Source organism: Thalia democratica, chromosome 5 (genome assembly GCF_965202585.1).
Source record: "Thalia democratica chromosome 5, ktThaDemo2.hap1.1, whole genome shotgun sequence".
Classification (NCBI taxonomy): domain Eukaryota; kingdom Metazoa; phylum Chordata; class Thaliacea; order Salpida; family Salpidae; genus Thalia; species Thalia democratica.
Genome location: NC_139169.1, coordinates 40,429,427 through 40,501,515, shown reverse-complemented (window position 1 = coordinate 40,501,515; position 72,089 = coordinate 40,429,427). Strand labels below are relative to the sequence as shown.

Genomic DNA, 72,089 nt, shown 5'->3' with positions numbered 1-72,089 from the left:
GATAAAATCATATCGTTGTTTCTAAAATGCTTTCTTATTTTTAAACTGCTTTGATTATTTTTGCCACATTTTTTGGTTTAGAATTATTTTATAATTTTTTTTTACATAATTTTGCTTGCTTTTAAAAATGTAATTTAGTCTTTACAGACTAGGTAGAGCTCTTCTATTTTATTTTTAGCGAAAGACTGTCAATATAAATACCAAAATTTTTGCAATGTACTCTAAGCTTAATACAAGTAAATTAGAAAAATGTAATGTTTTTTATTTATTAAATATTGTTTTTGTCTTGTATAAAATAGATCTAAAATTTAGAAAGTAATAAATAACATCTCTAATAGACAGAAAAAAGACAGCTATTTTTCACATTGATTAGATGTGAATCAAAAATCTAATGTAAAACCAATATATATAGTAAACAACTAAACGCTTATTTTTCTTACATAGTTAGATGTAAGGAAACAGTTTGTTAGCTTTGGAGGATATGAGTCAACCTGTGAAAAAATTGAAGTTGGGGTTCCAAAAAGCTTAGTATAAGGACTGTTGTTATTCTTATACATATAAAAGACTTACAGAATAACAGTAGTCTTAAAGTCCTCAACTTTGCAGATGATACAATATTATACAAAATATTCATAAAAGGCACATACCTAAATGACAGTAAAAATTGTAATACATAACTTAATAAGGTATAAGATCGGCTTATGGTAAACAAACTCAAACTAAACCTTGATAGAACCAGAAGTATGCTTCTACAGAAGGGTTTCCCTAACTTTTTTTTAAAAGGTCCCCTTTAAAGAAATTAAAAAGCTATGGCCGCCTCCAACAAGATTACTTAAAAAAGTACTATTAAAAACGCCTAAGACCTTTTTTTTTTTTTGCTCTACATCATTAACTCCAGCACATCTAGTGTAAGTTTAAAAACTGCTATTAAAAACACCTACACCTTTTTATTTGTTCTTCATCTTCAACTCCAGAATATTTACTGTAAGTTTCAAATTATGAACTCATGGCCCCCTAAATTTCTGTTTTAGCCCACTTTAGGAAACCCACTTCTACATCAATCAATAACTAGTTTTTGGAAAAACATAGACCATATTATAAACAAAAGTATAACAATTATGAAAAAACAAATAGTTATAAATATTTTGGAATATTTATAGACAAAAATTTAAATTGAAAAGAACATGAATAAAACATGTAGAAAACATATAGAAACTAAGTCCTATGACCAAATGTTTTGAGCGTTTTTTTCTGTCGTTCAATAAACTAAACTATAAAAACAAAATTACAAAAAATATTGGGTGTATCATATAAAACCTTACATTTCTTAAATGTAAAAGCATTATATTTAACATTTAACTACTTGTTTATGAGCATGGTTTTTTGTGCTGGGAAAGAGCAAACAAAAATGTATAAATTATATCAATTTTCTTATAAACAGAGCACTTAGATACTTACATTATAAAAAGTATTATGTCCTAGACAAGACGTTAAAAAGTATCCGTGGTGTGCGACTCGATAACCGAAAGTTTTTTTTGATCACCAGGTCCAAAGACCTAATATTTTGAGAGTATTTTTTGTCGTTTAATTAACTATATGATAGTTTTTGAAAATTTAAAACTAAAAAAAAAGGTAAATGTTAAAAGTCTGTATTTATACGAGTTTAGTCTAGTTAAATTTGACAATAATTTGTTACCAGCTAGCTCTAATGATTACTTTAGAAAAGTATTTAAAATTCCCACAATTTTCATACGAAGTTTTCAGAAACAAACTATTTCCTACTTAGATTCAACAACAACAGTGATCACAAATTGCTAGCTTAGCAAGGTAGTAAATTATGGACTGAGCTACCATTTTGTTTTAAAAATCAAAGAATTTTGGAAAGTTCCAGGGTGAACTGAAATATACTTATTAAAAGTGGTTATCAAGGTCATAAGTTATCATTGCTAATTGTTTATTTACTTTTGTTTGAGGAGTTAATAATAATTGTCATCTAACACTCAAAAACTTTAGTTTAAAAGTAGATTTGTTTGGTAACAATAACCGTGGTTCAGTCTAAAATACAGCATTCATCTGGCTATTCTTTAAATTGTTTATTAAGATTACTTTTTTGAACTACGTTCTGAATATTTACCAACTTCTTTATGTATGTTTATTTATTTATCTATCTATTTATCTAGTATGCCCATATAAAAATTATGTGATAGATGTACTTTTTCACAATAGTTAAGCATATAAATAAATGGTAAGCTGAGATTACTGTATCAGGTTAACTTATGATAAACCAATCTAACTTTCTGAGGAAGCCTAAAAAGATGTTTTTTCTATGTTTGTAGTTACTATTTGATTTTTTATAGTTACATTTTTGGGTACATAAAATTATTAAAAAAAAAGAAACATTTAGTAGATGAAAAATAATTGTTGATATTTTTATTCATTTATATTTTTCTTTTCTCATTAAGTGCATAGTGTATACAATTTACAGTACTTGTTTTTATATTATTATTTATAAAAGTTAAATTGAGTTTTGGTTAAATTCACTTTTTTATCAGTAGCAAAAATTGTATAGTATTTTTTTTAAATTGTTCAAATATAAACGTCTTTAAGTATTTCAATCGATTATAAAGAAAAGAAAAAAATTAAACTTTTAGCATAGATTAAAGATAAAATTCTACGTAAAAGTATTTGAGCTTCTTAAAATTTTACCTTCTTTGAAAAATTTGTGACCAATTTTTAAAGTATTTTCATGTCTGTTATTAGTATTGTTTGTCTCGTTTTATAAACTGAGTTAATATATTTTTTTAAGTCTAAGAATGTTCTCTACTTCTATTTAAATTTTTTAAATTTTGGGCTTAGACTGTATCTCATTTTGATCTTATTATACAAGTTCTTTAGCACATTATGAATAAAACTTTCTTAAACACTTAAATTATTTTCGTTTAGCTTTATTTTCTATTATTTAGTTTTATTTATTCTTATTTTTCTTAAGATTTAAAAGTTCAGATTGATAATTTTTATTTATAGCTTGTGAAAAATTAAAAAGCATATGACTCGATAACCGAAAGGTTTTTTCGTACACCAGGTCCTTAGAACAAACTTTTTGAGCGCTTTTTTACGTTCGATAAAAAATATATATACAAAAAGACTTTAAATTACAATATTTATTATATTTATTTAAGTTTTTAGATATTATTTTAGTGTTTTTAACTTTATTTTTGTTAAAATTATCTGGAAAATATATTTTGTATAACCTCTATGAGCATTTAACTTTCAGCATAATTAAATATTTTTAAATAAATGAAAGATTTTAACCCCATTTTTTTATTTAAGGCTATAGGTATCTTTTAGCTTACCTTACAGTAACATTCTTCTAAATAAAATAAAAAATACATTAAACTATGAAGTTTTAAACTTCTAATGCACCACTTATATTGAAATGTTTTTTAAATTCTAGCTTCAAAAACTTTGCTACCAATAATCACAATTTTTTTCCTACTCGCAACCTAAAACTGAAAGTTTTGTAAAGTATTTTTAATACTATAACTGTGAAAAATATCTACTTTTTATACAATTAGAACCTCAAAAGTTTTGTAAAAGAGTTTAAACTTTTAAAAGTATTTGATAACTTTAGAATAAAATGGTTTTACATCTAAACTATTTTCATTTAAAAAATAACTCTTAAGGTATAAAAACCTTTATTGTAAATAAATAATATAAATTTAAAGTATTAGCTTTTTAAGTGATACTTGTTTTTTTTCTCTACATCTAAGAAGTACTTAATGATGAAACATGTAAAGTTTTTAAAAGTCAAAAAGCTTAATAAAAATAATGGATCAAGTAAAAGAAGACTCAACCAAGTAAAAATAATAACCCCAGATGTATTTTAGCAAAAAAATTAAATGATTACAAATAAAATATTAAATAAAACAAGTTTGTTTAGTTTTGTATAAATCAACAAAACAAATAGTAAAAATTACTATATTATAAAACAGAAACGAACTTAAAAAGAAATGCAATCAAAATACTAGCTAATTAAAAACGTTAGTTTAAAGTTATACCAGTTCAATTTTGTTACAAAAAATAATTAATTTTTAAAACACCTATAATCTAACTAATTCGTTCTTCTTTGAAGAATGAAATTATATAATCCGTTAATCAGCTAACAGAGGAACAATCGTGCCTTCATATAAGTTTAGAAACATACTTTTGTGTATCAGTATACACAAACTGCTTCGGAATAAATTAGATTATTGAGAATTAAATTTATCGTATCTTTATGACCACTACGTCATAAAGACAACCTTAAATTTGTTTAAAAACATAATTTCTTTAACTATAAGTAAACGTTTAGTATCGAGTTTAATAACTTAATCAAAAAAAAAAATCAACAAATAAAAAGTATGACCTTAAAAAAATTGGACAAATTAAAAAAATGACCCAGCTTTTCAACAAGTAAAAATAATGACACCAGCTTCTATTTTTATACCTGATCTAAATTAATGTAAAAATTTATTTTTAAATTACTGCCAAGGTTATATTTAAAAAAAATTTAAATACGAAAATATTTTTCTTTTTTTTTCAAACAAATGTTTTTCAAGTTTTAATAAAGTTTTTTTATTTCACACAGGCCATACTTCCTCCGCGAACAGGGGTCGTAACTCAAAATATCAGTGAAATACCGCGGAGCTCGTTGCATACAAACACAAAGGTGCTTTCTTTTAGCGCTTCTCCTTGTCGAACTGCTCCACTTGTACAGTGATACGGCAATGTCGAAAGTTGAATTGTCGGTTACGAACCTCAACGATCCTTGTGATCCACTCACTCCAACCCAAAGTTCGCCCCTTGGGTTATAATCATAATCACTGCTGATTTTGTTGACAGCTCTGTTAAATAGAATAATTCCGTCACAAACTGTGTTTTTGCCGAGTTTTTGTTGAAATTTTGTTCTAAAGCTGCTTCAGCTCAGTTATAACTTTAATTGTTTATTGTTTTGGTTTCTTGAAAAAAGTATTTTTAGTAGTAACTATTGGACAATTTATATAACAACATTATGCGTATTGTATTCTTCATTTGAAAAAAAAATGTTTTAACTTAATAGTCGCTTCCAGGGGCGTAGCGTGGGGAGGGACACTGGCGCATGCGTGCCACCCAAAAAAAAAGAAAAGAAGTAAAAAAAAAGAATGTAATATCTTTATCCTTTATTGCTTATTATTTCTAATTAATTTGCCTTTTTTCAACTATGTTTATCTAGTATTCAAAAAGTTAAACGAAATTTTGAATACCTATTAACGACAAGTTAGGAAAATTACCAAGTATACTGATTTGGTGCGCAAACGAAAGTGCGCACCGATGTTGATGAAAAACTCCATAAGGAAAAATTTTATAACTTCATTAACTTCATAAGAATTTATACTCAAAAAGCACGCAATTAATGTAGTGCACCGCTGTAGTATAACCTTATGGCAGATTTTTCAACAAAAAGTTTACAAAAATACGTCACGCTTAAAGGAAAATTATACAATTTTACAAGTTTTTTTTTTATGCTACAATAAATGTTAAGACTACCGCTAGTTTTCTGAACTTTATTTTTGTTAACATACAAGAAAAAGCGTGTCGGCCTATGAGAAATAAACTTTGTTTGTGATTTTTATTTTAAACAAATACAATCAGATAAATTTAATTTAAAAAGCATAATTTTAACTATTTTACAAATTTTTAATCAACTGTAGTAACAGTTATAAAGTTGGTCTTTTTTAACTTTTGTGTAACTTTATTTAAATTATGTGCAATAAGGTGTTTTTATCACTGTTGTATTGTATATTAAAGAGATTGATTTTTTTTTTGTAAATAAAACAGATACTTTCGTTTTATTGAATATATTCATTTTTAAAGATATTCTTTTACTGTAAGTAGTGAAATCAAATTTTATTTTGTAAGTTAACATTTGTGAAAATGTAAGTAATTCTAATGAAATTTGTACTTTTTTTTAATTGTTAAATTTTGTTTTTTTAATATATAACTATTTTTAAAAACAGTTACTTCGAACTTATTTTACTTAATGAATTTATTTCAATTATATTACTTATGAAAAGATCTTTTTGTAGCTAATTACAGAAGTTTTAATTTGGGGGATTTTGAAAAAATATGCGCACCCACTGACCAAAATACCACGCTACGCTATTGTTTGCTTCTATATTTTTTAGCAGTTTAGTTTTAAATGAAGCTTTACTATAAACAACGAAAGCTTAAATTACAAAAAAAATACAATGTGTTCCTACTCAAATACTACAGAAACACTCAGTCCGTTTGCTTTAAAAGGTGGTTTGGATTCTGACAATGACAAGTTTTATAGTGTATTCTTTTCAAAAAAAAAACTAAATAGTATCAAATAACTTAGTGATTGTAGTATTATTCTTAAATACATTAAGATGTTATTACTTTGTAATTTTAGCCAAAGATACGATGCAAAAACTAAACCCTAAGAATATATTAATTATAACACGACCTTTAAGTTGTTTGTTACATTTTTAGTCTTAAGTCTTTTAACATAGTAACAAATTTCATTAGTTATTTTACTACATAACACGGAACAATATATGTCCCAGCAAAACAAAAATTAGTTGCTAATTACCACTAAAAAATATAGAAAAAGTAATATAAAAGTGTTTATAACATTTAACAGTCTTTTAGAACTTGGTTGGAAACTATGGCCTAAATCTTTTTAGCTTAAATACAACATGTGCAAAAAAAACAAACTTCAAAGTTATCTAGTAAATATTATAAATGCGTTCTGAATTTAGTTTTGAGTAAATTGTAAGTCTTACTTTAAAATATTTAAAAAATAAACAGTTTTTCTACCTTACTGAGTACAACTTTCAAAATTCCGATGACATTTTAAGTAAATCTACCCAACCATTTGAAAAAGCTTGCAAACATTTTTATATTCATATTTTATTGTAAATAATTTTATTCATAATGTTTCAAATCAAATGCGAAACACATATTATTATTGCTTAGGCTAAAGTACACAATCTTTTTTGTTCTAGTTCCATTTCTTTTATTTTCTTAATACACTTAATCATATTTTCATAGTTAACATTAAGCATATAAAGACTGCAATAGAGTCAAAACATAAAGTTAATAAAAGTGGTAGTGTTTAGAAATTATAAAACGTTTTTATAAACTAGCTTTTGATATTGTTTTCCTTCAGTTTTTAAATTAGTTGTTATGAGATTTCCATTCATAGATTTACACTGTTCTTGTGCATTGTAGAAGCTCCCTCTTTTTTTAGTTCTTTTGAATTGATACTTAACTAAATTAAACATACTTAATTATATAGCAAAAATAAAAAGCATTAAGAACTATTAAAAATAGTTTTACAATAATCTTAAAGTTTGACTAAATCATTGAAAAAAATTTTTATAGATTCTAAAATGTTGTTTTTTAAAGTTTATATGTTTTATCTTTATTGCTTTAAATAGATTTTTTAGTATAGTTTAGGAAATTAGACAGCCCTAAAAATATTTTTTCTTTGCAAACTTGTAGCCCACTGCATATAAAAGGCTACCTAATACTGCTTAAAGGTATCGCTAAAAAGTTTTTTTGTATAAGAATTCGTTAAAGCAATCTAGACTCTAATGATTACTATCCTTCAGTAAAAAATATAAGTTTATATTCATTTTTCTATTACAAATTACTTTATAGTGTACACTGAAATCAGTAATTAACCTGTTAAACATCTAGGGTCTAATTCGGGACTGTTCCATGTTCCATTCTTTCCACAAATGTAATCAACTATTTCATTACCCTGTTTAAGTTCATATCCACTCTTACATTTGAAAGTTATATTTGTACCAACAATATACTTGTTAGATGATGGTTTGTAGTTTATTATAACATTACCATTTGGTATATGCGTAGGTAAACCTGGACAACCTTTAAAAAATTAATGGTTTCATTACAGTTTTTGCTAAATTAATTTCATCTTAAGTTTTTATTTTCTTAAAGTAAAATCAATTAATTTAAAATAGTAGTTTGAAGATGTTATGAACTTCAAATTGACATGCATGTTACATAACATTAGTAAGTTTATGAACATTAGACATACTTAAAATCTTATTTAAACAAAAAAGTATTTTAAAGTATGCATACGAAAATACAAATATAAACGAACAACTTGTTGCTAAATAAGTTCTAGCAATAAATATAGAGCGTATTCTAATAAACTATTTACTATAACTTACCTTTTAAAAAGTCGGTTAAAAAAGATTACTCGTATTTTACATTTATAAACTATGTAAGTAGTTCAACTATAAGAAACAGAACTTTCATTTATAACATTTAAGTTTAAAACTTTTTACACTAAAATAGTAAACGAACTATTCACATAAACTTACTTATCGACCTCGTCTTAGTTAAATGCAATGGAATTAAAACTCCAGCCAAACATAAGCTTAAAATAGCTGCTAGAATAATACACTTTGTGAACTTTTTCATAATGTTTAAATAGTAAAGCATAAACAAACTTGAAAAAAGCTTCTTGATACTGATTAAAATATTTGTGTTACGTTTTTTGAGAAGCTAGCAGTAAACTTATTGAGCAATTAAAGTCCAATTGAATTAAACTTATTACAATTTCTGCTTACCGTAATTACAAGTAAGTAATTAAGTTTCAAATAGTTACACTTATATGTTGAAATTAGTTTTATTAAAACTAAAAACAGTAGATAACCTTTAAAAAAGTTCATGTTGTTATTTTTCTACTAAAAACTTTCATAGTTATAAGTATACGTTTGTAATGTTGTCTTTTATAAAACAAACTTATAGATGAAAAAAATTATAAAAAGTTTTAAGATTATTTCATCAACAAAAAGTATACACGTTGGTTTTTTGAAAGTCTATTTTTTACTTTAAAAGTTAAGTTTCATAACAAAGTTTTTTTTTAATCTTGCATTGCAGTTTTGTATTTTATTATAGGAATCCAGTATATACATATTCTGATAATTAGAAATAACTTTAATAAGTACAGTCAACAGTTTTATAGTCAAACTGATAAACTTGATTAATAGAAATTTTCGTATTCTAACATTCTGTTTTCATAAAAAACCAACCTAGACTCAATCAAAACATTAATTACATATTAACCATGTTTTTTTGAACAACAAAATAAAAAATATTTAAAAACTGTATAATCACTAAGTTTTTTTTTAATATGGTTTTGATCAAAACAGCTGTTATGATCTAGTTATGAAAATACTTTAAATCATTTCTTACTGCATTAATCAATGTCGTCTAGGTCATTTTTAAGTTTTTTAAAGATGTTGGATAAAAACTTGATATGAAAAGTAGTTTTATCTTATTATCTGTTTTTAATTTCTATAAAACCATATGGTAATAAAGATTAGACTTATGTTAACATATACGCAAATAACTTTTTTTATAAATACCATCAAAATAATTATCTGATCTTTTATTCATGTCTTACAACTGTCATCTCCATTAAAACTAAGATAAATACACTATCAAACTTTACTTTCTTTTAATTAAAAAACTGCTTTAAAGTAAAACTAAATGTAATCATTATTTCCCGTTAGTATCGTAATAAATTTTTTGAAAATTCAAAAATATCTTTGCATTGTTTGACAAAATTTAGTTTTTATTTATAGTTAGTTTATAGGCCGTATCGAGAAATCATTGTTTGAATAAATAAATAGAGATTGTTCAGGTTTAGTGCTACTTCAAATACTCTATAAAAAAACAAAACGGTTTTACAAATTAAAGCAAGGTATATGTATTTTTGACTTAAAAATACTATCTAATATGAAAATTATTTCAAATGTTTTTCTATTAATAAACACAAAAAAACACAATCGAAAAACTTCAAATTATCTTAAAAAACTGTTTAAATGTCTACAAGTTTTATAAATTTTAAAAATATCCTGAAATAGTATTATTTACTGAAATTACCTAATAGTTTAGTTTTTCGAGAAATCTTTTAAACTATGTGCAACATATTGTCAAATTAAATTTTTTTGAAAACTACCTAAAAGTATTTTTCAAAATTAACTAATTCATGCATTAAGACAAAAATAATTTTTGTTATAAAAAATTAATTTGGCTTTGCAAGTATAAGAAATAAGTTTGTACTAAATATTTGAAAAGTAAACACTTATTGCATTCAACTAAAGAGTTGGTTTATTAAAGCCTTTGTGCTAAATAACCGAAACACTAGAATATTAAAAAAAAATTTAGTCTTTAATCGATAAGTTTAAACTCTTATTTATGAATTACTAATGAGTTGTCTATACAATTACGTAAACATTGCACTTGTGATGTCATCTATTCAGTTATTATCTTAAAAAATGGAATACTTCCAGATTTTATTGCAACTGTTTGAAACGAAATAGCAAGCGACTACTTAGATATTCGAGGTGTAAAATTCAAACATTGACTAGAAGCTTGAAACTGTTAGTCTTTTTGAAAAGTCATTAGTAATTTTTGTTGTAAATTTCACTGTAAAAGTCAAGTAGTTACAGTATTATTAGTAATTACTAATACAACTAATTTTCATATAATGAAGTTTAAAAAATACATAAGTATATAAACAATAATAGAAAGAAATAACATGAAGTCTTATTTACCACAAACATAAAGTTTGATTTCAAATGTTAATTAAATGTATTTTCAACTTAAGTCTGCCTACAATATAAGTGGAAAAAATAAAACTTTTTTATAAAAAAATTTGAGTTTTGTTTAATATAGTTTTCAGAAGTATTAAACAGACATAGGCTTTTGTGTGTAAACCACAGTTTTATGGTTACTATACTCAAGTCAAAATACAATTTTAATAGTGACCAACTCTTTTTTTGTCAAAAAATTAAATGTGCTGTTAAAAATTTGGGATCTGTATTTAAAATAAAAGTCTAAAAACAATTTGCAACAAAACCATGTTGAATTAAAAATCATTTTTAAATATTTTGCTGAACTAAATACAAAACCTAACGAAACAAAAAAATAGTTATTATTTTACGTTTCAATCTATACTTTTAAAGTGTAGCAACTCTTGTATGTTTAAAAAATTATAGCAATTTATTTGCATAAAATTATTTTTTGAGTAAAAGCTTATTTGAAATTTTAATAAATTGTACTTAACACAAAAATAAAAACATTAATCAAAATAAATACAGAAAATTTTTATAACTTTTGAATAAAGTGAGGAAATTACGAAAATTTATCACATAAAAAATGCAATTCTTACGTCACAGTTGCTCTAGTATGACTCACACTAAAGTCCGTAGTCGCATGTTCACCTAAACTATTCATTCTTTTTAAGGAATACATTTCTCACTTTCTCAATTGTTGCAAATTTTCGTACATTAGCAGGTTGACAACAATAAGTAAATCAAAAAATCTACTCAGTCACATTATAATTTTTAAAATAAACATCAGAATTTTTTACATCACATTCGCTCTAGTATGACTCACACTGAAGTCCGTAGTCTCATGTTCACCTCAACTGTGTTGACAACAATAAGTACACCAAAAAAATAAACTCAGCCACATTATGAAATAAACTTGTAATTATTTTACATCACAGTGACTCTGGTGTGATCAGCGCTTTCTTCTTCGTTACAAATGTTCTTCTCCTTCAAATTCAAAATTCCCCTCGCCTTTTCCGCCACCTTGCGGTGCACCCTGCCGTACAGCAGCGGGTTGGCGAAGGAGGAAACCGGCAGGAGGATTATTGAAGCGACGGCGCATGCGTGCGGTTGTAGCAAGTTCGGGGAAACACCGTTCACGATACTCATTATAATAATGGGTATCAGCATAAGCACGTCGAAGACGACCACCAACGTTATCCTCAGTTTCATTCGCTCGTTCTCCTCCGCCTTCAGTTTTGAAAGAGGGGAATTTCCCCTGCTGTTGTCCTTGGTGACCACGTTGTATATAATGAGGTAGGTCACTGCGACGAATATCAAAACCAAGCCGTTGAAGCAGGCGACGAAAATGCGGATGAAACCCTGGCGGTGGTTTTTATTAAGTTTATTAGTATTTATCTTTTTATTTTTGTTGGTTATTTGTTTGGTGAATACTTTTTACTGTTAATCTTAAGGTAAAATATGTATAAAGGAAACCTTTATTCGTTGGTTAATAAAGGTTTACTCGTACTTACTTAACTAAGTCTTAGCAGTAAGCCAAATATTAAAAAACTAAACATTTATGTCATAATGTTTTTACATGTAAATATGATAAATATTGTATGTAAAGTTTAGTAAGTTAAACTAAATCATAACTTTTTTTTTTACTACCTGCTCCGTTGTGGGCTTGAAAAAGTCGGGAAAGCAGACGGAATGCAGGTTGAAGTACCCAAAATACCTGCGAACTTTCACCTCCCTCTCCGGAAAACTCTCGACAATCTCGACAGGAACTTTCCACCACTCGCGGCGCTGCAGAGCCGTAACACTGCTTCTGTTCATCAGCACCAGAGTGTCTTTGACAAACTCGTCCAAAACGGTCCTGTTGACCCGGTTTTCGGCGAAGAAGGGGCTGGGCTCGATGTGGACGAACTCCACCACGCTCATCAGGGGCATGACGGCACAGACCGCCGCGAACACCCAGCAGAAGAATACAAGAAACACAAAAGTGCTCTTGCGCACGACCCGCGAGCGGAAGGGGCTCAGAGTGGTCCTGAGACGCAGCACGGTCATCAGGACGACCAGATTAATGGAAGTTTGCGAGGACACCGAGCTCAGGACGCCGATGAGGTTGCAGGTGTGGCTCGTTCTCCACTCGAACTCGTGCTTGCAGTAATTTCCCGACAACAAGTGAGATTTCACCAGCAAAGTGAAGAGAACAACTCCCATCAGCGAATCTGAAACGGCCAAGTTGCCAATCAAGATTCTGTTGAAGTAGAGCGCTGAAGACTTCACTCGGCTTCTACCCACCTTTTTCAGTGTAAAGTAAAATATGAAGGTGTTTCCGAACAATATGATTATCGTGACGATCCAAAAGTACAGCTTCAATGCGACGTCGCGAATCATTTCCTCATTGGACGAAAAATCGTCGTACACGAAAGTGCATTCGTCGGAAAAATCCCCACAATCAAAAATTCCGTCAAATTTTTTACGGAGAGAAATATTCTTTATACCATCAGCACACTGGAAGTAACTTTCTGTAAAGTTTAATCTTAAGCTCAAACTTTTGTAAGTTTCCGAGCAGCTTTCACGAACATTTAAACTTATGTTGGTTTGACAAGCGCATTCGTCCGATTTATCTGTGCAGTCGAACTTTCCGTTGCAAATTTCTGACGATTTTATGAATATTTTGTCTTTTACGCATTTAGCGCAATTTCCGGTGCATCCCGATATTTTCTTAAAACTGCAGCTGGAATTGTTTGTTTTCGGCAAGCACATTTCTCCACACCTCACTTCCGACTCACTGAAGCAGAACGGAAGTGAACTAGTTTCGTCTCCGTTTCCATAACAGTCCTTCCGGCCGTTCATGACGTAGTTGCGGGGGACGCACCTCCTAGTGACGTCATCGCAACGGTGTTCGGTTGCTAGGTGACAACGTGGTAACGGCTTGTCTTCATCACTCGTGTCAATGACGTCATTGTTGTTTGAACTTGAATTATCAACCTAAAAGAATTTGTTAAAGTTTTTGTGCTGTTAAATTGTATTAACTGTTAATCTTTAGCAAGTGGGTATCAATCATTGTAAAAGTTTTATTGAGTGGAAAGCTTAATCGCCCAAAGCTAATTAATCAAGCTTAACAAGAAAGAAAAACCCTTTTTAAACAACATTTAATTCTGTCTATTTTCCAAGGTGTTATATTGAGTTTTAAAAGTATGAGCTATTATAAAATTGCATTGTAAAACAATTTATAATCTTAATTTTATCTAAAATCATTTTTAAGCTTAAACACGATAAGCGTAAACTAGTACAGAAAAAAAAGTTATAATTGTGAGCTACCTAACGTTAAGTTTAAATAAGTTAAAAAAAAACATTTAATCCCGATTTTAAAACCAGCAGATACTGTTTTGGTTCCTAAACTGTTTTTATTTTCATAATCTAGTTTGTAGTAACAAAATATATCAGTAAGTCTTTTTACAGTCACTTTATAGTAGATCAAGTTTTTTATTAAGGTAATTTTATCTACATTGAGCACTTTTTTTATAGAATACTTAAATTTTTCATGAGACAAAATATCTAGTTCTCTATTTTCAGGCAATTCTATAATATTTTAGATCAATATAAAACTTATAATTTTCTCATAGTAAAAATTTACACAATAGCTCTATTAATCGATTGCTTGAGGTACTAAAAAAACACGATTGGTATTGAAAATTTTTCGCAAATCAATTAAATTTAGAAGTATGGTTATATAACAAATTTTGAAAGGGAAGTTTCAGCACTGAGAACTGATAAAAACAACTTATTTGTTGTCAAATCACTTAAAAATTTCTATAGAACAAAAACAAAAATAGTAACGTTTATAAGACTTAATCTTTTTTATTATACATAACTAAAAGCATCAAATTCATTTTTTCTCTTAAACTTTGTTTTTTTTTTATAAAATTAAGGTTGTTACTATTCTAAGTAAGTATTTCTTTGTGTAATTGTAATCTGTATATGCATGTAAACATTTAAGTTTTAATGTAGTTAGGTAATTTAATTATACTTTTTGATCAAAAAATGCAAGTGCATTTTATAAAACCACTCATCAAACTAGTTAGAACAAAAATCAACTTATTTTAAGCTTAAAAGAACCTTGTTGTAAAACAAAGGTAAGTTTTGTTGTGTTATTCAAGCCTTAACATTAATATATAATGCAGAAAGTTAAAGTAGTAGACTTTAAACTTACTTTATAAAAATATTACTTCATTCAAGATGTCCATGTTAGTTAGTTAATTTACACATCGCTGTAAGTATAAAAGTTTTGATGTGTGTTAAACAACAAAACTATGTTTTATTAAAAATATCGATGAATTTTAATTATTAAAAAACTTAAATATTTTTGGTTGTGTTTTATATAAAATTTGTGGTAAAACAAAGATAAGTCTAGTACTTTTTAAACTTTAAGCTTAAAGTATAAAACTTTAAATTATTAAATTTCATTAACAGTTACGTAAGCAAAGATAATCACCTGCTTGATAATTCCGCAGTCAAACACGCCATCTCTAACCCACCGTCTAGGTACGCATTTTCCACTTGTTTTACATTTGAATTCCAACGAACTGTCGCAATTTATAGATTTTTCGCAATGTACTTGCGTAACGTTCAGCTTCAAACATTCAATTTCCCTGTTGTTAGTAAATCTACAGTGAACTCATTAGAGACTTTATACTCAATTTAGTTATAAAAAGATTAAATTGTAGGGAGATAATGATAGTTAAAATATCTTTTTAATACGATTTTTCTTACCCTGTTCTTTTAACAAACTCATGTTGTTCACTTGGGCAAATCTTTCCAATAGTTGCGTTTTTATATTGCTTTAAACTTGAAGTTTTTCTGCATCCGATGTAGTTTGATAAAATTTTGCATTTTTTATTTTCTCCTAAAATTTCTGCACTTTTACCTAATAATAAAATAAATGTAAAAAAATGTTTATCATTTTACTTACTTTTTTATTTCTAACATACTTTATATTACTGTAAAACAGTTCGTAGTTATAACTTTTCTATAACACTTTTTAAAATTCTGGCCAAAAGTTACGATAAAAAGTATAAAAAAATTGTAATATAAAACCAACCTTGTTGAGAATAGGAAATGCTCAAAAAAACAATATAAATCATAATTAAGCAGTTGCCAGACATCTTTATTAGCATTTGTTAATAGTGTTGATAATTACTTCTCTGCTTTTAATACGTTCAATCTTAAACGTTATTTTCTGAATAGTGATTAAAAATTCTAAACATAAAGCATTAAATGTAATTGATTGTTAAGTTTATATTAATTCGTATAATTATACTTACGTCACCGTATTGATTTATTTCTAATTAATTAATTAATAATTCGAATATTTTAAAGTCAACCTTAACATAGTTTTTGATCTTTAAAATACTTATAGAAAAATTTTAGCGTTTTAGCTAAATATGTTTTTGTTGGTAAAGTAAGCTGTTCAAAAATAGACATTAATCTATTTTGCTCTAAAACTTAATTCATACTTTTGTATGAGTTTATTTTAGTTGATCTAAAATAATTTTATTTTTTCTTTACCCATTAATAACAAAAAACAATATAAAAACAATAAGTACTAGTATTATTAAATTTCTTCAACAAACTACATTCAGTAATATATATAATATTTTTTAAATTAATATGAGTGATCACCTGACAAAAATAAAGTGTAATTTCTATATACGCTAAGTTTAAAATGTTGTTAAAAAGATTTACAATATTTAAAGATAAACAAAAAGTATTTTACATGCACAAATAACTTAACAAATAATCAGACTTGTTCTACACGTTAAACTCAAACAAAAATAAACTAAAAGTTGATAGTCCACTATGAAAGGTTTCTAAAATTTGAAATAAAAGAGTTTCAAAAAAGGATTTTTGATATGTACGTTCAAAGCATTTTAATATAAATATAGTTTAATCTTTTATTAAAAAACTTTACGTGTCTCCACTTAAAAACAATAATAATTGAACAAATATTATGTTTTAAATTAGGTAAGTGACATCTAATTTGCACATATACTACGTAGACTCAAATAAATTTTCAAAAACTTCAATAAACCCCAAAAACTAACTTATTTCTAAATATATTTTAACTTTTCTTACAGAAAAATTACCCTTTACACTCTTACAAACGACAATAGACTTAATACAAATTATAAATAAAAAATCACGACGTTTGTATTTACGTCAAAACGTCATTGTATAAATGCGTGAGATAAAATTTTAAAGCTAACTTAAACGAATATGCTCTAAATAATTTGAATTTACAGCTATCGGCCTATATCATTATAAATACTTAAAATGATTTTAAAAAGAATAAACAGCTTGCAAACGTAAAACTTTTTCAAATCACTGTGTAAAGCAATAAATAAGAAAATACTTTTTATTCAAAGTATGCATTTTGACTTTTATTAACACCCACACATAAAAATTTAGACTGTAAATAAAACTGATTTATGGCAGAAATATGTTTTTTATTTAACATAGGTCAATATCTAATAGATGCTTTGTTTTCCGACCTATTTTCGTACTAAAGATTTTAAATGAAAGCAATCGATATTTCAACTTCAAAGAAGTAAATTTGAGTCTACGTAACAAAAAGGCTAATATTTTTACGGACCGATAATTTATAGTAAATAGCTTACATTGCATTGCTTTTTTTTTCTGACCTTCTCTCTAAGACAGAGATTTTAGTCAATAAAGTGTAAAACTGTTCGTACAACTTGTAAAGTTTTGAAGTGTAGTTTTTTTTTTAATTGATTTATAAGTATTTATAAGAAAACCAGAAGGCATAAACTAATTCTAGTTGTAATCATTTTAACTTTGTTAATATAAATATTTAAAACGTTAAAATAATCATGTAATTATAACTTGTAAATATATTTATAAACAGTTGTTACTAAAAAATCATAAATGATAATCGATAGAATTTTTCGTTAATAAGCATAACTTATCTACTGCATAACAAATTTAAATAAATTAAAAACAGAAATACTAAGTGGTTTTGCTTAAAATAATTGAAACGATCAAAAATTTTACGGAATTTTATTTTTTACGTAATCATAAGTAATGACATATGTCTTTTATGTTAAGTTTAATTAAATCACTAATATTATACTTATGTAATGTGGAATTAAATCAGTATTAAACTTGTATAAATTTTATTTACAACCTAAGTTTTCGACAATTAAAAAAATTTATGACATGTATTGCTTATGTAAATGTGATAAAATTACTAGTAAATTTTTGTTTAAGCATGTACTACTTTACTTATACAAAATAGTTTAGGAGTTTTGTTTTACTAGCTTTATTTTTTTTCTTAAACGCATTGCTTATTGTTGTTCATTCGTGGTTTGCTATAAAAATATACTTATTAAGCGTTTAAATTGTGATTTAGTGATAAAAAATATTATAGCTAACCTCTTAAAATAAAATTAGCTTCCATTAATTTATATTAAATGACTTTAATTTTAATATATATAAAGCTTAATAAAAAAAATCTTGTCTGAGATGTTCAAAAATTCTGCTAATAAAATAGTAAATTAAACCAGTTAGATATGTATTTGAAAAAATATTTTTTCTAGCGTCAAACCAAAAATGTGTATATTTATAAATTTTTTAGAATAAATTTGTTCTATAACCTATAACTAAACTTTAGATTAAGCTTTTTTATTTTATATATAAAAACTTTCAAAATACATTAAAATCAAAAATTAGTTAAATAATTTACAAAATTAAACAACTTACTGAAATGACTTACAAAATTTAATTTGGAAGCATGTAAAACTTCTGGATATGTTTTAAAAACTTAATACTTTTATCAGTTATTTTTATTTAAAATTTATACTATTCAAAAATTCCATTGGTAACAGGAAAGCTTTTTAGACCTTTTAGCGTATAGGTTTATACTTCTGTTATATAATATAAGCCTTAATTTAAAGCTTATATTTTTTTGTTAGTAATTACTTTTCCTGAACGAAGTATTTATTCTTTACAATTTAAATTATATATGAGGAAAGATTTGTTTTAGAATAAGTCTGCTAACTGTTTAAAGAAAAAAATTTTCGAACACAAAATCAGCTTTTTTAACAAGTAAAGTATTCACAAAAACTTTTACACCATCAACTATTGTCAAATTTACTTTTGCTCTCTACGTTTTAAATTATTAAATTAGTTAATTTAGACTGTTCAACTGTTCTTTTTTTACAGAAAAGCTCAAAACAAGCAAATTAATTTTTCGAACTAACTTGTATAACTCTAACAACTGTATTTTTAAAAACAAAACAGTAAAACTTGAGTATACATTTTAAATACCATAAAAAATTAGCTTAGTTATTGTAAATTGTTAAGCTAAACTGCTAGACATATCTCGAACAAATTGAGGTTAAATCTGGGAAAAACACTATAATTATGTACATTAAAAGCTAAACATTCAGAAAAACACACGTTCGGTACTAACTTAGCTTTCTTCCAAAAAAATACTTATAATTTTATAAAATAAAGTCTGTATCTGACGTTATGCGAATTCATACACATTTGTTTTTTCTCTTTTTAAAGTAAATCAAATTTGAGGTTGCAATAATAATTTTAATCAATAAAGTGTCAGACAGTCACATCACATTTAGACTTCCCATCTAAACTAAAAGTTTGTTTAACAAACACTATTGATGTTCGAACATATTGATATACAGAGGAGAAACAATATGTTCGCTTCAGTTTAAAACAAACTTCATTCAATAATACAAAGCTTCTCTACTTTAAATAATCTTTTTGCCCTTCTCACACTTTTGAGACAATGCTGTAAATAATTCGAAGCTAAAAAAATGTGTATAAATTTTTATTTCAGATAAGTTCCTTTAAAAATTTTCTTAGCTTATTTTTTTTTAAGTATTTATGAGTACTTTTATTAAAAAAAAATAGCATGTAAATAAAATCATTAAGACGTTTTTTTGTGGCAAAATTTGAATATATACTTTTTGAGAAAGAAGTTAGAAGTTTGGTTCCGCTTAACATAAAGCTAAATCTTTGATACATATGTTAAGTTGATGTTTTGGTGTATAAGGGGCAAAAAAGAGTGTTCAAGTTTACGTAGCTTATATTAAAAAGTCAGATAGTATTTTGATAGAAATCTTAGATTTGGGGTATTTCTTTATAAGTTTATACTCTAGTTTCATTTGCTTACATTGTAATTGTATGCTGTATTTACAAACTAAACTTCATAAAAAAAATTTTTTGTAAAAATAAATTTTTCTAGACTTTTAAAGTAGTTGTAAACATAAAATATTTTTTAAGTTATGAATTTTTAAAGAAAATATTTAAAAACTTTAAAGTTAGAATAATTAAGTTAAATAACGCTCTTTGGAACTTTTTTAAGCAAATTTTAATACAGAACGGTGTTTTTAAGTATTTAATAGTTGTCAACTTCAAGTTTTTACTTCTTCCTTACACTCATGCGACCTTTAATACTCCTATTTTTATTTTTATTTTATTAACTTTTTAACTCATCTTTTTAAACCTTTTTTTGAGAAGCACATTTTGTGATGAATGTATTTTACATTAAACTTGAACTTTTTCCTTGAAAAGCACTTTAGGTTGTTGAACAAAACCAGAAGTCGTTTGGAAGTATTAAAGTCATTAAATCATATTTGAAATAGAAAATCTTCCAAAGAATTACTTTCAAATAAGCGCTCATTATTACATTTCAACTGCTTTGTTGTATTTGCAGTTTTTTGTTTTACTTTAGATTTTATAAAACACAAATATTTTCTAAATGCAAAATTTTCCTAGTTTTAAAATTTGCTTTAAAATTTTTATAGCAGATAACATTGTTCTGAATGTATTTTACAACTTATATTGTTTTAATCGGTTTATCAGGCAGTAGCAGTCTAAAAATTCTTTTTTAAACACTAGTACAAAGCAATCTGAAAATTAACTTTAAAAAACGCTGCTTCTATATAATATTTTCATTATTAATAAATGTAATTTCTAGGAAAAAAATTTATATAAAATAAGAAATACTTAACTAGACTATAATGATTAATAAAATGATAAACAATTGCTTTTAAATACTAATAAAAACTTCCTTAAAAATATAAACTTACAAAATATACTTTAGCTCTAACCTTTATATAACCATTTTCAAAACATTTTAAGTTTAATAAAATTTTAATAGAAAACTGAACATAAAAAAGCTGGTTAGTATCTGAGTTTTTTTCACACTTAAAACTTATCTACTCACGTTAAAAATACTTCCGGACTTATTAATTAAACATTAGTAGAATATAACGACGGAAAATATACTCACACAAAAAAACACGTACTACCTTTCAACCATTTATTTAAACAAAAAATTTGAATACAAAGTACAAGAAGTACGAATTGAAATATTCATTTATTACTAAATTACGTACAACGATTATTATAGTGACAAAGTGCATTGACAACTAAACGTGCGTAAACGGTATTTTGAAAACTTTACATTTTTGTAATAAAGTACATAACACCTATAAATTTTTTTTGATAAGTTAGAGAAAATAAGTAAAGATAGAAAGCAGGGGCGTTGCGTGGGGTGGAGTGTTTGAACAGATGCTCTATCTAAAAAAATATTACAAAAATTTAAAGTTTATATCTTTTAAATAGTTTTTTTTTTTTTTTTGAAAACGATTGGTTATAGTTGTAGTATTTTATCTTACTAGATTTTTTTTAATATGAAATAAGGGATTGTTTAAATACTTGTAATTTTTCTGCACCCCCTACCACGCGTCGCCACTGCTAGAAAGTACTACTTCACCAAATTCAATAAAACCAAAAGAGAGTTTTATTTATTTGTAACCATTGCATAAATGTAAAACTACTTGTAAAGTGTTAAGCTAAATCAAAAAAATATATGTGTTAACTTTTCATATGTTATCTTTTTTACAACTTTAACTGTACTACATGACAATAAATTGAAATTTCAATAAACAAAGATACAGTTATTTAAGCTAATTTCGAGAAACATCTTCAAATTTTTTTATATCTTTATTAATACATGGTTAATTAATAATATTTACTTTAAACTATTAACAATTTATTGCGTTAGTTACAGTATTTTATTTTTTTAGAAACCCCTATCTTCAACATGTAGGTTGCACAGTTCTAAGAGATTTTTTACTACCACAAAACTTGTTTTAAACTTTGTTTAGATACATTTTGACTCATTTATTTTACTCTAAGTCCATAAAGATAAAAGTATTCTTGATCTTATAAAATGCAACCACCTTGGTTTATATCAAGTTAAATCATACTTCTTAGTAAATCTTTGACAGCCTAAAAATGTGTTTAGATTAATACTTAGATTAAACAATAACAATAAACACAACATAACTTAAAAAATCAAATACTGGTAAACTATAACTACCAAAAACTAAATGTTCTAAGAACATTTATAAAATAAGTCCAGTGCGGACCAGATAATTCAGTATATACTTGTTTTTTTCCAAAAACTTCTTTTGTTATGGTTTTATTTTACTTGCGACTACACAATACTCTAAAATTTTCTAAGAATTGTGATAATAACAGCTTTAAAGGAAATAAACTAAATGTTTTTTATGTTTAAACTTAGCAAAATTTAATTTTAGTAGTAAATTGGTTTATAATTACACTTGTGCACTTACAAGTTGAGTTTTCGGATTGGATTTTAAACTGTTATTCAACGATTGTTAACAGTTTTTTTTTAATTTCGCGTTAATTTTAAAAATAAACGCGAAATGAAGCTAAGGACAAAATAAACTGATCAGAACTTTTACTAATGAAAATATACAACAAAAAGCAAGTTATTGTTTTAAATTTATTAGTTTTTATTTTTATTGACTATATTAACTTACTAATTAATATTGCAAAATAGCTAAGTTTTAGTTAAATCTTATATTCTAAAGTATCGTTCAGTTCTAATTTAACTTTCGGTATTTTTTATGTCACTAGTCTTGTAATATACATACAATTCTACGCATTATATCTTTTGAAACCAAGCTATAACTTGCAAAAGCGAAACCACTCTAATGCAAAAACTTTAGAAACAATCGAAGCATTCTTCAATGTAGAAACTGTGGTATAATTACAAAGATTAAAAATTGAGCATTTCTTTAATCTTTTTTTTAAATTTAAAAAGCAATAGCCAAATCCTTTTTTTTTTTAATCATAGTTTATTTGAATAAAAAATACTTATTTTCCATTAAAAAATGTTGTACTTCATCAAGAAATGTCCTAAAAACCATATAGATTTTATAAAAAAAGAATTATTTTACGTTTTCGACGCTTAAAAGTGTTATTTTGGTAAACTGATTCCAATTCGATAACTAGTTCATAACAAAATAAAATACTAGTGCTACAAACTATGTCTTGACAACAGCTTGGTTCTTGTAAAAACAGGGTATATATGTTAAAATTGAAAGTAGATTAAAAACATTTTAAAAATTAATAAGTTTTCTTTTAGTAGCATTTAGGTAGGTTAATAATTGTGTTTAAGTAAGTATTAGTTTACATATAAAACTAAAATATTTATTGTTTATCATAAGCAATTTAAATCAAACTGCTAGAACTTAAACCAGATAAGAATATTTTGTATTGGTTTCATTTGAGACCACAAAACTTACTAAAAAATATTATTTAGGTATTCTAGGGTAGAATTTTTTGTTTGACATTTTTAGGTAAACATACAATTCAAAATAAAAGTTATAATAGTTAGTACTAGTTCATATAACTGTACAAAAACGCATTTAGTAAATCGATTTGAAGTAGAATAAAGAAAAAAAAAACTCTGTATTCTGTTATTGATTTATAGTTTTACTTTTGAAACTTTACTTACTTATAATTTTTATATTTATAAAGTACAATACGAACAGATACTATAATCAAAAAACATTATATGTTTCTAAAGAGCATGGGTAGCAAAACTGCGGCCCGCATGCGACATACAGCCCATAAGGGGTAAAAGTCCTGCCCGCGAGCACGTAAATGGGGCCTGCAGAAAAAATAAATAAAATTTTACCAGATGTTTTGATGCTGGAAATGAAAAACAAAAATAAAAGGTCTTAGGTAAAGTTCAGAGGAAATTCAAAACTTACACTAGACATTTTGGTCTGCTATTTGATTAATGAAACTACGACTGCGGCCCGCAAATATTTTTACTTAAAAATTGCCTACCCCTGGTCTAGAAACTAGACAAGTTTATATTGCAAAAAACCAATCATTCTCATCTTACTAAGTTTATAGGAAACTATTCGTAAGTTCAAAAGAAAAAAAAGTGTTATTGATAGTTAAATTGCAATATTTTCAATTGTAAACAAAATATTTTTTAAACTTATAAGCTAATTTTTAGTAATATATTTTAAAAATATCATTCCTATTTAAATTTATTCGCTCACTGTTATACACCAAAAACGTATTTTTTTATTTTAGATAAAATTTATCTAAAATAGAAAACGATCATGTCTTTTATAAATTCAAAAATAACATTAAAGCTAAAACTAAAGAAATTTGTTCATAGCTGTTATTAAAAGAAGGTGTTGTTTAAGGTCACGGCAGATCATCAAGCTTAATATCATTTGATTTGTTGCTAACTTTGTGTTTCCTTTGAAAAAAGATGCAGTTTAGCAAAACGTACTTTTATTTTATCAATACTTGAAACACAGTTTAAATGAATAGTTATCTTCATTTAAATTAAATTATTTATATGTATATATACATGTGCTTTTACTATATAAGTTCAATATTGTTTTTAAGTCTAGTATGATATAAACCAAACATACAACAGGCAAAGTACAAAATAATTGTCTATAAACTTTAGTGGCAGCAAAGTAAGCATAGGAGTTGTTTACAGTGAATAGATAAATGTGGTAAGTAAATAAAATACTGCCACAAACTTTTTTTTTATATTTTATAAAAATAAAACGAGTTTTAAACCATTTAAAATGTTGTTTACCAGAAAAGAAGCAAGCTATAATTACTTGTTTTTGTCTAACTAAAAATATTTTCAGTATTATTTTTTAACTCGAGTCTACAACGAAAACTCGTAATCAATTTAGCTTAATAAAAAGCTCCTCAAAAACCTATATTTATATATAAGTAATTGGCATAGATTCTATTTAGATATCAAAAATAGTAAAATAACTCACCTGTTGTGAAGTTTGTAGAAAACAAAATGATAATAGTAACTACTATAGATATGACAATCCCGATCCCAACTCCATTCAATAAACAACCTGAAAAAAAAAAATTACAATGTTACTAAATATTTTTATAAATAATTCTTAAAAGAAATATACTTTTTTAAACAAATTAGTTCAAGTTATATTATATTTAAAAAACTCTAAACAGCTTTTTGTACAAAATTGGTAATTTTTTTTTCTTAACAGTTTAGTAACAATTTAACTTTTGAAATTAAACGAAATATAAATACTATAACTTATTTTACATAGAGAAATATATTTACATCAATCTTTAAGATTTAATGCTAAACTGATCAAGCTTAATAATTCTTTTAAACTTCCAGTCTTTAGTTTATAGTTATAGATTTAAGTTTGAAACTATATTGTAGTTAAAAGAGTAGACATTAAATATATTTTTTCACAAGACATAACCTGTCTATATTAATTTCGATTTCATAGTATATTTAAAAATTACCTGTTGACTTTTTATATGTACTGTTATCAAATTTATTGGATATGGTAGTAGTAGATTTTTCATCATCTACTGTATTCTTGTTTGTCTTACTAACATATGTTGTTGAAATAGTACCGCCAATAGTATTAATTTCAGCTTCTTTTTTATTTTTGTTACTTTTCGTTAAATTAGTCTTATACCTCGAAGTATTTTTCGTATTAGAGTTAGAAGATCCAACAGAATTTTTATCTGATGGTTTAGCAGATAGTTCAGTTTTAATTGTACTTAATTCAATGTCATCTTTAGAAGTACTTCTACTAGATGTTACATTTTCAGCTTTCATTTGTGTTTTTTCTAGCGGTATTGATCCTAATATTCAAGAAATTTTACCAAAAGTTAAAAAACTTATCTTGTTTAAAAGTATTATATGTTTTGGTTTTGAGAAAACAAACAGAGAGATCTCAACTACTTGAGCAGAAATAATGAATTTATTCTTTCAAGAATTTATTTTACAAACTAAGTTTCGGTTAAAGACCTCGTCAGTGCTTAAATAAATCTAATTCAATATATGTGAAAGTTTAAAAGTATACTCAATTAAATTTTTAATCAAAGACGTTAATTAATTTAATTTTACTACACACTTGCAAAAAGCAAATTATCTAAATAAAATTACTTTCTGTATCTCTAAACTTATTGTTCATTGTTCTGTATCTATACTTAGTTACTTTAAACAAAATAGAAAATTTCTTAAAAGAGTTATATTTTTATGAAGAAAATTTTTTTTAGTTTTAAGTTATATCAAATATTTTCTAAGTAGAACATAAAGTCATATCATTTAGTTATGGCTTCGTTAAGTTATTGAAAAACTATAAAAGTAGTGTTTAAAACTTATTTATTGAACGTTAATTAAATGCCAATTAACTTCTCTGAACAAATTTATAAAGTTTAAAAATATGCAGAAGGTAGTTCTAATATTACTCAAACAAAAATAGTAACTAATTACATATCTTACGTAAGTTATACCACTTAAAAGCAATAAGAAATTATTTGTAAAAATAATGTATATAAAAATATTTAAAATATCAATTCTAAAAATCTAAGTTTAAACTATTTTAAAAACAAACAAAGTGTTAAAAGTTTTATACTATAAAAAACCTTTTGATAAATCTTCTTTGTGTTCAAATGTAGTTTTATGCAAAGGAGTTGTAGAATTGTAAACTTTGTTGTAAAAATTTGTTTTTGTTGAGTCTATATCTTTTAAAGTAGTATTCTCTACAACTTTCATACTGTCTTTGTTGATCTTAGTAGTAAGTTCAAAATTACTTTTTGTACTACTAGGTTTTAAAGAGAACGGCGTTGTTGATTCAACTGTATCATCATTATAAGTGATTGTATCAAGATTAACAGCTTCAGTAGTTGTTACAACCTGCTGTGGACCTAAAAAAATTTCAACAATAAAAAGATAAAAGTATAAATTTGTAGACAGCCTAACAACATTGTGGTTTTAAAAAGTTGTTTTTTTTTTCATTTCAGTATATAAGTTTTGCTAAAACTATCTTTTAATACAATTTAAGTTAAAAAAAAATTTTCATTAAATTCAACAAAAAAAATCATTTTGTTTTTTATAAGATTTAAGTTCTTTTAACTTTTATAATAAAGATAATAAACAAGTAAAAAAAGATATTTTTTAAGTTTGTAATCTTTTACTATTTTTAATCTACTTTATCGATCTCATTGCCTTTAAATCATAACTATAGATAATTACTAGCGACAGAAATCGTAACTAATTTAATGCTAGCAAATTTGCATGATAATTGTTCTAGTTTCTAATATAGACCTAAGTATACTTTAAAATGATTAATACGTTTTTTTTACCATAAATAAAGATTCAAAAAAGTAGCTGTACTTAGTACCAACAAGAAAATAATAAAAATAATATTTTAATGTACTTATACAAGCCTTAAAATACACTTTTATTACTGTATTTCAATAGTTTCAATAATTCAATACTTAATCATTTTAGTCAAAGTTTAAAATATAATTTCAATTAATGATTTCTTAACAACTCCTAAAGTTTCAGCAAAAACTTTCAAGTTATGACCTTAAAACAATATATAGTACAAACCCTGTGTTGTAGTGGGTGTTTTGTTAGTGGTTTCACGAGGAAAAGAAGTAGTAGATTTTCTCTTTTCATCTTGATTTTCGACTCTTTTAATTTTGTCTGTTGTTAAACTAGTACTCTCTAAAGTACTTATTTCTTGTTTTTCAGTATCCTTAATGCTTAGTGTTTCAGTGGTAGGTTTAGTTTTGTTACTGGAGGTATGAGAGTGAATAGAACTATTTCTTAAAGTATCAACAGTCGGTACAGCATCAGTGTAGCTAGTTTCATAAACATCTTTGCTTGAAGTTGTTTTAACTTTTACAAATTTAGTAGTTTTTGATGTTGAGGTTGTACTTTTCGAAGCTAAAATAAAGTAAAACATGTTTTTGATTTTCATATTTTGTGTTAATTTAATAAAACAGCTTTTATAAAGACTTATTTTCACATTTTTCAACGTAACGACAAGCTTTATAACTGCATAAAAGAATATGTTACATAACTGTCAACGTTATAATTCATTTAGTTACCCTTCATTAATTATAAATTTTATGAAGTCAACAAAGTAAAACTGTGTTAGGTTTTTTACTTCAACAGATTGCAAAGTTTTAACTAAAAGTTTTAATAAGAAAAATACACAGCTTAAAACGAAGTAAAAAGCTATCTTATAAAAAACTATAAAATGTTTTGTTTGAGTCTTGCAAAAGAAAGGATAATTTTTTTTTAAGATAAAAAGTAGAAAGTAAAAAAATAATTAATCTCATCTATTTAAATTACAGTTCTATACCGCGTAACTTTGAAATTTGAGAAAAAGTTATTTTCCAAATTTAAACATAAGATATTTTCCATTAGAGTAGATTACATTTAAACTACTGATGAATACTAATCAAATTACCAAGTTACTAATATTTCTTTTATGAATCTCTAATATTAAAAAACATAAACACCTTTTAGTTTCTTGTTTTGTTACTTTCTTTACCTAAAACTTATAAAAAATATATATAATTTGTTTTTAGATTACTAGTTAGTGGTTCAACTAGTACTGTTTTCCTAACTTATTATGCATTTATACTTTCATAGTAGCTACTATTAAACAAAGCAATATATACAACTTATGAAAAATAGGTCCACCTAGCATCAATTTGAAAATTAAGCGTGTGCCTTATATGACACTTCACACTTTTTACCTATGTTCAACCTGTTAAGATACGCGGCAAAAACAAAAGACAGATAATTTTGTACTTTAAATTCTTTTATTTTAATTGATATGTATAAGAAAGTTATAAAACCTATTTTGTAGAAATAACTGTAGTAATCAAAATATTGATTTTTAGAAACTATATTGTTTTTCGTCGACGAAAAACTTTCTACTTCAGATTCTTTTTTGAAAATTCGAACAAATCCTCCAACTGTAGTCTATAAATTTATATACAACAGTTATGAAGAATTTTTAATTATCTATTTATTTACTATGCTAAATATTTCTTCATCAAAGTTAATACTAAAATAAGACATTAATTAAACTAAGACTTCCATAACTAAAAAACCTTATTACAAATTATTCTTTACTTTTTAGAAACTTGATAAACTTTTTGAATATACTTTTAATTGAAACTTCTTTACTCTGTTTTTGAGTAATTAATTTTATGTGATTTAGTTTCAAAATTTTGCTATAAAACACCAAACTAAAAACTATGGCAATTGTTTAAAAACTGCTGATAGTTACATATATGTTTATTTAGTACCAATGTTATGCTAAGACAAAAAATTACTTCCAGTGCAAATTATAATCGAATGATATTACTAACATAAATTCTATCTTAAAAATATTTAGTTTAGTTGCGTTTAAAAGTATAATATTTTTTTTATCTAAAAAAGAACTAACTAGGTTTCCACTATGAATGGCACCACAACAAACGACCGTATCTTTATAATAAGTATCAGTTCCATAAACATTAAAATCACACCGATCAAAACTTTCGCTAACAGAACATTTATCACAATCAACAAGAATTCCTTCGCTAGGATACTCTTCATGTTCGTATTCGTTAAATATATCAGAAAATCTTTCTTCACAGTTAAGTTTAGCTGTAACAAAGCAAATCTTTGTGGCATTTTGAATAGAACAACAATTTATTTAACTATAAACTTTTCTGAATGTCTTAACACTCTTTAACTTTTAAACTATTAAAAAGAGTCAAACATGAATCATAACTAACACGCGAAAAATAAGCCAAGTTGCATAGCTTTATAAAAAGTATTATATGATTTTAAAACTTATTTACTACTACTATTACGATCTATTTATAATTAATATTAAAATAAATATTTACTTGCTTATTAACAAAAAAAAAACTTTTTGTTAAACATAGAAACTTATTGTAAATTATTTATGTGAATTTTATATAAAAAGTATTGTAATTTATTAAGTGAAAGTTTTCTTGATTTATCAAAAATAAATATAGTAGTATAACAATATGTTTGTCAATTAATTATAAAACGAACATTTTAATATTTACAAACAAAATTTACATAGAATACTAAAGCATACGCACTTTTACAAATTAATTTATTTTCATTCTGACCATGATTCTTATACGAGTATTTATATTAAAACTTACTTGATTTGTACTAAAAATAGTTAAATAACTCTTAAAAACAAAAAAGAAATGCTAAAAAATTATTATTACAAACTTGCTTTTGTGTTATAAGCATGTGATCCAATTGTATGCTTCGAAAAGAATATTTCTAAAAATGTTAAAATGACGAGTATTTTCATTTCCATTGTATCCTTAAACAGTTTTAAACCTCTGTAAAACTCTATACTTTCTGTTGAATATTTATAATTTAATATTGAAAACTGTTGAATATATCTTTTTGGCACAGAAAACTGTAAATATCTTTTTTGTTTTATTAAAACAGTTTTAATTTTAAATAAAAATTATAACATTAATCTAAAGTTTTATTTGATAATTTAGGCTAAATTAGAAATATACAAAGATGAAAATTAAAGATTTTTTAAGAAAAGAAATTAACTGTAGAAGAATTACTCATATTATTTCTAAATTTCTTTAAATTACACTTATATGCTTAGTAATCAAACAAAACAAAACTTGAATATTGAGATGCAATATTTTAAAACAGCTTTTTAAGTTTGTAGTTAAGCAAAAGTTTACCATTATAAACTGTGGTCATGTAATTCACTAAAAAAATCTTTTTAAACTTTTCTCAGTTGTCTATACAACATTAATAACTTTAAGCATTTTAAAAACTATATGTTTACTTATAGCATATCTGAAGTATAAATCTAAATTCTGTAACTTATTTAGATAGTCTTTTGCAGTAATATGTTTAGTATTATAAACATTTTTGTTTCAATTTTTATTTAAATTGTTACAATAAAAGCTAATAATTTTAAACAAGTCTGTGCTAAAATGCTTAGAACTATTTAGTAAAAACTTCTACGTTAGCAGGAAAATTATTTACTTATTGGAGTTATATTGAAAATAGACAAACTTAACTGAAAGTTTGAAGTTGAACAAGAGTAATAATATTTATTACTTTCAATCCTATCCTTTCTTTAAAGTTTCAAGCTAGTTTGCATTACAATTTTTTTGACTAAATATATCACAAGGGTCGCATAGAAAAAATATATAGTTTCTAAATTTATTTTTGAAATTTAGTGAAAAGAAATCCTGTTTTATATTTAAACTTAAGTTATCTAAAAAAAACAATTTTCAACTGAAGTTATGATATTTGGTGCGAAATTCTTTAAAATTTTTTACTAAAATTATGAAATCTTTTTTAAAGTTTTGTATGGTGTCTAACTAATATATAAATATATTGTTTTCTTTATTTTTGGCTAAAGCTTTTTTTTAACTTAAAATCTGTTAAACCTTGAGAAGCTAGAAAAAAATAACAGTTATAAACGATGTTTGCCAAATATTAAAAAGAAAATTAGTTTACTTAACAAATAGAAACAGCTAATAGTTTCAAATTATAGATATTTGTTTACAAACTTTAGAGTATTGTCAATTTATGTCTAAAAATTTGTTTAAAATTCCAACAAAACATTTTCTTAAATTACGATTTGATAGATAAAAAAATATATATATACTTAAACCTTACATACTTAATAATTGAAAATTTATCATTCTAACAACTGTCGTCGAAAATTTAAGAAAAAGTTTTTGATGATTAAAACTTACTATTTAAAGTTGTTAAAATTTAGTAATAGCAGAAGCTTACAGTTTATTTAAAGCATAAAAACAAAACTGACATCAGTCTGACTGAAATTTGCAATTTACTTTATCACTTCATTGAAATGTAATTCTGCTCCAACACCAGAACCATAAAAATAAACATACTTTTATGATTTTTTTAATAACTATTTCGTTGTAACTTAAACGATGCAATTTAAATAGAATAAACTAAATACGTATTTATAATCTACCATTTAAACTCAAAACTACATTGTACATAAAACAAAATGTAAAAGTAAGCACACATCATTGTTTATTTACTATCTTAAACAAGTCTAACTTTTTTGTAGAAATATATAACTTAAAAACATTACAGAAAGTGAAGTAATTTTGAAATTAAATACACATTTTAAACTTAGGTTTATGATTAAAAACTAAAATATAATGCTAATATTACTTTTTTATTAATTACTAGTAATCTTAAATGCTATATTATTATTGCTATTTAAAGACTAAGCTATTAAAAAATATTATCCTTTAAAACTTAAAACTATTCTAAAACAAAAATTTGAATTTTATAAAGATACCAGAAAAAAAATAACTAATTGGAGTTTTAGAACTTAAAACATTTTATTTTAACTGATGTTTACTTAATTAAGTTTATTAAGTTAATTATAATAAAGCGTTTGTAGAGTTGTACACTTACATACTATTTATTTACATACTAAAGCATATTTATAATACTATCTGATTAAAGTTAAGTTTAGTTCTGTTGTCTGCTACTTAGTTATGATAAGAATATTGCTTATAGTTTTAGTATTTCGTTCAAGCCACTGTACTTAATACTTTTAAAAAGAAGAACTTTTGATATATCTATATCTCTATTACAATATGCATAGTTTCAAAAATACATCAACGTTTAAAATTATTGTATAAATTTATAAACAACATAAGCGGCTTACTTAAAGTTTTTAGTTTATTTTAGTTAACGCATCTTTAGCTGAATAGATTTTAAAAAACTGCATCTCAGCACTAAGTAAAAAAGGTCTTTTAATTAATTAAACTAGATTTAGTTTTATTCTTAAAAATTTTGTTATGTACGTTTTTAATTAGTATTTATTCATTTTTTGTTCAAACGTTTTTGTCTATTCACAAATCGTTAGTAAAGACTTCAAATAATAATAATGTTTTAACTTTTTAGACTTATGGTAAATATTTATAAAGTAGTACTAGCATTGTTAATCATACACCTAAGTTAAAAACGTATTTTTAGTTTATAAGTAACTTCTTTTTAAGTTTTTAATTTAATTTATTTAATTGTACGATATAGATAAACTTGCTTGTAGGCATAGTAGTTGGCCTTATTGTAGGCCTATGCAAAATTATTAATCGTCAATAAAAAACAAACTGTGTTTTTATAAATATGTAAAATAACGTTAAAAGTTAATACTTTTTTTACAGTTTAATTGTTTTGCTTTAAGTTCCTATGATTTAAGTTCTTTTTTTGTTTAGATTTTAAAAAATTATAATAACCTTTTTTCTTAAAGAATGTTTGTCAGCTAACTAATCTCTGTATTAATACTTGTTTTTTGCTAGAACCGTAATAATTTAGCCGCCACTAATGGGCCTGTTAGTACACCAAATAGTAGCGTAAGTGGTATACTAATTAGTCGGGCAACTAGTAGTCCTAGTTGTTGACCAGCTAGTAGTTCAAGTAGTTGTACCTTTTGAAAAATGTTTAAGTTTTTGTTTTGATCATACAGATAGTTTTTATATGTTGGAAAAAACATGAAAAAAAAATCGTTTTTATGAAAAATTTTGAAATTAAAAATTATATGAAATTAACTACAATTTAGGAGGTACATATGTAAGCGTAAGACAACTTAAGAAAGAGCTAAGTCTTTTACAGAGTTGGGTCAAAGTTTCATTTCTTAATTTTTAAAAATTTCAACAAGTGAACATGTACTTTAAACATGTACATGTTTAAAGTTACTATGTTTAAAGTATTTTTATTGTTTTTATTTAAATATTAGCAATTTATATTTTGAACTTAATGAACAAAGATGAATTTATAATAAAGGAATTGCTTTATTCTAAGCAAAAAAACAATCTGTAGGCGAAAAAGTAAGCCAAGTAGTTGGGCAACTAGAAGTCAAAGTAGTTGAGCAACTAGTAGTTCAAGTAGTTTAGCACCTAGAAGTCAAAGTAGTTGGGCAACTAGTAGTTCAAGTAGTTTAGCACCTAGAAGTCAAAGTAGTTGGGCAACTAGTAGTTCAAGTAGTTGGGCAACTAGAAGTCAAAGTAATTGGGAAGCTAGTAAGCCAAGTTGAAGGCCAAGTAGGTGGCCTTTAGTAGACCTATGCAAAAATTGTTTAAGTTTTAAGTTGTTGTTAACACATAGTTTTTATATGTTCGAGACTACATAAAAAAAATTTGTTTTTATGATAAGTATTGTTTATCGAACGACAAAAAATACACTCAAAAATATTTGTCCAAGGACCTGGTGTACGAAAGAACCTTTTAGTTATCGAGTCGTACACCGGTGCAGTTTAATTTCAACGTAAAACTTTAGGAGGTACATATGTAAACGTAAAACAACTCAAGAAAGTGCTAAGTCTTTTATAGAGTAACGTCAAAATTTGACTTCTTAATTTTTTAAAAGTTCAAGAAATGAACATGAACAGTTTAGTTATTTTGTTTAAAGATTCCAAGTTTTAAGTACTCTGATTTTTTTAATTAAAATAAAAACAGCAAAGAGCATTTTGAACTTGATAAATAATGATGAATCGATTGAAAAATAACCACTTTTTTGTGTTTGGTACTTAGTTTTTTTTTCTTAGAGAATGTTTGTCAGCTAACAACACTTTGTATGAATATTCACTTGTATGCTACCTTTTGTTGATTTGTTCCAATAACTTGATGATTTAGCCGTAACTAATGGAAGTAATAGTACACGTCAAGTAGTAGGAGAAATAGTATGCCAGCAAATAAGGATCAAATAAACAAGACTGCACTACACGTAACGGCAACGGTTGCCAGTTTGGAGGAATTTCGCAAAGATTAAACTTTAGTGTCTGTAAAAATAGAAAAATAACTAGTAAATAAAAATTCAATAAAATCTATTTTTTCTTTGAAGTATAACATTTCTTTTCACATATTTTAAAATATGTGTCTTACAGTTTTGTTTAATAAGTTTAATTAGTGTTTTTACCAAATTTTTTTTAGGTTTTTAGAAAAAATAAGTTTAAAACAGTTAAGTTTTTGTACTTTTTTTGTTTTTAACAAGTTAACCACTAAAGACTAAAGTACTTTGTTGACGACTCTACCATATTTGTGTAAATAATTTTTAAATTCTTTCCTTTAGTAGGTTTTAATAAAGTAATAAAAACTTTGAGAAATAGTCCAGAAAAAAAAAGTTAATAGATATTTTTAGTTGACGTATTTCTATAAAAACATTTTTCTAAGTTTAATTGATTAGTTTTAGTAAAAAAGTTATTTTTCTTATCAAAACTTATATTTAACATCTGCTTAGTTTTGATACTTACAGGTTGTTACAACACAAATATTGTTAAAACATTATCATAACTTGTCTCGTTTTTAGTTAAAATTTTAGACCCATAAATCCTATTTTATACAAAAAAAATAAAGCAAAAATATTTTAGTAAGCTGCAAATCAAGTCTGATAACTTTTGTTTTAATATATGTTTTATACTTAGCTTGAAAATTATTGGTTTAACAAAACTATGGTTGCGCTACATTTAAAAAGTAATTTTGAAAAGATTTACAATTATTGATTTTGTACAAAATATCAAGTTCAAAGCGATTCTGGCGCACTGTGTAACTGCAGTTGTAAGTTGAATTTTCCAGGTTATTTTAAGCTCCTAAGTTTATACAATAAAGGACGTTCTGATCACAAAACTAAAAAAAAACTAAGTTAACATTTTATCCTTTTTACAGTTAAAATTCCACGGTGCTATATTAATTCAAAATTTTTTGTTAAGCATATTAGCTTTTAATTTACTAGGTTAGAATTGAAGTAGTACAATACTTTATAAGAGTAAAAAATACCATGATAAGCTCCTACTTAACTTAGATAAATAAAACATTAAGTTTTTAGTTTTGTCATTTGTAAAATACAGAATAAACGTTTTGTAATGCTTATAATGTTTATTAAACGATAAAAAATTACCACTCAAAAACTTTGGTCCAAGGACCTGGTGTACGAAAATCCTTTTGGTTATCGAGTCATACACCAGAACAGTTTAATGTCTTGTGAAGGACAGTTTAATGAAAACTACTGAACTTTCTTTTATTTAATTTACAAGAAGTGTTTAACATTGTGTTTCTTTTTTTTTACTTACAATTGCTTTCAAAGTCCTCAAAACTAAAAAACATGTTAAATTAAAAAGTATAGTATTGGTTGAAACTATCATTACTAACTAACTATGGTCTCTTTTTTATTTGAAAAGGTACTTGTTTAACAAAACATACAACTTTATCCGTGGTGCATAATTCGATAACCAGAAGGTTTTTTGTAAATCAACTTCTTCGTCCAAAGTTATTGAGCGCTTTTTCCTTATTCAATAAATTGTATTACTAGTACAATAATTATCGTATTTAGTACAGTGATAGCAATGTTTTTTAACAAAAATAAGCATAAATTAAATGTGTCAAGCTAAACTCTGAATCTTTAGACATCTGTTTATACTATTTCAATAGTTAAATCAGTAATTTTTGATAAATTTCATTTTTGTTAACTCCTACAGTTTTTTATTAATGATGGCTTTAAAACAAGATTAAGCGAAACTTTTACCTTACAAAGTTCAATCGATAAATCATTTAAATTTTCAAAAACAATTTATGATTTTAAATGATTGTTAATATAAGCACAGACAATTAATTTAAAAAAAACAAGGTATCTTAAGATTTAGTTTGTAACTAATATTAAATTTAACTCTTTTATGTTTAAATAAATAACCTATTTAAATCTTTTTCGGCTTAACTTTCTATACAGATAAGATTAATATATTGTAAATAATCTAAATGTCTTTTTAAGATTAAAACTTGTATCATGAAATATTTGTTTAGTTTCTGCGTTAATTTAGTATTGTAGATACTGATAAATACTTATTTTATTGGTAGTTAATAAATAATTTCAAATATCAAATAAGAAGTTAAACAATGCAGTTTGAATACTAGCACATATTGTTAATTACTAGCTTCTTAACATTTACTAAATACAAACTTGGCAAGTATTATACTAGTAGTTACATACTTGTTCAGTTTAAATGATAGCAAATAAGTTAAATTTTTATTTTAGGTTGCAACTAAATACGTTAAAATAACTATATAGTCAAAACTGATAAACTTAGTTATAGTTCTACTATAAGTATTGTTTTTGAATTGATTTTCTCGATTAAAAACTAAACAATTTACTATCAGATTAAACTTTTCATTAAAATCATTCGAAGATGCTAAATAATCTAAATAAGTAAAAACAAAACCTTAACAAAGCTAAATACAAATTTATGGTAATTGTAACTAACACTTATTAAATATTTAACTTATTTGGTTGCTTTAATAGAACCAAAAAATATAATTTATTAACTTAATTGTAACCTAAATAGTTTAATAACCCTTAGAAATTTGTAGAGTTTTTAAATCTAACAGATTTTTTTTACTAAATTAAACTACTCAGAATATTTTATTAACTTTTTATGCAAAGAACGAAATATCGTATCCGTTGATGACTTCGAAAATACAGCATCAAACTATGTTTTACTGAGCTAGTTATGTTTCATAGTCATACGACATTGAACTACACAAACACTTTATACATAAATGTATTATAATTACATTTTATTACAATTAGCAGCACAATTTCACGCATTTTATCCCTTAACTTAATATCTCAACACTTCTTTCTTTGATCAATTAGGCGGCCATATGTTGACAAAAGGTAGGCAGAAATTGATTAGAAGTTTTTATTATAATTGAATAACTTTTTGGAAAAAGAAACTTCTTTTTGTAAATCAATATTCCTTGCTTAAGTCAATGCATAATTTATTAGAGTTAAATGAGCCTGGCAAGTTTTAACATTTTGTAAAGTTTCAAATTACCATTTTTTCTTTATTTTTTAACTGAAAGAAAAGTTGTACAATTTTTATTTTACAAGTAATTATTTTTGGTAGTTTTAAGTTACTTTTTTTAATTATTTTCTTAATAATCATTTTAGTGATAAAAACTTAAACATTTTTTTAAAGAGTTTTTGATTAATTAGTTATTACTAAGCTTTCAAAGTTCCAATTGTAGTTATAACTTACTTTCTAATAACGGTTAGATAATTAAATTTATTAATAAACTTCTAAAAAACATACAAATATAAAACAAAGGCGTCTTGCTAATAATTACCAGCTATCTGAAAAGATATATTAAATAATCTACATGTAATTTTTTTCTTTAAACTTTAAACATTAGATACTAACTGTAATCAAAAACTGTTTTAGCAAGATAAAATAGATTTGGAATACTTAATCTCCCAGAAGTTTAAGTTCTGCAAAAAAATGTGTTCTATATTAAAAATTATAACAAGTTAGACATTGAACATAACAAAGAACTATTCATAGACTGCTTGAGATGTTGAACTCTTGAGATTTCGTATAAATAATTAACGGATTTAACAGCAATTCTTAGAAAAAACCACGAAAACTAAATTTAGAATCTAAAAAAACAAAAAAGATAATAGTTGCTTAAAATATTAAACTTTAAAATGAAACTTCCCCTTTAAAAGGATCTTAGGGGTCAAAGCTTATCTAGTTAATTTTGGCTATAAATTTAAAATCTGTTAAGATGGATTAGGGTAAGATATAAATTTTAAGTTGACTGTTGTGTCAACTTAAAACCAAAAATTTACTTTTGAAGTTTTTATTTTTATTGCTTATTCTTTAAATGTTTTGCAAGATTAATCTTAGTTTTTATAAATTAAAATTTGATATTATTATAGTTTACTTATACACAAAGTTCTGACAATTTTGGACAATTAAAATTTGAAAAAAAATACCAAAAATAAATAAAAACTAACTGCTTTTAAATTCTGAATTTTAGTCTTGTCGTAAAACTAATCAACAACACAAATGAAAACATTAAGCTTTAAGTTATTAAATTGACAAAATCATTTTACATTCAAAACTATCCATTTCAGATATTTTTTAATTTATTTATTCTTATTTTTTCGACAGGCATTTAAAATCGTTAAATATTAATACGAAATCATATGATTTTAAAAGATTTTTATTTAGCCTTGTCATATTTTGATTGAAATAATTTTATGTATTTATCAAAACAAACGAAATTTTTTTGATTTTCAAACAGTAGTTCCTAATAAAAAATAAACTACATCGGTTTAACAAATACTCTATTTAAAACTTATTGATATCATTACTTTGAAAAAACTATCACAAACTTATATTACTTGTTTATACATTATCTAAGCTTAGTCTATTAAAAATACAAATAACTAACTTTAATAAACAAGAAAAGTAGTTTAAAACAATTGATTTTGTTAATTATCAACAAAAGAAAATTATTGTACAGTAGGGACTTTAATAACTAATATAAAAAAAAAATTAAGTTGAAGTTATTTTCATTGTATTTTAAATCAACAAGCTTAGTTCATTTTAATTTCATCAATGAACTACAAAACATGTTTTTCAGAGCTGCTAATGTTGTTTCAACTTTGCACATGTCTTTTATCGATATATTGAATTTTATTTTCATTAAGTCGAATTATTAAACAGGTTTTAATCTGAAGGTCATAATATTTCCGAACGATTCGTTTATTATTAATGATAGAAATTTTAGAGTATACTTTCTTTTATACTTGGTCGTAAAAAAAATGTTATAAAATTACATTTATTTATAAGTAACATAAAAGTATATTCTAATTAAAAAAAACTATTAATAAAAAAAAGGTTTACTTTATTTACTGGTTTATTGCAATATCGAAAAAAACTATACAAATTAATTACGTTTTTTTTAATTTAAGAAAACATAAAGTTTAACTTGGATAATATTTTAAAAACTAAAAAGTATACAGTTTTAGAAAACATTATCAAAAACCACCAGTTTTAAAAACAAATTACTGGTTTTACATTAAATAAAAAAATTGATAAGAAGTTTAATACAAAAACTTTAATACAACTAATTCAAAATTTGGAAAGTAGCAAACACGTTTTTTATGCCTATAAATTAAATCAATATCATAACCACCTAATTTTTTTTAATAATTGCACATTATCTAAAATTAAAATGTAGCTAATAAAATTACTTTACGCTTTTAAGAGAATCTCTATTAAGCTTAAATTTTAACTAGAATTCTATTGCTGAAAAAACAAGAATGTAGAAACTGAATTCTAATTGTAGAAAAATCTTATGTCTTAGAAACTTGTAATTAGATTCTTAAAAAAGTAGTCAGATGAAACGTTTTTCTTTAAGTTATGTAAATATTTTTTTAATGTTTTTATTATAGCAGATTGCAATAGAATAATTTTATGTTACAAAAAAAATAATAAAACATGGTAAACATACTTAATAAAAAAAACTTTTCAAAAATAAAAGTTAAATATAACAACCAAGCTATACAGCTACATATAAATAATTACACTTAAATAATTACATTCGAAGTTTCAAAATCTTTCTTTTTATACTTGAAAACAGATACATACACAAACAAAGTGTAAACTATAAAAAAACACAATGAAAATGACATTTTGAACATCTTATTATTAGTTGTATATTGTTTGTTCTTATTAGTTAGTTGTATATATCTTATTATTAGTTGTAAAATTAAATACTAGAAAAACTTAACTAGAACCAAGTAAGTAGAGCTGAATCATTCATAATAACTTATATATTTAGCATATTAAATAAATTAAAACAATACATTATATTACAACGAATAAACTCACTTCAATCGCTTCTCAAGCCGCATTCGCTCTGCAGCAGCTGATAGAACAGCTCGCTCCTGCTTCCGTCCTCGTACGATTCGCTCGTGTCGATCACCTGGATCAGCTTCTTGATCCCCACCATCAGCGAGTGTCCCGACGTCAGCGACCTTATCTGATTTATTTAATAGAATTCAATAATTCAGTACACATTTTGTTAAACGAAAAAAGTTTTTTGTCAACGTTTTATTTAAAGTTTGTGTTTAGTGTTTCTCATTTTGCCTCTACTATTAATTACTACAGTAAGCTTTCGAATCTTATTTATTCTTTCGAGAAAGTAAAAATATCTTACTAATGCATAAACATTCCCTAAAGTACTTACTTCTTTTCCAAAATATTTATAAACTTCATTAAAACTATGTTTTTTTGCGATTTAGTAAATAGATTTATTTTATTAAAATATTTCTTTTTCTCTGTACACTTATATATAATATCAAGCTTTTTATCAACTTTATTAATTTTAGTTTATATAAAAAATAGTTAGGATTGAGTTTTATTATTTTACTTGCTATCGAAATTATCTTGTTTAAAAATAAATATCTTCAACTTTATATAAATATATATAAAACGAATTACAAACTGGCTGCATACATTATCGAAAGCAATTTATCTAAAAACTCTGTTAATAATTTTGTCTAAAATCAACTATCTATTATTACGTAATACCTAATTTTGTATAATTTTATTGCTGTACTTACAAGTTTACTTTTCATTGAATAAAACTTGGCTGAGGACGCGTATTAAACGCAGAAACAGCTGTACCAAGCAAAAGTTTATTTGTGTATGTTATTTCTATATATATATATATATATAACTTTCTTAAAGTTTGATTGTTGTTTTAAAACATACATTGCACAATGTAATGCATTGGCAATGCATCCCTGGTGTTGAATATGAATTGGGCGAACTTGTATTGGGCGAAGTTGTGTAACTAAGTACATAATCACAAATCAACAAAAAACGTATTTGATTAATTGACAAAATTATTTTTTTTATGTATAAAATAATAAGAAACACTAGAGAGTTAGTTGTAATATAACGCCGAGTCATAATATAATTATTAAGAAAGTAATGTATTCAAACTAAATCATCATTGTAATGATAAATCACGCCAAAACTAAATTTCCAACAAATACCAACGTGTTTGCGCTCGTCGTCGGTGAAATTGTTGGGGAGGAGGTCGAGCACCCTCTCCACCTGTTCCGCGCTCATGATGCACGGCACGTGGTACGCCTTGCCGAACTTCTCGTTCAACCCCATCCTTTCCAGGAAGTCCATGCACGACGTGGTGCCGATCACCAGCATCTTCTTGCCGCTGGGTGGCGTGTTCGAGAGGTAGTTCATCACGGTTTGCACCATCGGGTTCGAGTAGCGCTCGCCGACCGGGTTGTAGTCGATCAGCCGTTCTGTTTTCATTTGGTATTTTTATTAAAAAAAACTACTTAACTGAATTGTAGTCGTTTATAAAATGGGGGTTTCATCTCAATGAGTTTCTTGAAATTTTAAAATTTAACATAGTACAGGTATTGACACAGAATCATATCTAACATCACTTGATTATATTAGTATTCTATATTAGTGTTTCGCAAATGTATAGGTAAAAAATTAATTACACACTAACTGTCAAAATACTTTAAGTCATTAAAATTTTTGTCCTAGGAAAAACATTTTATTCACACTACTGTGCATGCAGAGTTGCACAATTTGAGAAACATTGTTTAAAAGGAACCAATTCGAAAACAAACTATATTTAATATCAATACATAATTATACTTTTAATGATTAAATAAGTATTATTTTTTGCGTATAAAATTGTAAGCCCTTCTTTTTTTTTTTTTGTTCTAGATGTTTTTAAACCTGTAAGGTTTTTTATTTACAAAAATAAATTAATCAGCCCGAGTGAGTGATAGTTTTTATTTAGAAAATTTACATGTACTTTTTCTTGAAAAGCAATTGATTAAACCCGTAAACTCTAAACAAATACGTACAAAAACTTTTTATTAACCATACTTGAAATTATAATTTAAAAAATTATTTTCTAAGCTAAAATTACTCTTTTATAAATGGATTTTAGAGGCTCATGTAGAGAACTCTGCTCGTATAGAAAACTCTGCTAAAACTAATTTCAAGACTTTTTTTAGAAATTTTTCACAAACTTTGAGTTTATATATGTCTAAAGTGCATAAAAACTTAAGACTTCAATTTATCATTTTAAACTTTTGCAATAAAACCTTTCAGCTATTTTTAACTAACTAACCGATATCATCAAGTACAACGCAACTGAGGTTAGACTTGACGGCATCATCAAAAGTCTTCTTGATGTAATTACATTTCGCATTGTCGCTCATACCGATCATTCTGTCAGTCGATATAATTTTTATGAATGGAAAATCGCTACTGAGGGCCATCTTAACTGCAAGTGCTGTTTTGCCTGTAGTAAAAGTGGAAAAACTAGTTTATTCTATGAATGTTAGTAAGTAACTACAGTTGTACTTACAGTAAGCTATTAATTTCACATGAACTGCTCCTCATTCAAAGATTTTTTCAATTATTTAGATTATATAAATTCTACAGTTAGTGTTTTTTTATATTCAAAAATAATTGACTTCTTGATAACCTAAAGAAAACATGTTTAGGCAGTTATAGAAGCAAATTTTTGTTTGGTGATCAGAATTTACCGAACATTCCAACCTGTTCCGATCTTTCCGTGCAGGAGAACGGACAGCTTGCTCGTCTTGCCCCCCTCCCTGACCACCTGCTTCGTGCCCAGCCCAACGCTGTCCAGTATGTCCTGCACGCTGCCGTCCCACATGTGCACCCCGTTCCGCATGTACTGCTCGAACTCCTCCTCCTTGTGCCCGTACGCCGGCTTGATGTCGTTCTCCATGGCGGTGACGAAGTTGTCCATGGTCACCGTGATCTTGTCCATGGCGTCGTGGTCCACCTCCACCCCCTTGCCCACCTTCATCGACTTCACGATGGCCAGCGAACCTGGAAAGAAAACTCTTTTTCAATCTATGCTGTATTGAGCAAGTTTGTTTTTTTTTTTGACACTTCTTTTACTTGTATAGTTTTGGTAAACTTTTATTTTTACACATACTTAAGTATACAATTATTTTATTCCCGTGCAAAGGTAAAATTTAACTGCACAAAAATTATTTTTCTTTTTAAGATCGGCAAACTAAATAGTTTTACATTAAAACTTTATTTAGGTAATTAAAACTTTATATAAAACAATAAAAGCACTTATTTCTTGTTCTTCTAATGTGTTTTAAGATTACTAACTAGGAAAGAGTTATAAGGTAAACTGTTTGAAAAATACATAATGACTAACTTGCGGCTCTAACAAGACCTGATATTTCAGCACCACTGTAGTTCTTGGTCAACTTTGCAATTTCCGGCAACGAAACATCTTTAGCGAGTACGTTGTTTTCGATCATCGACTTGCAGTGAATTTTCAATATTGCCAGCCTTCCTTGCTCATCGGGCAGTCCTACCTCCTGCTTCATTTCCAACCTCCCTGGTCTAAGTAACGCGTCGTCTATCAAGTCGGGCCTGTTGGTAGTTAAAACTATATTATTTAAAAATTGCTTGTTCTAACAAAAACATCAAAATGTAAAAGTAATAAAAAAACAAGAAACTTGTTAATTATATATCACTTATTGATTAAAAATTGTTATTTAAAAATTAAACACAACACAAAAAGTGAGACCTGTTAGTCATACCAATGACAAGGATGTTGTTCAGCGGCTCGACGCCGTCAATTTTGGACAGCAGCTGGTTGACGACGGTGTCGTGGACGCCGGAACCGCCGCCGACGGAACCCCTCTGCTTGCAGATGGCGTCGATCTCGTCGAATATGATGATGTGGAGGCCGCTGCTGTTGCCCATCCTCTTCTGCTCCTCCTCCGCGTCTTCGAACAGCTTCCTGATGTTGGATTCCGACTCCCCGACGAACTTGTTCAGGATTTCCGGCCCGTTGACCACTTTGGGCTCCCTGGCAGAGAGCATCTTGCCAATTTGTCTCGCAGTAAGGGTCTTACCACATCCAGGAGGTCCATATAACAGCATACCTTTGATTAACTTGCTTTAAAAGTTTAAACTATATCAATTAATCTCTCTGTTCTCGAACCGTGTTTACTTTTTGGCAATATCAAAAACCAAAACACGAAAAAGTTTACAACTTTTAAAATAAATTTAAAGATACAAAATAAAGGGAAACGATTAAATCAACAAAAAATATATAACACCAAGACGTTCTAAAAAAAAAACAAATTAATTTACCTTTGATGTGTTTTATTCCGAGTCGCTCGCAAGCGTCTGGCGACAGGTTCCTGGAGGCGAAGGCGCGCCTGAATATGGCCTCGAACTGCTCGTCCAAGCCACCGATTCCGACCTCTTCGAAGTTGAAGTTAGGGTTTATGATGTCGGTGCGAGCCTTCTTGCTCCTCTTGCTGCCCTTCAGCTTCAGCGACACTCCCTTCGAACCGGGCGCGTTCTGAAAGACCACGCTCGTGTGCTTGTTGAACTGGTAGAACTTGAGTTCTGGAAGGTCCGAAGAAGTCAGGCGCAGTTGCATGCCCTCGAACTTCAGCACAAACGTTTGTTTGTCAATCACTGGGCAGCTGGTCGTTGACAAAACTTCAGCAACTTTATTGGCGAGTCCGTCAGTGTCCACTTCAAACTCTTGTTGCTGCTTTCTGTTGCTGTAAAGTTCCACGTTGAACTGCATGTTGTCGATCGGCTGATAATCTTGCATCTGTTTGAACTGGCACATGTAAGCCGTTGTTTCCACGCACAGATTCGCCCAATCTCTGTGTGGCTTGCCAACACCAATGTATCCTATATTGAATGTATAATGTTAATAGTTTAATAATTTTTAAAGACAGAGTAAAAAGTTAAAAGTCAGTCAATAGATATGTACAGTTTAAGGTTGTGTTATACCTTGTTGAATTAATTTATTTATTTTATTCTAAAATTTATAGCAAAAAAATACTTTTTTTTGCAATGAAAAATGCATTTTTTGCCTTTTTTTAACTTGCTAAACCTTAAAAGATAGTAAATATTTAAGCAATACCTATGTATTTATCTTTTAATTAATGTAGTAAAAAGATAGTTGATGACAGATACCCAAAATTATAACTTTAAAAAAATTATTTAGACAGTTTTAGCCCAAGCAATCTTTGAAAAACCTTAAAATACTTGTATTTCTATTCCATTACCAAATATTATATTCAAAATTTACTAAGCATCTACACACTTTTAAAACACAAATATAAGTAAAATATGTGTTCTACTTGCTTCAATACTAAGGTTTAAAAAAAAACTATATATTAATGTAAAAAACATAAAGCAAAAGCTATTTAGAAAGCTGCTTCTTTAAGTCTAATAACTTTTGTTCCAATAAGAACTGTTTTCAATTAGTTTTTAAAAATTAATTGATATAATTTTGACATTAAAAACTTTTTTTGGAAAGATTTACATATATTGTTTTATATAGAATATTTTATTATTTTCAATTTAATAAAAGAAACTATATAAAAATCAAATTACTAAAAAGAATTTGTTATTTAAAACAGCCAAACTACTATTCTTATACTTTGTCAAAAAGTATACATTGCTTTATTTAGAATATCTAATCTCAAAACATTTGAGTTAGGTAAGGATTTTTTTTTATAAATCTTAAACTTTCGATTAAACAATTTTGTAGACACCCTGTCATAGATTTCATTTATTAATAAATTTAAATGTACACTTTTAAAACACTTATATAACATAATTTTTTTTAAGTTATTAAGATTTTTCATAAACATAAAAGTGAGAGTAGTTATAATTGTTTTTTTTTTGCTCGAATTGACACAAAAATATTTTGCAGGGTTGCCACTCTTTGCAGCATAGTTACGATAAAAAAGTTAGGTGTAAAAATTTTTATTAAAAATTAATTCCAATTTAAACTTGTTTAAATTCCTTTAATTTAATATTTTTTAACAAAATTAAGAATAACTTATATCAATAGAAAAGGTCAAACAATAATAACTTAGGTTTATTAGAATAAACAAAAATCTCAGCTTTTTTATAAACTAATATGTACATAATTTCGATTCAACTACGTGCTATGTTTTTTTTAGGGGAACCACTGCCTTAAACTACTAATTCTCATAGTACACGTACGTATTATACTGCATGAGAAGTTTTTAAACCCTCAATTGATTTGTAATAACATATACCCAGCTTTAGAACGTTATCTTGCTTTCTAGAAAGTTGTAGAAAAGCAAAATATTCAGTACTAATTCCATAAGTATGAAACAAATCTTCTACAGCTTGATTATATTTAGCACGTTCTCAACTAAGCTTTCAGCTGCTTTTTAATTCTTTTTTAAGTTCAAAAAAACTTTTGAGATTTTACAGTACAAGATAAAAAGTACAGTATGCTCTTCATGTAAATAGCAAAAAAAAAGTATAAATATATAATTTCCAAACAGTTCTATAAGTTTAAAGCAATTTTTTTTTTAATTTCATTGTCTTTTTATTAAAATCTTTATAAAACAACAAATTAATTCTTGTAAATTCTTTAGAATTTTTAACATACAAAGCATTTTTCCAAAATTTAAAACTGTTAATTTTTATTATTTTCAGTTTCTTAGGGACTCGTTTAAACCTAGCAAAAACATTTCCTGGAAAATTGAAGTGCCAAACTTAAAATCTTAGTAAAATTCTTTTTCATAAAAACTTCAATTGAAAACTAAACTTCAAATATTTGTGCAAACAGTTATACTTAAATCTGACATATCTTAAACCTTATATAAACCCATGTACTAAATTAATGGTATATGCAGGTAGTCTGATTTTTTGAAATTAGACAGATTTTGATAACTTTAAATTCTGTTTACCATATAAAATTCTAATTAATAAGCAGAGTTGTACTTTTTTATAAACAAAAGATCTCTTTACTATGTGTTTTTGTTCAAAGAATTGAGACAGTTTCTTTCAATAGTTTTTTAAACAGCTTTTTTATTTCGAAAGGAGTATATAGGTAAATTAATATTATTATTATATTGTTTATTGTGCAATGTTGGACTCAGGCATCAAAACCTGAGCCACTTAAACAGGACACACAAAAAGAGAAAAGAGATGTAAAATGATGTAAAAAATTATATTATATTTAATACGTTTGACAAAATGGTGAGAAACATATAATCGAGGGGTCAGGTCCTTTATCTAGGTTTAAACTCGTTTGTTAGTTAAAAAATATGAACAATTTATTTTTTTTAATTTGTTTTACAGATATATTGTAAAAATAATTGTTATTATACTGTTATGGTAATTTCATGATTTTTTTATTATAGTATAATAAAGTAGGTTAAAAAAAAATTGTTTTTAGTAAAAAGAATAAAAATACAGCAGTCCTGAAAATCTGTCTCAAATAACTTGGGCAGCAAAGTAATACACTTCCCACATCAGACTTGCCAACTAGAAAACTTCTCCAAAATTGTTTTTAGCTATTAAACCAGATACAATGTTGTTTAAAAACAAATACCTTAAACACTTCCTATGAATATATTGACGCTTTATCATTTAGTTGAATCCAAGTGGAATTCAACTAAAAATATACATGTTGATAAAGGCCATAGTGTGGTTCACTTTTTTTACAAGTTCATCTTAATTTGTAAAATTTTAACTTAGCTATCAGTTAATTTTAACAACCTAAATGAAACTAAGGTGATTTTTAAAACATAAAGAACCAAATTTGGTGCACTTAATAAGTTCCTAATAACAGGCAAAAACTAAAATAGCAAAAAAAATTATACCAAAAATTTATTATCCATTTTTAAATAAACTCTTTAAACTTTCCATCAAAATATTAATGTTAAAATCTTATTCTTTCTACAAAATAATTTCTGCTAATTGTAAAATATTAAAAATGAAAATCAAAATTAAGCAGCCTGCGTGGTACTTTTCAATTATAAACATTTTTTTAATTAGCAAAATAAGTTTTTTGGTGTTAAATTTTACAATTAAACTCTAAATAAAATAATTAGTAACATTTTATTATTGCTTTTTTATCACATTTTTGATTTAAAATAGTATTTTTATGATAAAAACAAGAATTATTAACAAACTGCGGCCTGCTATTGCTAACAACTTTTTCTTGGAAAATTGGCCTGCGACTAATAAAAAGCTATAGATCCATATTTTAAGCTTCCATAAATACTAGCCAATACTTTTTTCTTAAAAAAACACTATCCCTATGGTCTTAGTTTACATTTTTTCAGTGTAGAAATTTTAAAAATATTTGAACTTACTAGATAAAACAAATATATATATATAAATATATATAATTCATACTAGTAAATACACATAAAATTACCATTTCAACTATTCTAACACACACTCCATTAATTTAAATATTTTCTTGTTATGGTATTAAAACGAAGCAAAATAACTGTTATAACATATAAACAACTAGCAACCTCTTGCAATTGAATCCTCTTTTTTTACAGCAAACAGAAAATTCTGACTCTGTGATCTACCAGCCTGAACTTCCAGATAAAATCCTTTCTTGAAATCTTGCGGATTCATAAACAAGCAATTTGCATAAACCTTCTCTGTATCAATCTTCTGTACTTTCAAGTGCATTTTTCCCAAGTAACTATCTTCTTTTGGATTCATAGTTTAGTTTTCAATTAATGCTGAAAGTATTAATTTTCTGTATTATCTGTATTGATTTAAATTTTAACTCATAGTTATAAATTATGTTTTACATTTAAGTCGCTAAACCCACTTCACTATTGAGTACAATTTAATTTTTAAAGTTTGTTTTTAATGCACATTAATTTTTAAGTTGAAAAATTTTCAATACATTTTATTTTAAAGTGCTTCTTTAATGTTCAAAATGATTGAATGATTTTAGAATTTAATTAAATAAAATAACATAATTTTTCTCTGTAATTCATTCTAATTTTTGATATATACAAATTTGCAACTTTTTCAGTAAAAAAAAAAAAGGTGTTCAAAAACCTGAGTTACATAATGATAATTTATATGTTTATATTTTTGGAATAACAAACTATTTAGTATGTCTTTCAGTACATGCTCTTATTATCAAAGTTTACATTGAATTATTAGTATTAAATTTAACATTAATACTTCTATTTAAACTGTTTATGGTACCATTAGTAATATTAGTTTCACATATTTGATAAAAATTCAAAATTTTTATTAAAGTAGAGCCAGGTTTGATAACATTTTTTACTAGATATCTAGACTGAGTGACAAAAATTGGTCAGAGTTGCTATATACTAGCCTTAGCCAGAGTTGGTTTATTGAAAAACCTTTTAAATTCCACATCTAAAGCAATTCACTTTAATCTTTAGCTTCAATACATGTGAACAACTGTGAAAATATTTTTTAACTATTTGAATTTAATTGCACGTTTTTATTGAAATTGAAGTTAAGTTTTTTTTTTAAGCTGTTTTTGATAAAAAAGTTCTTACTCTCAGAACTTAAATACAAATTCAAATTCTCATAAAAAGTAAAGCTAGATTCAAAGCTGAAAATTTTACTTAATTATTAATAACTAAATAAAATATTACAATATAAAAATCAAAATTAAATAAAATAAATTAATCAAAAAATAACAAGTTATTGACAATTAATTCAATTAAATCTCAAATGAGTTCTAAAAAACACTGAGTTTTTAAAAATATTTTACCCTATCCTAAGGTTCTTTAAAAATAAATTAAGCTAACCTTAGTCAGCCTAATTTAGTTTTTTTTAATCAAAATAGCTTGAGTGTGTTTTGCAAATAAATGTAGTTTAAGGACATAGGGAAGTCCAACATTTATTTCACAAAAAATAAAATTGGCTCTTATGTTAAAGCTTTAAGGAAAAACTACAAGCCAATTTTATTTTTATTTTTTAATTAGTTTTGAGATATTGTAACTTTTGTAAAAACTCTCTGACACAAACATATGGACCGCAACTTTTTCAAGGTCAATTATCTTGAAGATTTTAAAACTCACTAAAAATCTATCTTCTTCTTGATTTTATTGAGCTAGAGACCTCTAACTTTCTGGAAACGTTCCTTTTATAGTTTAAAAGACTTTGAACGTTGCAATTTTAAAAGTATAAAAAATTAAATTTTTAGATAAGAAAACCAAAATTATAAGTATTTTGTTTTTGTTCAAATTTTTATTTTTCAAAATTAAAAAAATCCAGCATTCAATCTATTTAAACTTTATTAATAGACTTTCTGTGAAAATTTGAGGAAGATTAGTTAAATAATGAAGGAGAAGATAGATCTTTCTATAAAATAGTCTTTTTTTGAGTTTTTGATTTGCGCTTTCCATTAGGAGCTATTGAGCACACCAACTTAAATTTCCAATATCTCAAAGGTTACTTTCTGATAGCGCAGGTAATACTATACGAAATGAGATCAACTTGTAAAACTCAAGGTGGACACCCTATGCTTTAATTTAATTTCAGTAGTTTGTAAATTAAACGCTTTTAAAACTTAATCTTTTATTGTGTACCTCTTGTATAAATCTATAAAATAAAAATCTCATATTAATTATATTATGGTCAAAACAAAGGATTAAAAGTACTTTTGTTTTAAGTAGTACGATTTTCATCTTAACTTTGTTTTCTTTGGAATTAATACTTATAATAAATAAATATTTGTTGAAAAATGCTTATAACTAAATACTTAAAGTCATTTTTAAAACTATACGTTCTTAAAACTTACTTTCATATTAATCTAATCAAGCTTGATACTAAAACTTATAATGAAAACAATAACAATTAATTTTTTGTTTAATTACCCTTTATTATAGGGGTGGGCAACGTATGGCCTGCAGGTTGGATCCAGCCCGCGGAGCTAAAATTACCGGCTCTGACCGTTTTTTAAATTCTTATGGAATGCAGATGAAAATGAAAATCCCGCAAAGGGTCAATAGTACAAAATTTTTATAGAATTTTGTATCATACTCTTACAAAACAAAACTGTAGGAGTATGACTTAAAAAACATGTTAAAAAATAGCTTTTTAATTTCATATGTACTAAAAATACACCATTTTGTCCTAATATTTTGTGTTGTTAAAACTTAGTTAGAACATCCTTTTGTCAAATTACCCCAAGCAAAGTGTTTATTCAAGTCTGTTGTTTTACATATCTACCTTTGTCAATTACCATATCAATTTTATTAATAGACATAAAACAAACATCTGGCATGTCTCAATCTACAACTTAAGTTGTCAGACTTGAGAAACTTTTGAATTAGAAGGATTCAAAAAAGTAGTCAACAGTATCCATAAAATTAGATTTTGGCCAGATCCAAAACTTTTAATTTATTAAATTCTACTGGATCCAATTCTTGATTTAAAATTAAAATCCAGTCAGATCCTGATAATTTTTTTAATACAGGATCCAGCCAGATTCGAATCTAAAAAGGCATTATCAGGCTGGATCCGGATACTAGATCCGGTAAATGACTAATTTGAAATGCTCCGGCCCCCCAAAGACTAAATTTTTCCGGATCTGGCCCGCTGATTGAAAATGTTGCCCACCCCTACTTTATTACTATTTTTAATATTTCAATAGTTATTATCTAAAGTTTCTTACATGTCTTTTTTAAATAGCAAAATATATAAATTTTTGTTGAATGATTTATTTTGTTCGATTTTCAAGATATTAATTAAATATATATGATAGTACAACTCTTTAAAAATTCACTGTTTAAGGCCATAGGAGGGGGGGCGGGGTCAGACATTTTTTTTTACAAAAAGTAACTTTTGCTTTTATATGAAAGCTTTAAGTACAAATTACAAGCCAGTTTTTGTAGAATTCAAAAATATCATTTAACTTTTGAGATATTTAATTTTTTGTAAAAATTTTCCAATTTTTCAATTTTCTTGAAAATTTTAAAATTCACTAAAAATCTATATCCTCCTACATTTTTCAAGCAATCTTCTTCAAATTTTTAAGAAACATTTCTTATAATAAAAGGAAAAAACGTTACTTTAGAATTTTAGTAATTTTATAAAATAAAATTTTATCACAAAAATTAAAAAAAAAAGTGTTTTTTTTTCAAAAAAAATATATTTTTACAAAATTTTTTTTAAATTCCAAAGTAACGTTTTTTTGTTATTGTATAAAGATTAGACTGTAAAAGTTTAAAGAAGATTGCTTAAAAAATGTAGGACGAGATAGATTTTAAATGAAATAGTATTTTTTTGCTATTTTATTTTTCCCTTCCCATAGGGAACCTATTATGCGGCCCAACTTTGACTGGTCATATCTCAAAAAATAATTCGAATTTTTTAAAACAATAAAAAGCATCTTGAAGCTTAGAAAAAACACTATAAAATAAGATCAGCTTTTAAAAAACATGGTTTACCCCCCCCCCCCCCATGGCCTTAACTACAAATACTTAATTAAAAGTTATATATAATTTCTCATAAGTTAAATACAATCTGTCCTAACGTTTTCTAGAATTTCAAAATATCTTGAGTTACTCTGAGTACTCTGAGTGTGTGGCAACCCTGAATTATGCATCTTATTTTATTATCTACTTTTTTTGTTTAACCATCATAACTTATCCAACTGTTTATTATTTTTTAATAAAAGTTATTGATTCAATGACCAAAAAAAATTAAACAAGCTTGTATCATCCAGAGTTTTTTAATTCAAACTAGCCTTTATTATACTGAGTAGCCTGAAAGTGTGGCAACCCTATAGGCTCCTCAAATATAAAGGTTTTACAGATTTTTTTTTAATGTCTAGATTTAGTAACTATAATTATACATGTTCAATGAAAATGTTTAACGTGTAATGACGTCATAGGGCTGCAGGGCAACCAAAAAAAATACAGTTTTCTCTAATAATTGAACGTTTTATTTTTGTTTGAAGTTTTAACATAAGTTCATATTCAAGTATAGAATACAGAAATACTCAAAGTGGTTTAAATGGCTCAGGACCTGTACAACACCATCACATTTTGTCTCTGGTATGCAGTGATCAACACTGCACAGTAGGTTTTAAAAATTAATGAATACAGTTTAGTTTATTCAGCTTGGGGTGTTGCTGTTGTTGTAAGAAATTAATAACAATACTGATTTTTCATTGATCTTAAGTTTCTTATTTATTGTTTAAAATAAAACTGCTCAAAAAATGTTATAAAACGTACGATTTGATGCTTGATTTCCAAAGGTTTTTCTCCACACCAATCTGTTGACCATAGTGGTGAGCATTCACATTTTTTTTTCTCTATTTCTAAGACATATCAGTTTTAAAATACCAAAGAATAAAAAATAATTTTTGTAATGCAAAATTGTGATGAACTGATCAAAAATTATACTGTGGTCTGTGAATTGTAACTTGCTGACCACTTTTTTAGCTGGAGTTCTGAGTAGTTATTGGTTTTATTTTATATTGCACAAGGATTTTCTGTTACTGATCACTGATCAGAAATTAAACTGTTAAGAGTACTTTTTGTTAGTTTTTAATATTTTTCAGTAAACACTAAATTACGGAAACTTGCCATAGGGTTAATACACCCTTTGAGTATTTTAATACTTAGTTTTACACAATAATCCATTTACCATAGTTCTAAGGGTTAACATTTAATTTTTTCTAAATATTTACTATAAAATATAAATTATTGTTGATGATGCTTTGTTTATTAGGGAAGGTCCCAACTTAAAAAACTTAGTGATTCATATGTAGTAAAATTAAACGACAATCAAGGATGCGCATCTTATCGAGGGATAGTTAAAGGATAATTAAAGGATAGTTTTGAATTATACGTGTTGCGTGTAGCGTGAATTATACATGTAAAGAAACAAGTGGACACTTTTTGATTTTCTCAATAGCTATCTTTATCTGCCGCTCGCTGTAGATTATCATCATGAAGTTCTTTCTGTCGTAGCTTTGTATCCATCCAGGTACAACCTGTTGATACTTATTGATACAAAAACTATACACAAAGCAAATTACTTGGTCATACTTACATTAGCTTTTTCAAAGTTATTATCAAGTTCTGCAACAGCTTGATCCAATTTTATCTCCCAGGAGTCTTCTTTCAACTTACCTTGGTATTTTACATTGACAATTTGTTTTTCTTCAATCACTCCACGCTTATTTCCTTTAATTGTATGGTGGATATTGAAATGCATGTGAGTTCTACATACATAACTTAATGTTACATGTTAAATAATCATTTTACCTGCTGCAGCACACCATGGGTCTAAGCTTTGTGAAAGTTTGATGGCTACTCCTTTTACTGACGTATTTTTTAGGTGTTGCTTGATTATTTCTGTTTTGAAAATAACATTTTTTAAAATCTGAAATGTTTAAAATAACTTTCTTAATAATGTAAAATATTTTAATTAATACCAGTCTGATATGGCTTTAGTCGGAGGGCTTTTGCTTCACTGAGCTTGTGAGATGGTTCGTTAGTTCTCTGCAACTTCATTGTGGTGTGAGAGCAGAAACCTTTCCAAATGACTGGACGCAATTACCTTGTGACGTCATAATTACTCAACGGATCGCCTTAAAAAAAATTAATTTACAGATTTAGGTCGTCATTAGTAAGTGTACGAATTTTCATCTCCATACATGCAGTAACTTCGTCACACGAACTTCATTCTGCTTAAAACAGCAATTTCGGTGTGACGTCATAATTAATCAACGGATTGTCTTAAAAAAAATTAATTTACAGATTTAGGTCTTCATTAGTAAGTGTACGAATTTTCATCTCCATACTACGTGTGACTTCGTCACACGAGCTTTATGGTCAACTATCCTTTGATAAGAGATCCATCAATCAAGGTATGATTATAATTTTTAGATGAAAAATTAAGTTAAAGTTTACCAATCTTAATGCTTGATAAACTTATTTTATAAAGTTCTTTAAAAAGTATATAGTATATAATACATAAACATTTTTATACTACCGATCCATTTTTGTTTAAATTTAAAACTGTGAAAATTAGAGGCTGAATGAAACTAACCACTAAACAGAAAATAAGAACATTATTTGTTTTTTTAGATATAAGTCAATACTTCTTGAACAAATTTCATTTTTAAAAGCTGTGAGGTATGCTACTGGTGCGTTATAACCCTTTATGTTTATGTTGTGGATTCAAATTTACAATTTACATCAAAAGACATTAGAATAGAGAAAGTATAATTTTTTGAACATAAAAGTTTGGACTTACAAGTAAAAAAAAGACCTTTCGGTCATTGCAGGACGTAGAACAGGAGTCTAAAAAAATACTTTTTGTTGATTAAGTCATAAGGTCTATGGCAAGGGTCCGCAAACTACAGCCCACAAAGCAAAAACATACTGCACGCAGCTTTTCAGCTAGAAAAATACCATTTTAAAACAATTTTTGAAAAGAGTTATGTGGTAAAAAAGAACAAACTAATATTGATAATAAGTAATTACTATTTTCTTGTTATCACTTATAACATAATTGTGGTTAAAAGTAGTTTTTTTTTTTTATTGAATACTACAATTATTTCAAACAACTGCGGCCCGCGGTAAGTTTTTATCTTAAAAAAAACAGCTTGCGAAAAACTTTTTTAAGAAAACTTTTTAGTCTAGGGGTAGGGTCAGAGTTGCCAGAAAGTTTCGACTTTTTCTTCCAACATTTTTAGGAAATTATTGAGGTACAAGCTTTTGATTAAAAAAAAACGTTTGAGTATACAGCTACATTTGGTGAATTTGAATTTCTCACAAGTATGGGCAGGATAGCTATCCTACTAAAAACTCAATAAATTTTTGTTTGTTTTAAATTAAAATATCATACTTCAGTCTTATTGTGAACCTAATTCTAATACAGTACAAAATATTAAGCCTAGTCTAGAGGTGTCTCTAAATATAAATTAAATGAAACATAAATTGAATTTATAGAAAAAGTAAAGTTTGTAATAAAGGGTACTTTTGTAAAGTAAAAAGTTTTTAATATAGTTTTATAGGTAAGTCTAGTTTTGGAAAAAAAAATAACAAAAAAGATAAAATTTTCTTTTGGTCAAAAATTAAAAATAATAGCAATATAATCAAACTATACCATCAATTAGCATTTAAAATCACTAAAGTTTTTAAGAATTGCAAATTTACTGGGTCTTTTAAAAAAAGTTAAGATATTAGTTGATAATTAAAAAAAAAAACTAAATTATCTATTTCGTCTTATGATCTTTATTTTTACATGTTAAACTTTGGTTCAAAAGTATATATTTAAATACCTGTTCAACTAGCTACCTTGCAATTTAAACAAAATTAAATTAATACTAGACAAAAGTAGCCTTTAATATGACTTTATTTTTAACATGCTATAACGTCTCAGCAAGGAGGAAGATCTGTTAAACATAATTTTTAACAGGCATACATCTATCAATCCACATATATAAAGTAGTGATTAAAAGTCATATTAAACAAGTCAAAGACATAACAAAATATTAAATAGTTTTCATTAATAATTTTTAATTATTAAAATAAAGTAAAGCAAAGTTATTAAACTTCAAACCAAAGTGTTTTATTTTAATCAAACGGGTAAAGCTTTAACTTTGTGGTCAAACTGATTTAATTTAAAAACAATTAAATAGCATATTTACTGTTTTTATTTGCAACTAAACCCAACAAACATCTGTTAATTTAATAAACTTCTTTTAAAGTACTGTTGCTTTGTGTCTTTTTTCGAATTTCTAGTGCCCAAAGGTTATATTCAAATAACGTTTTAATTTAATTTGTAGAAAGTTTATTAACTTAATAAGCTAACATAAAACAAAGCTACATATATTTACATTTTGAAATAAGTATACAGCTCGCAGTATAATTAACGGAAGATATTAAGTTAAAAAAGCACGTCTTTACATACTTGTAATAAAACAAATAACATATGTAATAACTTTCTTTAAAATGTTTAATTAAGAATAGTTTAGATGTTAGTAAATATTTTTTTAAAGCAGTTTTTAAATAGTTATTTCATAAAAGTTGTAGTTAAAATTAAAAGTATATTCTTCATTAGGATTTTTTGAAGTCAAAATGATTTCGAATATAAAAAACATATGTTTAAAAACTTTCTTTTTTCTTTACAAACTCTAATGATTGTTAGTCCCGAACAAGATGTTAAAAGTATCCAAGAGGTGTGCGACTCGATAACCGAAAGGTTATTCGTGCACCAGGTCCTAGGGCCAAATATTTTGAGCTTCAGTTTTTGCCGTTTAACAAACAAGTAATAATATGATAGCTTACTCCTAAAAGCTCTTAAATTCACTTTAATCAAATTGTTTAATGTTGCAAAATAGAATAAGTTTATTAAATACCTTAGAATTTTTCTTTTTAGTTAGGCTTAAAAGATAGAGCTTCAAAAGTACTAATTTAAATTTTTTTTTTTGAGTAGTAATAGTTAGTATAAGTTATTTAGGATAAATTTTCAGTAACAGTTTATTAATTTTTTGTTTATAAAATTTACTACTACAAGCTTTTAAGATTACAATAGCGAAATTTATGTACACATTCTATTTTTTTAGCTTTTTTAGGCAAAACCATTTGAAAGTATTTATTTAAATTCTAGTTTTTAATACTATTTTTATAGATTTTATTTCTATGTTGAAACAGCAAACTTTTAAACCAACAAACTTTAATAAAGTTTTTGTTATTTAGTACAACAAGTTATTTATAAAAAGGTATATAATTTTTAAAGGAACTTTGGAAGCCTTTTAATAAAGATTATCGATAGTTAATCGTAGAGCTATTAAGTTTTCAAAAGGAAGTTTGATAAAACTTAAAGTGAATGATAAATGTAAATGTTCTTTAAGCTTTTAGAGTTAAAATAAAACAAATTAACAAATGCTGTTAGATGTTTTAGTTTTATTATATTTATATGAATATAAAAACCTTGTATCACTTACAAATAAAGGAAACTTACTTTTTCCTAATAATTGATTAACTGACTACTAAAAAAAACAGTGTAAAAAATCGACGTGTAAATCTACTACAACAAAAAAGTTTTTTAGACAATTTTTTTATCTTACTTCAAGTTAATTCTATTAATTCTAATTATGTAAGTTTATGAAAAGTTTATTCAATCCGTGATCAATCTAACAGACTATTTTAAAGAACACATGCAAAAAATATGACTATTTGTTTTAATTCAAAATTTAGCTACTGACAAAATTTTCTTATTGCTAGTATCTTTCAAATATATCAAAGTTAAATTTTATAATACATTTATATACTTACAAATTAAAAGTCCAAAACAATACAGAATCTTTTCTAGTCTTTTATTAGCGTTTTAAGCCTTATATTTAAACTCTTTCATGCATGGAAAAAAATGTTATTTATTGCCACAACTGTCTGCCTATATAGGAAAGTGTTTAATTAAAACTTTTCAGTATGTTCAGTGATCCTTATTTATACTTTTGTTTATTTCAATAAGTTCTTTTCTTTTTTTGTTTAAAGCGCTATTTAATTTAGACTTTATAGTAAAGATTGTAGTAGCGATGCTAAAAAGTGTTATCTAAACATTAAAAATAGAGTTCTAATGAATATTTAAATAATACTTAATTGGTATAATATTAAGCCTCAAGCTGAACTTATGTTAGTTATTTATTTTAGTTTGTTTACAATAGAAAGTCTACGTGTTGATAAAATACTTAATAGAGAGTAAGATACATAAAAATTTATTAAAACCCAAGCCTACTTAACAAAATAACTTAAATAAATGTATCTTTTTTAATACTATATGTTTGTAAAATTTAATTAAGTTTTAAAAACTTGTTACTTAATTTTATACTAAAAAAAATTTCTTAAAATTTAACTTCAACTCAAGTTTAAATGATAACTAAATAAGCCGAAATAAAACAAATTTAAAGAAGATACAGACTTTTATTTTCAATATATTTCAAAGTAGGGGATGGGAAACATAAGACCCGCTTTTAGGGTCCATACCGTTATCCAAGTTTTTGCAACTGTGCAATATTTTTAGATGACAAACACTTGTACAAAATGGCATTAGAAAGTATAAGAGACACAAATATCGATAAAATTTAATTTTAAGTAACTTATGAAGGTAATTTTATAACTTGTTGTTATAAATTGAATTTTTCTAATGTTTTAGTACATAAAAACAACAATACGACGGTCTGCGAAAGTCTGTAATGAAACGAATTATCAGGCATGTCATGTTTTTCCACATTTGGCCTACCGATATTAGCTCACATCTGCTTCAAAGTCTCAATTTCATTCAAAAAATAGTTTAATTTCTTATAACTTTATTTCTTCACTTTTTAAAACAAGATAGCAAAAGCAGCAAGTTTTACAATTTACTTTAGTTAAGTTATAATCCAACATTATAGATATAAATAATAAGTGTTTATATATAATGAACATCAAAAAAGAAACGAAAGAAAAGAAAAGAAAATAAAAAAATGAAAACTTTATTATATAATTTAAAAAATCAAAAATAGTATAACGAACAGAAAAATTAATTAAGTAAGATTAAAAGTAAAATTTTTGCAATAACTCGTTCATTAACTTTGATAAGGTATAGATAGCATTTGTATTTTATTCTTTTAGAACTCAGCTTTGAAAAAATAATTTTTCTATTAGTTGGTCTCAAATTAAAACTAACAAATTAATATTTATTTTAGTTAACAATTCTAACTTTCAATTAGCTCTCATGTAAACTACATTGTTTTCTTAGTTACTATAACTATATCAACTTGTTATAACTTTAAATATTTTAGATATATTTGAATTTTACTATAATAAAAGACTTGATATATCAAAATAAAGAGCTAGATACAGTAAACAAAGGTGCAAATATCTGCTTTATTAACACAATTATTTTGACAGACGAAAGTAAATTTTATCAAGTTACAAAATAAAAGTGATAACAACACCTGATGGCATTTTCAAATATCTCAACAAGTTACTCATGCGTAGACTAAATTTATTAATTTAAAACTAAAGTTTTACTCAAAAATCAATTACTTTTATTACGGCTTAACTTGTTTCAAATATAATAAACTAGTACAAGTTTGGTAAACAATATTATTTAGCTTATTGCACTGCTTAACTTTCAAATCTAATGAAATATTGAGTTTTAGTGATAATGTTTTACTTATTTATTACGCACGTTTAGTTTTATTGTTTGGAATATAAGTTGTATATATATATATATTTATTTATTTAAGTGTATGGAAATTTACAGTTGTAAAAACTTTACTCTGTACGTACTTTATTTTCCATTTTAAAAGCATTAAAAAGAAATGCTTCAAAAAATAAAGTAAAATTCAAAAGATAAAAATGAAGGTTTTAATGCTTGTTTTAATTTCAGCATAGAGTTTGTTTTAATTTAATCTTATTGACTATGTACATTTTAAGTCTGTTACTTTTTCATAAATGGAAGGAACAATGAATCATAGCAGTTATTTTAAGAATAAGAGTATTAGGTTTCAACTTTTAAAAATCGTCGTTTGTGTCATTTTTTGAAAATTGTGAGTTAATGAACATTAAATGTAATGAATACGTTCAACATGAAAGGTACGGTTTTTTATTGAAATCTAAACTCTAATTAGCTTGTTAGCTGTAGCAGATAGTTTTGTTTTTCGTTAATTTAATGTTATTTTCTTGACAGACATATTTTTTAAAGTAATTAGTTATGAAATAAAGCTTGTTTTCTAAAATTACTGTACCTAAATATAAAGTTTCTTATTTTTACAGATACCTTCTATAAAATGTATGTAAGTTTATATGAAACTAGCCACATTTCGGAATTTTAAACAATGAAAACTCAAACTGCCAAAAAACATTTCTTAATTGTCATAAATCAATATATACATAATTTTCTAAAGTATAGCTAAACTTTATCGAAAACTCAGTTTAGATAACTTAGTTTTTTTTCTGTTTTTTGTCTGTAAACAATTTGTATTATAAATTTGAGTTTTATTTATTACTCGTTTAAGAAGTTTAGTTAAGGTTGAAACTAATGCAGAACTTGAAATTACAATTAAACCTTTTTATTAAACTTAAGAACAACAATTACTGTACAAAGCCTAGCTAATTTAAATAAATTATGTAAGTAATTGATGTTAAATTAATACATGCTAATTTAACCAAAAATTTCACTTAGTACACCAACATTGCAACCACAACATTTTAGATCTACTGAGAGCCTTTTTAGGTGTGACGAGAAACGAGATAGCATCTAAATAAGGTTGCCAACAAACTTCTAAAGCGCGCAGATGAGTTGCCGGCCTCTTGTTGTAAATAACAGCATGCATGTACATTGTACTTAGGTACGCGTCTATGACGTAACACTGCTTCTTTCTTCTCCGTTCTCACGCCTTGCCGTGCTTTCGAGCAGATTTTTTCGAGCTTGCTTTTTGACACGACTGTGATAGAATACTGATGCCAAGCCGAGCGCGCTGGTAATGAGCAACAAATTTTTATTTATCTATGAATTATTAAACGCGTTTTATTTCAGCGTGTACACAGCTTCCATATGGTTGAGGTTGAGAGAATTTGTTTCTTTTTTTTTGTTTATCAAACAACAAAATATGTTGCTAACTACAAGAAATTACTTTTTATAATGAGCACAGTTTTTTCACTGAGTGTATGCATTTAATTTTTAGACATTTAGTATGCTTTAATTGCTTTTTAAAAGATTTATAGTAGTAAACAATTGTTTTTCGTTTAGAAGAGATTATGTATTAACAATATTTAAAATAGTTTGGGAGTATTGTTTATAGTAAACTATAAAGCTTGTTTGCATAGATTATTTTCATACTGAACAAAACTTAATGCTACTTTGCTTCTAAGCAAACAATAAAATAAAAAGATATATTTAAAGGTTGTTTAAATTATAATATTTTTTTATAACTGCTTTTACTATTGCTTTAAGTTAAAAATTACTTATTTTGAAAAAAGTTCTTAATTATTTATTAAAGTGCAGTAATTTACAAAAATTTAACAATTTTTAGAATTTAAAGTAGTAAAGACGTATTCAAGTAAGTAATATTATGTTTTATACAATAAAAGTTTTTTTTTCGTTTATAATGAGTAACATGTGCTTACTAACTTTGTAGCATTAAATTTTAAATTTTTAAGTAAGGCTTTTTTTTAAAGCTATTAAGCATTATTAAGTGAAATTTATATAAGTTTACTATGAATTTAAATATTAAAAATAAGCAGCAATTTTTAGTTTAGCTTTTTTTTTAATTCAAATAAAGTAACTTTATCATTATATGTTTACAGAAGTTCGTAGAGTGTTTATAACAGTTTAAATAAATTATTTATTGTTTTTAATCAAGTCAATGCTAAATTAAACGTCAAATTTTTTTAAGTAAACTTGAACAACTAATGTGTACAAACTTTACTTATATGTAAACAGACATTTTATTACAATTTAAAATGTAGAAAAACTTTTACTTTAAAAGTAAACGATACAATTGTTTAAAATTAATTTACTAAAGCTTTGTTTGGAAATTAGAAGTAAACAAGTTAAAGTGCAAGTCTTAAGTTTTTGTTTTCAAACATAAAGATAAACAAATGCTGCAAGCATGCAGCAAAAACACAAGACGTTTCTACATATTTATCTACAAAGATAAACATGATACTAAAAATAATGTTTTTTCATATATAGAAAAAAGTAGTTTACAGATATATTTATTACTTACAAAGCAATGAACAATACAACTGAAGCACCCTCGGATCACCCGGTCTTTTTAAAGGGGATTTCCCAAACACTGACCGTGATCAACTTCTTGTTCGACTTGTGGCTGCTCATCGCCCTGTGCAGGTACTCGAAGCTGCGGAGGAAGACGGGCAGGAATCCGGGCGACGGCAAAATGAAGATACTCACGTGGGCCGTCTGCACCCCGGTTATTCCCCTCATCAGAATCCTCTCCACGCAGATGGTCATTTCAACAGGCTTCTTCGTCGATTCGTACCCGAAAAAAGCGGACCTGGGCTGCGAATGGGCCGTTGACTTTTCGGTGTGCGCCTACTACGCCGCCATGCTGTCGGTGTACACGTTCCTGTGGTCCAGGCAGCGGTACATCTACCGGCAGCCTTCCATGCGGCACATGGACACCAAGATGATAAAACTTCTCAGCAAGATGGCGCTGTTACTAATGTACGTGGCCGGTCTGGCGCTCTGCGTGCTATTCGTGTGGCCGCTCAGGTACGAGATCGGAACGGGGGAATGCCGAAGGAGGGGAGGGGAAGTGACCACGTGGACCAACGAGGTCTTCCACTACTCGGCGGTCGTCGCCATGGTGACCACCCAGCTGATAATGTTCCTCTTGTTCGTGCACCCCCTGATCAAGTTCCGCCAAGGTAGCCTGGCCTTCAACCAGGACCAGGTCAACCGTCGTCTTGCCAACGCGACCCGCCAAGCTGCCCTCGGCACTTTCGTATCTACGGCGGCCATCCTGGTGTCGGCGGTGGTCGCGTCCACCCTCCTCCCCGACAACTACCCCGTCCACTTTTCAAACGCCGTGTACGACGTGGGCCTGTCCGCGGTCGTCTTCTCCGTGCTGCTGTCCTTTGAAAAGTGGCGGCAAATTTTCATGTCGCCCATCAGGAACGAACCGGGGGTTTTGTTGAGCGGGGCGACCAGCAGTGTCTGTTGCGGGGAAAACCCTGCTGACGCGACAAGGATGAACGTGACCGAAAGAACGACGACGAGGAACGGCGGCGATTCGAAAGAAAGTCGAACATGAAGCTGAAGCTGTGAAAAATTATTTTGATGATTTGTTTACGAGCTAATAAAAATCTCTTAATGTTAGTTTAAGCACTTAATTAAAGTTAAAAAATACAATCATACTGAGTCTTTTTACAGTTTAATTTTGTTGGATTTAAGTTAGATCATGCGACTATTATACTAAAATTTATTTTTTTAATTACAAAAAATAAAAGTTTGTAGTTTTGTTTTTCATATAACTGTTTTAGTCCGAAGTTTTTGTGATTGAACTTTAATTAGAGAATAACTTGTTTTTTATCGTTTTTCGTTTCTAAACTATAACATGTTGTTAATTTAAAGCTTATTCTTATGTTTTGAATAAATTTAAATGATAAGCATTTCAAGCTAAACTGCGGTATATATTTCATTTATATTTTAAGCAAATAAATTTGATTTACTTAGTCTTAGTTCTTATTTTAAAATCTCTTTTTTTTTCAATCTTTGCTTTTATTTGAAACAAATATATACAAACCAATCAAACTTTACGTGTAACTTGTTTTTATATTCTAAATGGAATGTTTAAAACAAAAAGAATATTTAGAATATTTAATGTTTTTTAAATGTATTAAGTTTTTACCAAACCTATATGCTGTGAGCTTTTTTATTAGATGTTTTAGTCGGTTTATATGTAAAGAATATTTTTTATTTTACTTGTTTATTTTAAATAAATTGAAAAAATTGAAAAACTTGTTTAACAATATATCATTAAAAATATAACGTTAAACAAGTTACAGTAAAACTTGAAGGTAAAAACTCTTTTGAAATAATTTATTTGTAGTAAAATTAAGTATAATGTAATGTCTAAATATACTATAAATCTAACTAAGAATTTTTTAATACATGTTTAAAATATTTTATCGTTATTATTGCACTAGCATTTGTAATTCATTTTGACCATAAAAATATGTTTCAAGATTACGCAAAAGGCAACAAAAATAATTAATATCAGTACGTTTGAAAGATTATAAATTTAAACAACTGCAACATGGTAACCTTTAAGTTGATCTTTCTGAGACAGATTTACAATAAAAAATTAGGTTATTTAAACTTAAATAAAGCCCATGAGATTTTTTTTTTCGTTGGAATAATTTTTAATAATATTTATGTTGAAATAATTTTATAGCTTCAGTTTTTGACACTGACATATTGACATTTTCTCTGATTGATTTTTATGAGTCTTAGCAGGCATTTTGTGCTTTAGAAGTTAATTGGCATATGTATAGAGTTTTTTTTTTTTTAACCAAAGTTTAGGATAGTACTTTTTTATTATGCTAATAGTAAACGCTGAAGTAAACTTTTATTAAATATCTTAAATGTGTTTTACTAAGTTATATTGTAGTTGAATTTCAAAACTTTTAAGTTTAAATCTTGGAACTAACTAATGTATTTTTTAACCATTGCAAAAATTGTCAGCTAAAGTTGATTAAACATAAATTTTATAAAAAAAACTTGATTTCAGTTGAAATCTCTTCAAACTGACATTGATAAGCATCTGAAAAAAAACAATCTTTTTATAGTTTTGTATGCACAACTCTTGTACATTTCAAGTGTATTAATAATAAAACTGCTTTCGTATTAATTGTTTTTTCGAAATTTTTAATGGTTTTAATTTTTTTTATTAGTCATTAAAAAAAATGTTTTCAAAAATATTTTTTGTAAAAGAAGTTTTTTTGATTTAAACAAAAGATTTTTAAGTGGTTCCTAATTTAATTATAAAAACAGCGAAACTTTACAAGTAGATAACTGCACTAAAATTAAGTTCTATTATAAGGGTTTTCTTTTAAAGTTCTAAAACATAATGTTAAATACTATAAAAAAAGTTATAAAATCGTTTGTGTTTTCGAATAAAAAAAATAAACAACTAAGGTATATTAAAAACTTATTTCAAAAATGGATTTAAAATGTAATCAAGAATTAAAACAATGAAAATAGCTCCGACAGTTTAAACTTACATTATTTACTTTAGATTTTTATGATTATGATCAACCTTGTTTTCTAATGTTGTGTTAATCTACTTTTACTTTACTTCACCTTTTTAACTCTTTAATATTTTCTAAAATTTTATTTCAACTACAACAAGTTATAATATAGATTTAATAGTTTTATCAAAACTTCACAGTTATATTTGGGTTGCGTTTACAACAACAACTACAATTGCTACTTAATAGAATATTGTTCTCTAAACCAATCTTATACAAAAGTTTACAGGCTTTGTGTTATTATGATTTAAAAGAGCTTTTTTTTAATTAACTTAACAAAATAATTTTGTTATTTTCATAACTTATAGTAAATTACCTATAAAATAGCCACATTAAAATAAGTGTAATAAACCTTTATCAAATAGAGAAAAAACAGGAAACTTTGAAACGTCTTGATGAAAATTTATGTAGTAGCTTAATAAAAGTGCTACTTTTTAACTTTTAAAATGTATAGGTTAGTTGTTAAGCAAAAGTTAATTACTAAAGGTAAAGTGTTACAATTAGTTTACAAAGTTTATTTAAGTCTAAAACTAGATGTGATACAATAAACTAGAGTAAGAAAAACTAATTTAAATTTAATTTTTGTATAAAACAGTATTTAAAATGAAAGCTATAAGGTTGACTAGATATAACAATTAATTACGAGAATAAGTAAAAAGCGAACTGGAAAACTTTTGATTTTCCTTTTAAACTAAGCTTTCTTATAACTAACATTACTAAGAAAGTTAGTTCTTTTTTTCAGAAGTAGATAGTTATAAGGTTTTACTTTAGTAAGTATTATTAAGTGTAAAAAAGTAAGTAGCATTTTGCAAAATAATTTTTATTTTTGAAAATAAGTTATATTATCAGTTACCAAATTTTATCTTACTTTATTGTATTTTGAACTGATTATTTATCAAAATTTTTTATTGCTCAGCTCTAATCAAAATAAAAGTAACTTGAGAAAAAATACTGTACACAATATGCAATAAATTTTAATTTTATTCAATATAAAAATACTTCAATAGTTTGAGAACTTTCTGACGAAGCTTTATTAGTAAAATACAGTTTATGTAACACAGAAAACTTATAAAAAATGTTTACTGCTGTGTACATTCGTTAACATTAAGAAACACTACTATGTGCTATAAAATAATTAAATCAAAGTAAACTTCTCTTTTTTTCAAGTTCTCGGTAACAGTGTTTATAAGTTAGCAGGTATTTTTAAAGTTATAGTTGGACAGAAAAAAAATTCTTACACCAAAAGGTTTTTAAACTTTACTCATGTCGGCAACTCGTTTTAATGAAGAAAAATAATAAGTATCAATACTGAATAATGAAGAAAAAAAATATCATAAATAAGGGATCGGCAGGTTGAAAAAGAAATGATTATAATGTGCTTAAAAATATATATTTTTCAATATTTTTTTTTTTTAATTTTTGAACAAAAATATTTGGGCGATAAATTATCTTTAAATGATAACACTTAATTTTGAGTATTTTTTTGAAAACAAAATTATAATAAGTTAGTCGAAACAAAACTTTTAATACGGCCTGTGGACCGCAGTTTGCCAACCCCTGACCTAAAAAGAACAGGGTTAAGACATTTCAATACTTGTTCTAATATGTAATTTATAAATGCTTAGTTTTAAATAATTTTTTTTTGTATAATTTTTTATGCTTTTACTTTATTTTTCCTTATAATTTAATAAAAAATAACAAGCTTTTAGAACTTTTACTATTAGATTTTCATCTTTTACATTCAAACTACATAAATGTGTTGCTAAAAAACTTATAACCTTTAATTTATAGAACTGATGGTTTTGAAAAGTATAACCTTTCTGTTCTACTAAAAACTTATTTTTTTTTTGTTTATAAGTTACCAAAACAATAAGATAAAATGAAAAATAATTTGGGAAGCTAACACAACTGAACTAATCTTACTGTACTTTCGGTAAATAAACAGCTTAGCTTCAAATGCTAGTTTGCTGATGTAAATCAACATGGCACATGATAATAAAAATTATTATCAGAATCAAAAAGTAATATTAGTTAAATACTGTTTGCTAATGTTTATTTACTTTATACTTATCTACGCCTCTTTTAAAACTAGTCTTACTGCTTGTAATTGCTTGATCTTTACAAAAGTTGGTTGTTTTTCAGAAAAAAATCTTAAAAAATAATAGATTTGAAAACTACTTTTCATCATTTTCAGACAGATATTTATATCTTGATAAAAACATGTGCAGTGCATGTACAAAACTGTAATATTCTTTAAACCTTATTTTTATTTTACTACACCGAATACCTCTTTTGTATTATTTTTGAGAATTTAAATGGTCAGTGTCTTTATATTTTAAATAAACTTAATATTTTTTGGGATATCGGCCACTTTTGGTTTTTATCAGTTTTGGTCTTTAATTAGGGTCTTCTTGACTAGCCATATAATTTTTTTTCAAATCTAAATCACTGAAGAATAAATATATTTTGTAAAATATTTTTAATTTTAATATGTTTTTTTTATATGTAACGCAAACTTAGAAACATTTGTAGACCCTTTTGTGATTTCTTAGCTTGAGTAAGATATTTTCTTAAAAATATTAAGATCAACTTTTTTTCTTTTTCCTTTTATAAATCAATTTTAAATAACTCCCAAAATTTAAGTTCATGTTTTTCTTTTTATGAACACTTTAAACTGTTGCACATAAGTTGAAATTAAAAAGTTTTAGTAGACATATATAATCATAAACTAAGTTATTTTACATTAAGCACAAAAAGAATTACATTTTTTCTGTATATTATGATAAAAGTAACCCATTAAATTTTTACCCTTAAAGAAGTTATTAAAGTTGAAAAATTTATTAATTAAATAAACTTTACAAAACAATTAAAAAATTTACGTCACGTGAAATAGAGTTGATTCGGAAAGGAAACCCATAAAAATGCCGACCCCGTTTGTCTTCTTCAGCTTTATGACGTCATTGTCATCTCGACTGTGCAGTCTGAGTGCGTCACCTGTCGTCTTTCCGTCGGTAACTTGAGAAGAACCAAAAACGCTAGGAAGGACAATGTGACCAAGAGACCCGGATAATCGGCAGTGTTCTTCGAGTTAGGGGGTTTTCGGCTTGTTTTTGAATTAACGTGTAAGTCAATCGAATAAGTTCAAAACAAAAATCGCTAGTACAAGTTTAATAAGCGCTAGACTGCACTGCAAAACCATCAACGACCGTTCGATAATCTGCGACAGCCCAAATTCCTTATGGACTGTTGTTGATGGTCGTGAAGTGCAGTTTAGTGCTTTTCGAACTTGTAAAAAACATCTCAGCTTACTGAGAATAGCCGTCGAAATAAATACAATTTTAAAAAAATTCTCTGATAAAGATTTAGTTGGTTTTTGTGATCCTGATGTGAACAGATTTTAAGCTTAGCTAAAACGTTGTCAGCTTGGTATATTCTAAGATATGACACAAAGAAGCTTTAATAGATTTATGCTTAAAAATAGTATATTTCTTTAAATACTATTCTTTTAATTAAAAAAAAATCAAACCATTATTTATATTTCATACCACTCAAGTTATTGTTATACTAAATAAAATGTTGTGTTATTTTAATAATATTGTAAAGTGTTACCTACTATACTTTCTTTGTATAAAACAATGCTAAACAGTTGCTAATACTTATGATAGTACTTAAAATAATTATAAAATTAAAGCAGTAAATAGTTAAAAAGACGAATAAAATGTGTATAACTTCATAAGTATAACAACTAATTTATATATTTTGATGTTTTTGGCATTCTGGTTAAAAATTATTAAGTTGTTTTTTTTTTAATTAGAACTTTTCAAGTAAAACTTTTAATTGAATTATTTAGGAAGTAAAGTTTGTAGTTTCTTACACCCAATAAAAAAGTGTAAGATTTTTTGAGATTTTTTGCATTGGTGTGAAACTAAACGTGTTTTTAATTTAATCAAACTTACACTTGTTTTTTTAAGTGTACTTACCATCAATATTATTTCAGTAAAACCTACTTTTTAAAAACTTATATTAAACTCAATCTTGGTGTACCTATAAAAACTTGAGTTTAACACTAAACAGATCAGTATAAACACTTTTTTTTTGTAAAATTTTACAGCTCATAAGTAAAAATCAAAACTTAAAAACATTAATCAACAATGATTAAGTTAAAGGAGTTATCATAAATTTTATTAAAAAATCTAATAAAATTAGATACCAAGGACAGTCTTAGGCTATTATGGTTTGCCCAGTGTTAATAAAGTTGAAGAAAAAATACAAAAAAAGTTATTATAGCAAGGTAACCTTTTAATAACTAGCTAAAAAATAGTTTTATATTTCAGAGTAGCCACTAGCGTGATTTGGAAATTTTTTATATGTTAAACTACCTGTGCTTAAAAATTAAGAAGACTATAGTCACCCCTGATACCTTTACCAGAAAATCTCGTATAAAACTAAACGTTATTTTTAATATAAAAAAATAAACAACTTCGAGCTGTGTGAAAAGCATTGAGTATATTTTATTTAGGTTTGTTTGTTTAAGTTTTAAGCTTTTTAACATACATATATCTTAATTTTTTCTTTTGCCCACACAATTTGAATTAAACTTGTGCATTTAATTTTCGTTATAGTTTACTAAAATAAAATGACACGTAGTTTAAAAACTTCTTGGAGATAATTTTAAATTTCAGACTCATTTGTAAATAAGTTATAATTAAAGAAAAATATTTAAAATTAAAAAAAAGTAGCTGAAAGTTAAATAAACTATATAAAAAATACTTTGCTAGAATCTGAAAGTTTAATATAATTTTATCAAATGTATGTTTCATATAAAATACAAGTTATAAGTTTATAAAAATAGTTAATAACTTTCGAAAAATATCATAAGTAGACATACTAAATTAGTAAGTTTTTTCTAAAGACTACAAACAACAATTTGGTTACAATAATAAGTAAAAAAATCGTTAGTCGACAAATAGAGAATAACTACAATACTTAAAACAGAATGTTTAGTTGTAAATATACCTGAAGAAAAACTTTTAACCTTTTTTTAGGTACTGAACAAATTTTTATAGAAGATGTAGTATTACAAGTAAAAATAATGAAAATTTCTATTAAACTTTTAAAGCACTTAATGTATATATATATATATATTTGTTGCTAAATAACAGTATGACAAAAAATCTACAAGTTATTGTTGTTATCAAAAATATAATATTTCATTATAATTAAATTAATACTTAGACTTAGCTTAAGTTTTGTAAGCTAACTTTCATAAATTTAAACTAAGAATTTTCGTTAGTTTATTTTACATCTTATGTATAAACATTACTGTAACCTTTGGCGACTCAACCTTTATAAAAGTTTTATAAACAGATTAAAAAATATGAACCTAAATCTAAGTAATGTATATACAAGGAATTTATTCATTTAATTAAAGTCGGTTTTATCAAAATTAAATATAAAAAACAATATTAAGAAGAAGGTATAACAGAATTACCTTTTATCACCGAATAATAGTTAATATCTTCAAACTTTTAATTAGTTTACAATCTATGCTAGTTTAGTTTAGTAATATATCTTGTAGCAGAATTAAATTTATACAACAATTTGTAGAGATTCAAATAACCTAGTTTATGTTTTTGTCAATTGTGTTTTGTTTGATTTATTTCATATTAAGATCAAGCTTTTGGTTATTTAACTTATATAATGAATTGTGTCGTTTTTTAAACAATTATTTTTAG

At 26.0% G+C, this 72,089-nt stretch overlaps 2 protein-coding genes across 2 annotated transcripts; both read right to left on the bottom strand.

The window, feature by feature from the left end:
• Positions 1 to 11,304: 11,304 nt before the first annotated feature.
• On the bottom strand, positions 11,305 to 15,848 carry LOC145836527 (uncharacterized). Its single transcript, XM_082944322.1, has 5 exons — positions 15,751 to 15,848; positions 15,423 to 15,576; positions 15,145 to 15,301; positions 12,309 to 13,637; positions 11,305 to 12,020 (listed from the first exon to the last, which is right to left on the bottom strand). The coding sequence occupies exons 1-5, from the start codon at positions 15,824 to 15,826 to the stop codon at positions 11,586 to 11,588; spliced, it is 2,151 nt and encodes a 716-aa protein (XP_082800448.1). The 5' UTR covers positions 15,827 to 15,848; the 3' UTR covers positions 11,305 to 11,585.
• Positions 15,849 to 40,071: 24,223 nt separating this feature from the next.
• Positions 40,072 to 49,310, bottom strand: LOC145837144 (vesicle-fusing ATPase-like). Its single transcript, XM_082944913.1, has 8 exons — positions 49,096 to 49,310; positions 44,909 to 45,466; positions 44,337 to 44,697; positions 43,959 to 44,179; positions 43,316 to 43,615; positions 42,882 to 43,055; positions 41,765 to 42,030; positions 40,072 to 40,739 (listed from the first exon to the last, which is right to left on the bottom strand). The coding sequence occupies exons 1-8, from the start codon at positions 49,292 to 49,294 to the stop codon at positions 40,590 to 40,592; spliced, it is 2,229 nt and encodes a 742-aa protein (XP_082801039.1). The 5' UTR covers positions 49,295 to 49,310; the 3' UTR covers positions 40,072 to 40,589.
• Between the last annotated feature and the right edge of the window lie 22,779 nt (positions 49,311 to 72,089).

Coding starts and splice junctions, on each gene's coding strand:
- LOC145836527 (XM_082944322.1), bottom strand. CDS start 15,826: ATGCTAATAAAGATGTCTGGCAACTGCTTAATTATGATTTATATTGTT. Junction 15,302..15,422: donor GAGTTTGTTAAAAGAACAGG/GTAAGAAAAATC, acceptor TACTAACAACAG/GGAAATTGAATGTTTGAAGC. Junction 13,638..15,144: donor ACTGCGGAATTATCAAGCAG/GTGATTATCTTT, acceptor AAATTCTTTTAG/GTTGATAATTCAAGTTCAAA.
- LOC145837144 (XM_082944913.1), bottom strand. CDS start 49,294: ATGAATCCAAAAGAAGATAGTTACTTGGGAAAAATGCACTTGAAAGTA. Junction 43,616..43,958: donor AGGTCTTGTTAGAGCCGCAA/GTTAGTCATTAT, acceptor TTTTCTTTCCAG/GTTCGCTGGCCATCGTGAAG. Junction 42,031..42,881: donor CGTTGTACTTGATGATATCG/GTTAGTTAGTTA, acceptor AAATGAAAACAG/AACGGCTGATCGACTACAAC.